Raw genomic sequence first — 72,089 nt, 5'->3', positions numbered from 1 at the left:
GATGATATCCTTTTGTCTCTTGAAACGCATCCCAGTGGATATGTGCAAGGAGCGATTCTCCAGTTATGGCCATTATTCCAGAAAGAGCATGCACGATATAGTCTCGGGAATCTGACTATAAACGACCCTGTTTGCCAGTTTATAAGAAAACTGGATAGGAAGCCTATCCTCGACCCATAGAGGGCGTTCAAGCCGTTTCTGGACGTAAAACCAGAGGAAGATGTGAGCCACAGTCGCAACTACCTGTAAATATCCTTTTACTTTATTGTTATTTTATTTCACTATTGTCTTATTGTTTGCATTATTGTCTTTAATAATTTTATTACTGTTTGCTTTTTCCTTTTTACTGTTTTCTTTTTGACTTGCGAGCCACGTGCTTTACGCGTTATTTGACACTGACATATTACCTCATACACAACCATGACCCACTATCACTAAGACTCTTAAATGTGATTTCTTTTTTGTCAAGCACTCACAAATTGTTTTTGAGAAGTATCACAATGTCAGCTACTCCCAATAGACAATTCAAGAACATTTGTGTGCTTTCTGGATTTACATATGGCAAACATAAAGAGTTCGTTGAGGCAGCCATAGATCTTGGTCGAAGCATAGCAGCGAGAAATTTACATTTGGTGTATGGAGGAGGTAACCGAGGGTTATCAAAAATGGTCTCCGAAGCAGCTTTTATCAGAGGAAGTCAAGTGTTAGGCATCATCCCAAGAGTCTTAAAACCATTGGGCAGTTCGTCTGACTCATCAACTGGAGAAGAGTTAGTCGTCTCAGGTATGCAAGAAAGAATAACTGAAATGCTTAATCATGCTGATGCTTTTATTTTCCTTCCAGGAGATCTTACAACACTAGAGGCACTTATCACGCTAGCATCTTGGGCCCATCTGCACATCCACCAAAAACCCATCGGTTTGTTAAATGTCAATAACTTTTATGATGGCTTTATCGCATTTCTTAACCATGCAATAAAAAACTATTTCATTCCCGCTAATGTGAAAAAACTCTTTATTTGTGCTCACACTGCTAATGAGCTACTTGATCTGTTACAAGCGTATAAACCGGAGCCAGACCCCTGGACCTTTGTGTTGGAGCACCCAAATAATGATGGTAACAGTAGCAGTAGTAAGAAGTACAAATTAGATTTAACTCTCCGCCTGTAAATATTTTCTTCTGTGTTGCACCACCCAGGTGATGTCTTCTAAACTCTACTTCTTTCATTTCAAACATTGAGGACAATGTTTCGTTCTGGTTGGGGGGAGGGAATAGTCGACAATTATGAAATTTTGGTTAAGTTTTTACTAATTTTTTGTTGTAGAAACTAACTGTTGCTAACTTTTTGTGTTGAAGATGGCTGAATATGGAGTGTAGTGACTCTAGAAACGCATCTTCATCGTTTAAAAAAAAATTTAAAAAAAAAACTTAAAAAAAAAAATTAAGACATTTTCTTTTTTCTTTATTATGTGTTTATGTTTATTTTTCTTCTTTTTAATTTATCCTCTATAAAAATGCATTTTCCAACTTTTGAGTCGAAGATGGCTGAATATGGAGTGTAGTTCCTCTAGAAACGCATCTTCTTTAAAAAAAATAAAAAAATCATTTTCTTTTCTATCATTTTTGTAACTTTTCTAAATTAATTTTTCTACATCATTTTCACATTTCTGCATGCATATTTTTCTTTTTTTTTATGTTTAGAATAGGTTGGGGGGTAGAATGTTGTTTAAAAAAAAAAAAAATTTGATTTGTTTTAACATTGGGTGACATGATTAATTTAAATTTTAGTATTTGTATTATCTTTGGTCTTAAGTGATGTTACATTATGTTTGCTACTCTACATGTTGATGTTAGAGACATATATGAGTTGCTTGAAGGAATGAACATGTCATAATAAGTACCAAGTGAGTTTTTGAGCCTATCATTTTTCTTGGAGAGTAACCCTTTTGCCCATTCTTTATACAGCTTAGCAATTTATTATTTTATACACGATCTCTAAATTACTTTTGAGTTAACCCTTAAAAAAAAAATTGTAAAATAAAAAAAAGAGAAAAAAGAAAAAGAAAAAAGAGTGTGTTGCTACATTTGGAGGCCCATCTAACTAGTAGATATGGAAGATTATTTAGAGCCCTAAAAGACGATGGAGAGGCCATCTTTGATCCGTTTGAGCCTTTCAAGCCATCCCTTTTATTTAATATCCATAGTTAACCCTTTTGAGCCTTTTAAAAAAAAAAAAAAAAAAAAACCTTTTCTTTGTCAACTTATCATCTTGACCCACTCCGATTTGGAGTATTACCCGATATCTTATAAGTTCCATCACCTATTTATGTTTGAGAAAATGTAAATAATTATTTTGTTCAGTGAAGTTATGCCTAATAAAAGCAAAAAAAAAAAACAAAAAAAAAACAAAAACAAAAACAAAAGTTGTTGTTTCAAAAGAATAAAAATAGGTGAAATCCACCTTGCAACTTCCAAAAAAAATTCTCTGCATTTTTCTCAAACATACACTTTGTTTTCCTTATTTCCCTTCTTTGTTAACCATGTCCCTAGCCTACGTTACGTCCTAATAAAAGTCCTTCTTGATTTTAGGGAACTATAGTCCGAAGTAGAAGCTAGTTATATGGGCTAAAAAGATGTAGTGATGCATAATTAAAAAAAAAAAAGATAAATAAAGTGGGTTGACTAACATTTTATTTGACTTGAGATCGTATTATTTCTAAGCTGAGGGCATATTTATTTCATCTTGGTGAGAGCATGTGATATCACTTCTTTATTATTTTCTCTCTCAATTACCATTCATTGGAGTGACTATTTTTATTGGGATTAATTTATTTGTGAGAGTGTCACTACTTCCAGTGAGATTTTGGGGTTTGACATGTCATTCTTGAGAGTAGCTAAAACAAAGTCTACTGGGCTAATTCATGTGGATGGTTGATGTGGGTGTGATGTTGCTTTAGACTGGAGATAATGCTTATACTTTTATTTGATTGCTATCATTAATCTGATGGAATAAATACGAGTGTTTCTATTAAAAAAAAAAATATTTTGAATTTGAATTTTGTTTTCGCTTTATTTGCTAGGGACTAGCAATAAGCTGGTTGGGGGGTGTGTTGAGTGTTAGAAAATGCATATTTATAAAGGAGAAAACCGTCATTTTACATTTTAAGTCTTACTAACAACCCTTACTTTTATATATTTAACCTTCTTGTGATTTAATTACATGTGTTTTATTTTAATTAAGTATTTTATGTATTTTAGGGGCATTATAGTCATTTCACAATAAAGGAGAGATCAGACGGCAAAACGGACATCACTTTTGAACTCAAGACGGTCGAAAACCTTAGGAGGAGCATAAAAGGAAAAATGGCACTATTCACATGTACAGTGCTATTCACGTGTATGGTACTGTATACGTTACTGTTCACGACACTGTTCACATAAACGGATGATGACGTGGCATTGACCGATGATGTGGCATTGACTGATGAGGTGTCACGATCCTGTTGGACTAAAATTCTTATGTACTGTTGATGGTGACGTGGCAGCATATCAGTGGACGAAAAATCTCGCGTACGGTGCATGCATCACACAGGATTATTTTCAACCAAACCGCGTTACTGTTCATCCGGGTCAAACCGCGTTACTGTTCAAAGTCGGGTCAAACCGTGTTACTGTTCATCCGCGTGGTCAAACCGTGGACTGTTGACTGATGACGTGGCGCAATCCTGAGCGTCCAAACTGTTTTTAATCCGATGGCCATGATTTACTCCATGTATCTATAAAAAGGGGGCATCCCCCCCTAATTTGATATCTCTGAATCCATTTTTGGGATCCATTTTCTGTAATTCCCTCTCCATCTTGTATTTTCTTCGTATTTTAATAAATTCCCATTTTGCCCCTAGTTCAATTATGAGTGGCTAATTTTCTTTCAAGCTTGGGTTGAAGGTGAAGTCTCAACATGTGTCATGGGCTTAATTTGGTAAATTTATTTTCTCTTCCCCTCTAGTTTTTGTGGATGTTTTGACTTCTCGTCGACAAATAATACTAATCTTGTCTAGTACCGCCTTGGTTTCACCGGCTCTCTAGTACAAGGTTATTATTATTTGGCACGATAAGCCCTTAGCACCATATTGATTAGAGCGTGGTTCATGAGGTGTGGATTCCCCCCTCATGATTTAATTGGCATTAATACGGATTATTTAGCCCATGATGCATGTTGATACGGATCCAGATACCCAAGTACGTCATTTCAATAGATCTTCGCTTCAATTTATTCTCGTCATTTCAATTCCAATTTCAGAATTTATTATCGCCATTTTAATTTAAGTTTTAGCATATTCCAAATCATTTCCACCAAAAAATCCAACCACTCATTTACAAAATTAATTCTATATACAATTAAAATCCACCTCCTCGTGGGATCGACACTCGTCACCATTAGTCTATACTACAATAGATTCGTGCGCTTGCGAGTACATTAAAATTTGCACAACATAACTAACAGCATATCAAAGTCCTTTAACAACTGGATCAACAACTTTCAAGGACTGCCTATTGTTAGGATACTAGAAGAGATAAGAAGAAAAGTGACAAATCTAATTTTTAGGTATACACAGGTTGTTCTTTGTTAAAATAAGTTGTCATCACAAATTAGAAAGAGAGTATCATCTTCGAGGGAGAAGTCTAAGTCTTTGTTAGCTATATTTAGGCATAATGATACCTTTGAAGTTATGGAGGATGTTTCGAAAATAAAAGTTATAGATTTAAAGGCAAGCAATGTGATTGTGTGGAGTGGCAAGTGTTTGGTTTGCCTTGTGCTCATGCATTGTATTGCATCGGTGCTATAAGTTATAATGTCAATGACTTTGTGCATTATATACTGAGGAGTGAAGCTTTTAAGAACATTTACAAGCATCCGTACTTTTCAGTACCTGATGAAAGCAGATGGCCTTCTGAGTTACATGATAACATGCTTCCACCTATAATCATTAGAGCTATTGGCAGGCCTTCAACAAAGAAGAGGAAAAAGGCTGATGAAACCAGGGCATTTAAGAGGAGCTCTAATGTTAGGTGCAGTAACTGTGATGAGTGGGGGCATAATGAGAAGACATGCAAAGTTGGTAAGGGCTAAAAAAAATAACAAAAAGGAAAAATGTAAAGTCAACCTATGTTGCTTTATTTACTTATAATTTCTATAATTTTCTTTTTTTAAATGTCTGATTCATATGGTCACTTAATAATCTAATGATTTGTTACACTGTAGGTTAGGGGGAAGGGATCGGGCACTAAGTATGAGAGGAAAGAGAGCTTAGAGACCTAAAATCAACATGAGGCAACAATTGGCACTGCAAATGGCATGTAGGAAAATGTCCATGATAATAGTTTGAATTTATTGCTTCATTACTCACTTTTTCTTTCTTTATTCATTTCTTAACTGTATACATCTTCTAATACAATTTTGTATCATTGAAGGACAATTAACCTAAGGCTAAAGAGATAGTAAACAATGAATCCTTCAGCAAGAGCTTTGGTGACAAGTATTTTATTAAATAGTAACAATAGAGCCAAAACTAATCCCATACTACAATTTTTTTTTAAGGACGAGATGATACTTTACATTACCTATGTGAGCTTTAGATCATACATATGTGGTATCATCTTATGCTCAAACATATAGAAAAGTTTCAGTCTTTTTATTTATTTTTGTGTACTAAATAATACTTAGAAACTTGTACCATTAACAAGGCTTTTTTGTTGAACCTTAGATAATTTTGAGTTTTGACCTCAGCAAATTGCTTAAAGTTGCTTTTTCATAAATATGGGCTATTGTTAATATTATATTGGCTAATTGTACCACAACCATTGATGTTGTTGACATTGTGTTGCTGCTAACCACATTACTACATTTGGTTGCTTGATATTTTTTACTTCAAATTTATATTGTCAATGCATTGATTACAAGTATATAAACATTGTTGAGCCATGTTTATACACTATTTTGTGCTTTATGTTTGATTTTTTGTCAAATGCTTAGAAAATATTGTATGCATGTTTCTCTCTAATGCTAGTTTGTTTCAGTCAATTATATTTAAATATTGAATGTGACTTAGCTCAAGCATCACTATATATATATATATATTGAAGTATATAGGAGAGGTCAGATTGACTATGTGTTTCATTGCTACTGAAAGTCATAAATGTATATAAATTATAAAGCACCATTGCATTTGACTTAAGAAGCACAAAATGCATTAAGGTTATTAAGCACTGGTATATTTAGTTTAGGAAGCATTAGACTTAGTGACATACTACATAAGGTGCATCAAAACATTGAATAGAAAGAACAAAACATTCAATACAAGCATAATCTTAGCAGATTTTTGTGACTTCTCCACAATGGTCTTCACCTCTTTTACATCATTTTCAATTCCAACTAGTACCTCATAGCATATGTCTATTGTCCCACATCCTTCAAACAAAACTATATTGTCAAAATCATCTTTATTTGGATCTCACTACTTGAAATATCCACAACTGTTTTTTTGGCACAACGGTAGTAGAGCATATGTCAATCGGATTCTAAAAGCTTCAAATTAGCTCTCATGTAGCATTTGCATATCTTCTTTGAAAACCTAATGAGCTTGGCATTGATTGTATTCCTCCAAGCTGGCTTATAAAATGTGTTTGATCCGATCAAATCATTTGAACTTTGTGAATCCATTGATCTGCCAGAGTGTTCCAACTTTGAATAATGCTTGGAAAATGCTAAGATTTTTAATTCACTATTGAACGATATCTCATAAATGGTTGATATAGAGATGAAGTGATATTGGTAGTGTTGGTTTGATACCTTTGAAGTGAGATGAATGCTATTTTTTTTTTAAAGTTCGAGAAGCAAAGGTATACTACTTATTGGGCTTCGTTATGGCAAGTTATATAGCCACTGCTACTGCTAATATAACCGTTAAAGACAATGGTAATAATGGCAGTACCAATTGAAGAATGTACTTTTTAAATTTCACATATTTTTCAAACAAAAATAATTCAAATTGTTTGCTTCATTCATCAAAGTCATTTTGGAAAGTGACAAGAGTGATTTGATATTTTCATTGTATTTACATCACTTGGCGCTAAAACAAACATGCTAGTACTAACTAATAATTCTTTAATTTGAGTATACAAATTATTTTTTAACCAGAGGTATTTTGGTCATTTTATCAAGTAATAAGTGACCAAATAAATGGTGTACTAACATCAAAGGAGGTGTCTGAGAATACGCGAATATATTCTATTAAAGCGAGAATATGTCAAATGTTGTGCAAATTTTAATGTACTCGCAAGCGCACGAATCTATTATAGTATAGATCAATGGTGACGAGTGTCGATCCCACGAGGAGGTGGATTTTAATTGTGTAGAATTAATTTTGTGAATGGGTGATTGGATTTGTGGTGGAAATGATTTGGAATATGCTACAACTTAAATTAAAATGGCGAGAATAAATTGAAGAGAATTCTATTGAAATGACGTATTTGGGTATCTGGATCCGTATCAACATGCATCATGGGCTAAATATTCCTTATTAATACCAATTAAATCATGAGGGGGGAATCCACACCTCATGAACCACACTCTAATCAATATGGTGCTAAGGGCTTATCGTGCCAAATAATAATAACATTGTACTAGAGGGCCGGTGAAACCAAGGCGGTACTAGACAAGATTAATATTATATGTCGACGAGAAGTCAAAACATCCACAAAAACTAGAGGGGAAGAGAAAATAAATTTACCAAATAAAACCCATGACACATGTTGAGACTTCACCTTCAACCCAAGCTTGAAAGAAAATTAGCCACTCATAATTGAACTAGGGGCAAAATAGGAATTTATTAAAATACGAAGAAAATACAGGATAGAGAAGGAATTACAGAAAATGGATCCCAAAAATGGATTCAGAGATATCAAATTAGGGGGGAGAGGCCCTCTTTTTATAGATACATGGAGTAAATCATGGTCATCGGATTAAAAACAGTTTGGACGCTCAGGATTGCGCCACGTCATCAGTCAACAGTCCACGGTTTGACCACGCGGATGAACAGTAACACGGTTTGACCCGACTTTGAACAGTAACGCGGTTTGACTCAGATGAACAGTAACGCGGTTTGGTTGAAAATAATCCTGTGTGATGCATGCACCGTACGCGAGATTTTTCGTCCACTGATATGCTGCCACGTCACCATCAACAGTACATAAAAATTTTAGTCCAACAGGATCGTGACACCTCATCAGTCAATGCCACATCATCGGTCAATGCCACGTCATCATCCGTCTATGTGAATAGTGTCGTGAACAGTAACGTATACAGTACCGTACACGTGAATAGTACCGTACATGTGAATAGTGTCATTTTTCCTTTTATGCTCTTCCTAAGGTTTTTGACCGTCCTGAGTTCAAAAGTGATGTCCGTTTTGCCGTCTGATTTCTCCTTTATTGTGAAATGACTATAATGCCCCTAAAATACATAAAATACTTAATTAAAATAAAACACATGTAATTAAATCACAAGAAGGTTAAATACATAAAAGTAAGGGTTGTTAGTAAGACTTGAAATGTAAAATGACGATTTTCTCCTTTATAAATATGCATTTTCTAACACTCAACATCAAACCTCAAGGGAGGTTTCTAAAAATCACCCTGTACAAAAATTATATTATTACTTAGAAAATTATTTCTGCACTATCTTTGTTTTGTCGTATGTACATCTAACTAGTACAAAATTTTGTTATATTCATTGCACCACCTTTATTTCTAAACTTACATCAATCAACCACTTTGACACTAAAAATAATCATTTTACCCCTAAATGAAAAGACTACTTTATTCTACGAAATTTTTTAAAAAAATATAATAACTAAAATACCCCTAAATTCAATAAAACAAATAAATCTCAAAATTTAAAATGATAATTTTTAAATGAAATTATAATTATAAAAAGTTAACATCTTGTAATTATAATTTTATTTAATTTTTGTAATTAAATTAAGTATAGGGATGTTTACAAAAATTAACATGAAGAGAAAAGCTCCCTATAATTAATATTAAGAAACTTTCCTATACAAATTTAATCAAATTATAATTACAAAAAATTAACATGATAATTTTTAAATGCAATTATAAAAAATTAAGATATTGGATTTAGATTTATTTATTTTATTAAATTAAGAGGTATTCTTGTAATTAGATTTTTTTAATTTTTTAAAATTTTGTAGAAAAAGATGCTCATTTAATTCATTTAGGGGTAAAATAGTTACTTTTTAATGTCAAAGTGGTTTATTGATATAAATTTAAAAACAAAAGCGGTGTAAAGAACAAGTTAAAATTTTGAGATAATTAGATATATATATATATATATATACATGATAAAACAAAAATGGTACAAAGATAATTTTTCTTATTTCTTCATCTTTAGCCTCAAAGTTCTTTTTCCAATGAAGTAATAAGCATATAAGCCACATTTTGCATGATACATTTAGTAAAGTTGACAAAATTTAAAGACAACAAAATCATCGCAACAAACCGACATCATCAAGAAAAGAAGACGAACATTTTACAAACCCATAATCAATTTAAGGATGAAAGATTCATTAACCTCAAACTCAGCTCCATTACTAATAATGGGTGGTTTCTATGTCTTCGTCAATATTCACCAACGGCATACATCTTTTATTATCCGGTAGATATTATTGGGTTTAAGAAAAAAGACAATTCCCAAAAGTGAAAATACTTGAACAAGTTTAGATATTTAATCAATATTGCATGCATTTAGTAACTTGTCCTCGACGACTAACGAGATATAAAATTGAATACAGACGGCATGATACGTTTCTACCAGTACGAGCATACTTTCTCTCAAATTGTAAATATGGTAAACCTCAGGGGAGGACACCAAAAATTACCCGGAGGAGAAAACATTTTTAACGATCAGACGACAAGAATTGCCTTAAAAAATGGATTAAAAATTATAATTAAAATTATTTAAAGATGCAATTATCGTTGAGCTGAGCGTCATAGTTCATTATTTATTATCATCATTATTATTATAGAATATTTACAGGGAATTGACTAATTTAACCTATATTAACTATGGTCCCAGTTGTTTAAGTTGTGTTGTAGCGCTGTTGGCAGTTGGGCTTTAGAAGTAATCGGTCTAACTGCAGTGCAAATAGATCCATATAAGTCCTAGAATTAGAATTGGACCTAAGATCTTTGATTAGCCCGGACAAAATTATAAATTTGTTATATACAATTGTATGAATGTTAGTGCATATAAAAAAACTTGCAAATACATGCACAAGGAATGGGACATCAAGAAATTCATTTTAAAGAAAATAAATATTTTTAGTAAAGAAGCCTCTAACTGCAATTAAAATAATAAATTATTCTTTTAATATTGACTTTTGGAGGCCCAATGTAAGAGTAACTTAACTGTAAATGGTATTTTAGTTATTTTAACAAAAAATGATTTAAGGGACATACTTGAGAGAAAAGTGAAAATCCTATTTTATATAAAAAAAATAAAAAATTAAGATTTTAATGAATCTTTTTGGGGCTAGGCTATGCCCAATCTAACCACTATATAAATTCGTAACTGCCTAACTCTAAAAGGAATAAGACAGATTTGATTGGAAACTAATTAATATAATGTATGGCTTGAAGAAATGAGAGAGGAGAAAGGAGAGGAGGTGTGAGGAAAGAAAATGAAATAGAAGTGGAATCTAAATCCATAAATGACAATCTAAAAAACACAAGACCGTCTTCAATTTTAAACTTAAGGTGTTTTTTTATGAGAGGAAAGAAAAGGAAATAAAAAAAAAGTGGGAAAAATCCACTGTTTGGTTTGAAATATATTACTAAGAAGGAAAGAAATTACTTTTTTATTTGGATAATTTCATCTTTTAGTATTAAAATTTCTAATATTTACTATTAAATATAATTTAAAAAATAAAAATTAATTTAATCTATAAAATATACAATTTATAATTTACCTTAAATATTAGCTTAATTACTCTTAAAATTTTATTGAAAAACCAAAAAAAATGGAAAACAGTAACTTTGGACCTTATATTATAATGATAAGAAAATGATGGAATTCCATTATGGACATTGCAAATCAATTCTTTTAAATTTACCTTATATTAATACTTTTAATTCCCTTAATTTGATGGAATTGAAACACCAATAGAAATTGAATTTCATTTTGAACATTGCACAATCAAACAAGGAAAGAGGAAAGGAATTTAAATTTCTTTTCTCTTCCCCTCCTCTCCCTCCAACAAATCCAAATTGAACAAGAGCTTCTTCTAAGTTCATTATAAAAGAAGGGCTGAAGGCCACACCGGACATAATACACACAACATTTTTTGCTTACGGCTTGGACAAACTATCTCCCCATTTCGCTTATTGTTACTGAAGGTAAATAAAAATTTTGAATAAGCATTGATCTAAAGTTAAGTATATAAGGCTTGGGTAACGCTCAACTCTAAAGATAACTTTTGGGTTGAGTTAAGTGAATAAACTTATATATGATATCATAGCCAAATCATGCACCAGTGGACTCACACTACCCACTCTTACCATGTGACGTGATAGCGAAAATATCCTACTTCGATTGAGTATTGAACTTAAGTTGAGTATATAAGATTTTGGATAAGTTTTAACTCTTAAACTAACTTTTAGGTTGAGTTAGCCCATAAACTTCTATACGCTATTAGAGCCATGCTCATGAAAGAGTAGGTCCACACTTTCTTACCTCGTTGTGTGTGGAATCCTTAATTCAAATTGAAATGTGTAATAATTCAATATTCAAGATTTTATTTTCTCTTTTTACCCACCTTAAAATAGAAAATGGGTCAATTAACTTTTACTAGTAGACTTTTATATGGTATCAAAGTCAATTCATACAGGAGTAGGCCCACACTACTGTAACACCTTGAATTCCTAATTCAAATTGAAATGCGCAATGATTTGGTTTATAAGATTTTGCTTTCTTTTTTTTTTCTTAAAATACAAAATGGGTTACTTAACTTTTGATTGGTTCTTGTCAGGTGGCAAGATAGTGTAAGCTTACTTATGCATGAGCTTGGGTCTAACACTATATAGAAGTTTATGAACCTAACTTAATCTAAAACCTAACTCAAGAATTAAGAATTGTTTAAATCTTATATACTTAATTAAAATTCAATACTCAGATGATGTGAGATATTTTCGCTGATATTTATATGGAGTGAGAAATTTTTGTAGGAAAGCCACTTTGGTGTGATGGAAACTACTAGTAAAATGTATTACAATAATTTTCTATTGCCAAACCGAAAAAGAAAAACTGAAAAAGTGGTGTGTTGTTGAAGAATATATGTAACATAAATTTTAGTAAAGAATATTGAACAAGAGTGTTATGTGAAAAAAGTGCTCAAAGTTATGTTTTAGGGTATAAATAATTTAACCTAGAAACCTATTTTTGTGATTCGACAATGGGGAACCCATTAAAAGAAAATTCTCATTATGATTGATTGACTCCTAAGTATAGTATTATAACTTTGTTTTCACTAAGAAGGTGGAGCATCCCTATTAAGGCTGCTAACCCAGCCAATAAGATCTTCTCTCAACCATAACCATCAAAGTGGAGTTAAAATATATTAATGTTGAAATAATTAATACGTGAAATCCACTCAATCTTGTCTCATCAGTTTGGTGGAGACCCATAAAATTATTTCTTAAATCACTTTGTCACAATGTCACTTGCCATAGATCTCTATAAAAAGGTGCTAACTACGTAGATGTGCATATATTTGTGTAAAAAAGAGAGGTATCACTATATATGAACTTGAACTGCCAAGTAAAAATGAAGCTTTTGGTGCTGATTCTGGTGGCGATGGTGGTGATTTCTTCTTGCATGGCAGTGCCAAGAAGAGATGTTCTTGGTGGAATATACGGGCAAGAGCAACGACACCGTGTTGATAAAGGAAAGTCTATTGAAGCTGTCAAGGGCAGAGTTGGACTTCAAAAAAAAAGCATCGACAACCACCATAATATTCCGAGGCAAAACTACGATGACCGGGGGACTGGCGAAGGCGATGCTGCTGGTGATAGCAGTGATAATGGAAGTGGGTAATAAGTGGAAGTCAGTTTTCGTGATACATGTAAGTAAGCTCTATGTACGGTAATGAATATATATATATATATATATATATATAGAGAGAGAGAGAGAGAGAGAGAGAGAGAGGGAGGGACATATATAGATATATATAGACTATATCATATGTAGGTTTATTCATTTCTATTTTGTTAACCTCTTATTCGAACTTCTTGTGCTGTAAGGATTGATAAATGGAGCTTGTTATATAGTCTTGGTGCAATCTCATGAAATACGTTTGAGATAAAACAAATAAATGGGAGAATAAAAAAAAAAAAGCTTTAGCATGCTTCTGCTGTCTAAATATTGTGTGTACTGGATTAACTGGAATATAGGACCATTAATATTAGGGCGCCAAATGGAATGATTTTGGTTTAGACCACAAATAAAAGGAGCTGCGATTCAAAAGATTACATTCGAATAATCCGTTCATGTCACTCAAGGTTCTAACTCAGTTTGTGCAATTGTTTCATATGTATTTATTTTTTATTCATTTCTAATAATAATTAAAAAAAAAAAACAGCCGTTTGATAATGATTTAACAAAGAATTGGTTCAAAACCATCATGTGTCATCAAAACCCACCACCGCCATCATCATACCACATTCTTATTCTATTTATTAATTTTTATTTTTATTTTTAAGGAACGAATGTTATTATATCAATAACTACCCAATAAGAGATCCAATATTCTAACTAAAGTGTAAGAACCCAAGTTAAGCCGTCAGATTTGAATCCAATGACCTGTTATTTTTCCATTTAAATATGCATATGGTAAGGCTCACCATGTATAGATTTTATGATCCAATGGCTCCAATTGTGAGCAGTCTAAGTGCGAGATCCTTATTACAAAACCACTTTTATTATTATAAAGCTCAAAACAAATAAATATTGGTTAAAGCAAATGATAAATTACGGTATGATGCTTTAAAAGGGGAAGGAATCCCAATTCCTTAAATTAAATGCACGAATCATGATTCCCACCTCATTGGGCAAAATCTTACTAATTCAGGGCATTCCTGTTTTGTGGATGGATGAAAAATAGAAAATAAAATGGCATAGACCCATCGGGTGAAGTAATACACAACTTATTGACTTTAGAATTGAGCCACCGATCTTGCAGGTTTGGTGCTTATAGTTGAGTTTGATTAAATATAATTTGAGCTCCTTGTTGTGTTGAAGAATCAAGGCTATACAAGGAGCATTAGAGTTTAGCCAATCCCAGCTTAGCTTCTTGGTTAAATTTTGGCCGATGCCGACCCCGCAAGTAAGCTCCAGAAGGACAAGGATATTCCACTAATATAAGAATTGAAAGTCTGTCAAGAGCAGCTCAATATATTCCATGAGAAGCCCAACTCAAAAAGCTGCTCCGGCGAAGGATAGAGAAACCGACTATTAAATTAAGCACAATTCTACTCCCACATCAACATGGGAAGACTTGAATCCTTGATGAATACAATAAAATATTCTGCAGGCAGGCTTCTCAAGTCATAAAGCAATAGTTAAAAGAGAAGGCAATATTGTCTTCACTACCCTTAAGCATCATTTTGCCATATCCCTGGCTTTTACAATTGACGAATGAAAATTTTAGATCCACTGCGCAAACATTCACTAGATGCTGTACCAAGATGTATCCAAGGACAGACCTCAGAATATGTGTATGCAGATTACAAAAAGGGCGACTAAGCAAGATAACAGTTTCTTTACAACTAAACTTTGTAATATTACTGACTGATTTATGGCAATTGAGATTCACTGTTCTTTAATTGTAGTTCGCAAATTTCTTCCATGTGAGCTAAAAGGAGCACTTTTAGCTTTGATAGGATGTCTGGATGAGTCGGTGTCACCATTGCATTTCTTTGAGTAAGGCACTCTTGGATATGGATGAATGGTGGCCAGTTCTCGGATTCGGCATAACACAGGCTTTGGTAAGCTACGCATGGCGTGCTTTGGGTCAACCTGTTTTACCCATTTTAACTTTTATTATTATTAACCAAATCTTGCATACCAACTAACTCAACATCTGTACATAAAATAAACCAATTCAACAATAAACACAGCCTCCCACAGAAAACTAGGGCCACCCTGTCATATCATTTGGTTGTCACATGTGGATTGCATATTCCTACTGATATGCTTAGAACAAGCAGAAGATTCATTGTTAGGTAAGTGCAGATGACATGCACAGGAGTTCATACATGTAGCAAACAAATTATTGATATCAGTGATATCACAGCATCTTAATCTATGGTATGTGAAACTCAATCCTAAGTTACCAAAAGGAATGAACCAAGGGTACTGCATGTTGGCTGAAACCCATTAATCTGTGTGACCACAGAAGAAGGCAGAATTATTCAATCACCTTGGTTTCTTCTACTTTATTCTATCACATAGGATGTAGCATGCATGCAACATTGTCATTTATACTCATTTTGGGAAATCAAGCACAAAACAAATGAACTAAAATGATAGAGAAACTTTTTTCAAACCACAAAATATGCTGGACTGGCGTCTCATGTACATATTGAGGTCAAAAGTCAAGTCAAGTCAAGGGCACACTAAAGTAACTTAGAAATCTCACCTCTCCCTTGTTTTTCTGATGTGCATAGCTAGCTCTTAGGAGATTACGCCATTTGTCCTGCAGAGTTCACAGGTAGTAAACACTCAACCTTTAAAAAAAAAATAACTGTTCTATTAGATAAAGAAAAATAAAAAATACCCTCAGATCTATGGGTGTGCGGTGAGAAGATGATGAAAAGAGGAGTCTCTTTATGTCAGTCCATTTTCCAACTCCAAATTGAGAGATACCATCAATAAGCTTCATCACCTCAGAAAGAGTCCACATCCTTTGATTCTTCCTCCGATCATCAATTTTAGATTTCCTCTTTCTCACACGGTCATCATCAGAATCAGAAGAAAAAATGTCATCATCAGATTCAAAACCCTGCACAGGGAAAGAGAAAACAGATGATTCAAATGTTGTAAGTATCATGCAAAAAAATGACTTATCAATTAAGAGTGAAGGGATGATATCCTTGCTGTGTTGGTAATCACATTTCATTTACTTCCTAATTCTCATCACATTTTTCTTGTCATATATTCAGACACCTCCATTTTCCAAAAGACAATAGATAGATTCACCAACTTAGCACAAACCCAAATCATCTTAAGAAACAGTGTGGAGAGTAGGATGACAGAAAAAGAACGCACAGACAATACAATCAAAGGAGAGCAACGAGAAACCTGCGAACATGCAGGAGAAAAGCAGGATACCCATCACAGAAGACTGGAAAATTGTAGGTTTAACACGCGCACTGCGTTGTATTTCTCCTCATTTCTTAATAACATAAACACCACTCAAAATTGGTAGTAGTCAGTCTTACTCATTTCATTTCTCCTTTTTGGGATCATCAACAATCTATCTTCATGTCGACTAAACAGACTTAACATATATCAACTAAATTAAGCTATGGAAAAATGCATGCAGGAAGAAAAGATGATTCATAGAAGTTGGAGAAGAAAAATGAATGAACAAATTAACAAATCCCCAAATTCAAGGCAGTAAAGTTAGATTTATATCATGTGGGTGAATGCATACCAATATAGGCGAACGTTTCTTTAGACGTCCTCCACGTAACCAAGATTCTGATGCCACTTGACTACCTTTGGAAGACCCATTACATGGTGTTACCTTTGGATGTTTATCCTTCAATGTGGCAGTAGAAACATTTTGTCCTCTCATTAGAGATCCTGGTTTCAGATCTGAGGACTCCTCAATGTATCGTTTTGTAGGTTTACGCAGCCTCTTGACCTTGGTTCCTAGAACAGTGCTCTTGACCCTCTTCTTACACTTAGACAGTATGCTACTTAATAAAACATTGTCATCACTATCCAGTTCATCAAATCTATCCATATCATGTGAACTAGGGCATTTTTCCATATCTGGTGCTTGATACTCACACTTGCTTTTAAAGGTGCCATGTAACTCACAATTAACCATCTTTTCAAGCGAATCATTCTTGCATTCGGATTCCAGAGCAGTTATTGATGAATCTGACATGCCAACAGCAACATTACTTCCACTAGCACCTGGAGAATGACTTTCGGAACTTGAGTTACCTAAATGTGATCCTTCAACTGGACCACAGTCAAATTTGGCAACCTTTTCAGTAAATTCAATATCTGCAACGGAAAAAAAGGCTGGAAGATTAGCATTAGGAATGTTCTGATCATAACAATAGCCACATGAGTCAAAATCAACCACGAGTCAAAATCAAGGACTACCTAATAGAAAATCATCACACACGGTGGAGAGATCATTTGCTGCATGAAAGTCATCCACTTCATCAATATCATCCAGCAATCCGTCAAGAACCTAGTAGATCAATATCTGATCAGATAAAGAAAAAAAATAAAGTTTCCATAATGTGCATTACTGCACTGATCCTGGAGGGAGCAGCACAGAATGCAAGTGGTAAAAATCCTTGAGTGATGCAGACAAAACAAAATGGTTACGTCAACAAGGATTAAAAACTTAAATCAAGTGGCAAGCAACAACAAGAGAAGCTAGTTTTCACAGGAGAAAAGTTTACATAGTATAGCTCACTTACAGTGCGTACGGAATATAACTTATAACATAAGATTTAGTATTAATAAAGTTACATACCTCAAGCTTTAAATCATCTTCTCCTTGAGTAGTAAAAGAATCCAGCCCACCTTATCAAGGATCACAAATATAAATCAGTATTTACAGATTATTAGAAAAAGGGGGTTAATAAAAAATAATCACAGACCCCAAAGTATGATTTCATTTTCAACCCAAAAAAAAATTATCATTTTCAACAAAAAATGTCTCACTTTCCCCAGCACCTCCTCAAATATATATCATATCATCTTACTCACAGGCATCTGCTGCACATAAGATTCAAATGTTTTTGAGTACTCAACTCTGATTAGTGGTTACCCACATAAGGATTCAAAGGCTAACCAAATTTGTGAAATTTGTGAACATCTGCAGGTTACTTATAGCCAGCAAAGAAAAAGCATGATCACATTAATTGCAAACTCATTGCACAGTAATTTCAAAAACTCCAAATGCTTAAATAATATTGTCCATATTAACCAATTATAGCCACAGTAGATGCTTGAGTGAAAACACAACCATTCTTCCTCACTCGATGAGTGACTTCAAGTAGCATCAATTACTTATAGTGTGCTGGATCAGCAGTGTTTGGGGTGCACTTGCATGTTTATGGAAGTTAATTCTTCCTTAATCCTGAGTCTGAATGCAAACCTAGTAAACAGAACAGAACCCTGTTTTCCAAAAATAGGGAAAGTTTCTTAAATAGGGTCACTCATACAAATACAGATATGGAAACCGAGGCACTGTGTAATCTCAGATCAAAAAGTCATCTGGGCAAACATAGCAGCAACTAAAGGGATAGTAAGAAACCATCAGAGTATTACCACAATTTGTTCTAAAGCCAAACTCAAATTCATAGGAAAAGCCATCCATGCCTGAGCTTTTCCCTAAGTTCTCTCTGCCGAAGCTTAAAACACCATCAACTGAAGCATGATCACATTTTGGTTCAGCAAGTAAATTGGAAACTTCAGCTGCTTTATCTTTAAAAGCAGGAACAAAGGATTCTTCTACCTTTACCTGAGGGAAAGCAATGACCAAAGAAATAAATAGCTAAATAAATACAATAATAAAATAATTAAGATACTACAAGAATATCTAAGAAAAAATGGGAAATTTACAAAAAATTGTAATACTAATTTAATTTCACAATTGCATAATTAAACAACCACAATAACTTCAAAGAACATTTCATCTTATGAAGAAAACTTAATGACAAATTAAATGAAAACTGAACTCCAAGACGTCTGCTTAGGTAGGCACACTTGGTACACAACATAAGTTATTACAAAAAATATAAAACAAGGATACATTTAGTATGCAAGACAAGCTATTGCAATAGATATAAAACAAAGGTGAATGTAAATGCCCATAATGAAACTCTTAAATCATGAGGAACAAGCATCGATTTCCATTAAATATAAGCACAATGAAAATGAAATAGATGAATCATTTGTTCATAAACAAGAAGAAATAAAACATAAATCAAATTTCTAAAACCAAGGCAGGAAAGAAAAGAGAATATGCAAACTCCTAAACTTATTGCAGTAAGTTTGTTATGCGACAATTAATGAAAATTCACCCAATTCTGCAAAGATCAGTAAACTACACATGTTTTCACTTCTAGATAAAACTAGAAATCTCTCACCATATTCTTGGCATCTAAATTTTATAAATGCAAGTTGCAACTAGCTAAATTCAGAGCAAAGCCTTCTGGTTGACATGTTCAAAAGATGCAGGTTTTTGCTTCATCTACCAACTCAGCCTTAAAGTTTCTCAATCCTGGCAATAATTGATGAAAGACCAAGAAGAAAAGAAAATAACTTTGTTCAATTAACCAAGTAATATATCTTGGCAATAAGTGATGAAACGCCAAGAAGAAAAGAAAATAGCTTTCTTTGATTAACGAAGTAACAGATTAAAATGGCATAAGCTTTAAATAATATTAATGTTGGGATTAAACCTAAAAAAGAGAGGGGATATGGATTAAAAAGAAGTTTACAACTACTTTCCTCACATAAGTGCATGATATGGATGGTTCAGATGGTGACAAATTTTATTCAACTACTGAAGCAAAGATAAAATTAATAAAAGCAAGAAGTTGTCTGCATCCTCATATTTCACACAGATAAATGGACAAAAAAGTCATTGCAAACACATGATATAGTTCAAAGCATCTGAGTGGATGATGGTATCATAGCAAAACACAATTTGCAAGAGAAAATTGATCTCACCCTTTGACTTGTCATGTTTCGAACATTCTCAAGCAACAGTGGTCCTTTATCCATTTCATGCTATGCTCTTAATAACTCAAACTTAGATTTTCAGTAATCTATCAACTTGTTCAAGATTCCTGCCATAGAATGAAAAGGAAAACTGATAAATCATCGTCATTGGTCATCACAGCCATATCCCAATTATCAAACCATGAAAATTTGCAGCAAACAAGTTGAGAAAAATGTGCAAAATTCACCAACTACGTGACAGGAGCAAGGAGAAAACGTGTGTGCATTTACAGCTGGAGAGATCTAGCCAGCTTGATTCACAAGGATACATAAAGTAGGTGCAGAATGGTGTCAAGCAAAATTATAATCAAATTTTTCCCAAGATATCTCGAGAATAGTTTCAATTACAAACCATTTTTAAGTTCAGCAGATTTTTTACCAACACAAACAATTAGCAAAAAACTAAAAGTCCTTTTTTTTTCTCCAGCACCTTTAGCCAAAATAAAACTTCAAATATGATACGGTCATAATCCCAGCCATGATCAGACCTAATAAAAGAAAACCAATCAACAGGAGCAAGTGGAAAATTTTCATGCATCCAGCCAACCTGTTTTAGAGAGCAAATATCCACTAGTTTCCAGGTTCTTTTTCCTCACAATTTCATTTACCATGTTTCCATGCCTCATTTCAAGTCCATGAGATTTTTTACATTTTCCAGTAGACATAATCAGCAAAGTACTAAAATTTGCCACAGTTTAGTTTCAGCATTGTAATCTTAACATCCCGTCAGCAATAATTATACTTAATAAATCAAAACCAACACTATGACTTGTTATGCACGAACAATTATTTTTTTTAAAAAAAATAAAAAACTACATTTATGATACGGTCATAATCCCAGCCATGATCAGACCTAATAAAAGAAAACCAATCAACAGGAGCAAGTGGAAAATTTTCATGCATCCAGCCAACCTGTTTTAGAGAGCAAATATCCACTAGTTTCCAGGTTCTTTTTCCTCACAATTTCATTTACCATGTTTCCATGCCTCATTTCAAGTCCATGAGATTTTTTACATTTTCCAGTAGACATAATCAGCAAAGTACTAAAATTTGCCACAGTTTAGTTTCAGCATTGTAATCTTAACATCCTGTCAGCAATAATTATACTTAATAAATCAAAACCAACACTATGACTTGTTATGCACGAACAATTATTTTTTTTAAAAAAAATAAAAAACTACATTTATGATACGGTCATAATCCCAGCCATGATCAGACCTAATAAAAGAAAACCAATCAACAGGAGCAAGTGGAAAATTTTCATGCATCCAGCCAACCTGTTTTAGAGAGCAAATATCCACTAGTTTCCAGGTTCTTTTTCCTCACAATTTCATTTACCATGTTTCCATGCCTCATTTCAAGTCCATGAGATTTTTTACATTTTCCAGTAGACATAATCAGCAAAGTACTAAAATTTGCCACAGTTTAGTTTCAGCATTGTAATCTTAACATCCCGTCAGCAATAATTATACTTAATAAATCAAAACCAACACTATGACTTGTTATGCACGAACAATTATTTTTTTTTAAAAAAATAAAAAACTACATTTATAGCAGCGAACTGGTTTGCATGATACACAACAGTAAAACAACATTATCAACACTTCAGAGAGACCAAATGAAGTAACAGAACATCACTTACAACAATACAGAACCACCGTTTCTTTTGCGGCGGAGAGAAATATCAGTAAATTAGCAAATAATATATAAAAATGAATTTTTTTAGTATAAAATATTATTTTTTTAGTATAAAATGTCCTCTAAAAAGACAAAAAGAAAGAACCCTCAAGTGGGCCTGATACAGCTGTCTGGCCTTAAAAAACGGCTCAGCCGAGTGAAGCTTATCCGCTCTGAGAAGAAAAGGTAGAAAGAAGGTAACCGTGAACTCATATTTTCTTCCCCTTTCCTTCGTTTTCTACGCAACCAAACAGAATTTTAAAAAGCCAACACATTAAAAATATTTATATTAACAAATAAAATAAAATAATTACCTAGTTTATCAGTTAAAAGACTCCGCAAGTCAACATTCTCCGATCTGTCAAACCAGAAGCATATAAAGTCTAAAATTAAATTAATAAACAAGATCTTAAAAAAAGATTAAAACAGAAAAATTGAAAAAAAAAAAAAAAAGACCTGACCTTCAAGTGATGGAGAGTGTGAGAGGGAGTGAAATTCTGTGGGATGTAAGAAAACGAAAAAGCTTGAAACCGCCAAGGAAAGGCTACACGAATCAAATGGACCGAAACCGTGTTGTTGTTCGTTATTTGTGCTTGGTGTTGCGCTGCCTTTGTCTTTGGGCCCTTTTTTCTTAAAGAGTCGGACGGAATTGAAATGTTTTTTATATTATTTTTGTTCTGATGACGTTTGATGATATAAAGTGTGTTTGGGGTCCGCAGTTGTGAGTGAGCTGCTGGATGCTGCGGCTTGATTCCTGAGAAACGGGTGTATAACATTTAATAAGAGAATTCCGTCCACGTTGGCATTAAATTTGACGGGCGTTACTATAGATGATAAGGCCAGGCAGTTGTTTGGCTGACGCTTTTTATTTTTCAACTCGTGAACTGGTCCTGCGGAGTGGGTTTGCTTAGCACCTGACCGTCCGTATACGCTGACTCGGGATCCAGCTTTTCGTGGGGCCCAAACCACAACCCGACTCCATTATATTTAAATTCATTTTTTTTTTCAATAATTTTTCTTTCGCTTTTCTGATAGAATAATAAGTTGATTTCAACTTATGGCAAATGCTATGTTACAATTAATGTAACATACACACTTAACAACAACCACACAAATTGTGTGGGTCCATCATTTGTGTGGTTGTTGTTGAGTGTGTATGTTACATTAATTGTAACATAGGGACTCCCACACGGGGCGGAGCTTCTTTGTGACCCCATAAAAAGCTCTTAGCAATAGAAGTGTCCATCACAGTAAAATTTTGTTCTGTGTATAATTTTTTTTTTATTTTAAATATGACCCCCTTTGAATGACTCTGCAAGCATCAAACTGTACGAACAAATCATTGTCAATTAATTTTCAGTTGGCCTCCATAATTATTTGACATTGCATTCTTTTGCACAAAGGCTATGCCTCCTGCAGGCTGCAAGTCACCTATCTTCGCTGTGGGGTGAACAAAAATCAACCCAACCTAGCCTAATCGACACACATGAGAAGTGGATTGTGTTGGGCTAGGCTAGGATTTGTATTGGATTAAGGGTGCGTTTGGAATTGAGATTGGGTAACTGTAGCTTAAAAGTTACAGCACTAAAGTGTTTGGTAAACACTAACTGCTGTAGCTTTTAAGCTATGTTGATATGATTTTTCACTTGTATAATATAAAATTTATTATATCTTTAATAATTTTATCAAAATTATTATTTAAAATTTATATTTACTATATATTATTAACTTTTGTTTCATAATTACAACTTTTTTTTCACAACAGCTGTAGCTTAAAAGCTACAGCACCTCAATCCCAAACGCACCCTAAATTGGGTTGATTTTTTTACCCCCTAACAGGCACTGTATGCAATGCCACTACAAAATTATTAGTTCTTTTTGACAGCGTATGGATCAGCATCAAGAAATTTGATTTAGTTCGCTAAGAATTTAGATGAGATTTTTCTCAATCCTGCTCTTCTTTTTCCTTCTTTCATCTTCTAAAGATATAAGAGTACAAAATTACAGCTTACTGTGATCTCCCATCAAGTTTAAGAGTTGAAAAACCTACTGGTCATTGACTCATTGCATGTACAAGGGAAGCGAAAAACCACATATAACAGTTTAGTAATCTCTAATAAAGATAAACTGAAAATCCATAAGCAGTATAAACATATTCTGTTACCTACGATTGTCCTTGGGTTCCATTATCTTCAGCTGAATCCCCATTTGCCAAATGTCGGATCTTCATGTCATAATAAACTTCTTCAACCCTTTTTAGGTCATACTTCAAACCTGCCAGAGGTGGGCAATGATTTCAGGAATTCAGCTTATGTAGATCTATTGTTCAAAGACATGGACGAAAAGAAGGAAGAGCTGAGAAAGCTCACTGTCAAACTTTTTGCGTAGGAAATCATTTCTGAGATTGAGCATACGGAAGGCTGCATGAAGATCTGTCAAGAACCTCAACACCTTTCTTGGGCAATCATAGTTCCCAGCAAGCACTTGGTTCACCACATACCTTGGCTATTAAAAGAAAGCAGATTGCCAGTGAGCTCTGTCCAGCCCAATCATCTAGTATTTCAAACTTATACCAAATGGACCCCCTTGAACCAATATAATCACTAAAATTCAAAGCATACCACAGACTGCCAAAATATCATTTGCTCTAAGTCCGCATCAATACATAGTCCTATTTTTATGGAAGTTCTATTTACAATTGTCAAAACTTCCCAAATTTCAGTAATCCCCTCACATGTCTACATCAAAATTTATGTGAAATAATAGAAGAGTAATACCCTGCCCTTCAAATATGTGGGATAGCACATGCTATTGAAATTCAAAGAAAAGTTCTTAGTTCTTACCATTTCATTGGACAGGAAACAAAGACCTGCAGAATATACAAAGTTCTCCATCAGTAGGTCTATATATATGGAGAAAAAAGAATCTAATGAGATGATCCTCACTTTAATCGAGGGCCAAGTTAAAAGACAAGAAAAGCAGACACATTTTCTTATAAGAAGAAAAACGGACACTTCAATGCAGTGTTTTTCCTCCAGCCTAGAAAATACCAGCTGTTTGATCTAATCCAACAGTTAAAATGAAGCTCATAATAATAAATAATAAAAGTTGGCCCACAGAGGTTGAATTAGCAGAAAAACCGGCACCATCCAATATTGGACTTCATCAGTTTTCCAAAATTATCATATTATTAACCATTCGTCTTTCTCATTGTCTTCTCATCTCACCTTCAAACCAAAACTCTAAAAACTCTCTTTATGAAAAAATGGTGAATATACTAAATTCTACAATTCAAATTGCACAGTGAGAAATTGACCCTCCAAAGTATCAATGGTATGCATATGAATTTCTTTCTAGTGATCCCAATAAGATAGTTGGATATTTTCAAAACTTTTGATGATGTGTACCTCTAAAAAATTGGGTCTGCTGAGATAAAATAAGGGGTTAAATAGCTCTACTCTTCCTCTTTTGATGGATTGGAAATGAGGTTACAACTTACTGGCTTAGACCATAGAGAAGAAGAGTGTGTTTGGTGCTAACCTCAAGAGGAATGCAGGGAAAGAAAAAAAAAATGATACAATAAAACCAAAGAGTATAAGTGTGATTTTGGCTGCACAAGACACTTCATTAAGTAGTAAAAAGGAGGCAAGTAGATGAAGAGAGAATTGCGCAAAAATGGGCCTTTCAAAGTTTTATTAACACTGGTTTTGATTCTAAAAATATAATTATAAAAACACGCTTCAAACTCCTGACTCACACTCAAAAAGCCTTTTTCAAAACAGCATATTATCGAGAAAATTAGGTCAACCGAGACCATGTTCTTCAAAAGAAGTTTTCAGAAATTCAACAGAAACTTCTACTGAGTTTTTAATATTTTTGTCAAAACAAAAACTTGTTCTCAAAAACTTTTTTTCCAATCTCTTTTCCCTTGAATAATAACAAGGACCTGCCTTTTGTTGATACTTCAAATATAAATTATATTTTCATTAACTAGGCGAGACTAATGACTTATTTCACTTTGCAACTGATGTCTAAATTTACTAAGTACGGAAAGGGATATGAAGAAGGATTTTTATTGCTTTTTTTTTTTTATGAATACAAGACGTTTGTAATCAATTACGATTCGATTACGATCTGCAATTATTGACTCTAGGTACAAAGAGATAAGAAATTGAGATTAAATGTACGTATGGGCTTGTGACAATTAACCGACCAAAAAGTAAATAGCAAAAGACTTGACTGACTACAATAAATTATTGGTGAGTAAGCGTCGGTAAGAAAAAAACAAATACTAAATAGATGCCTTCACAGTTTTTTTCTTATCGAGTAAGAAGGACATCTATAAAGTTGAAATAAAGAAAAAGCTGACTATTTGACTTTTGGAGATTCTATCTAAAACAACTAGCTAATTTTCCATGGCATTTTCAATAGTCTCTTTCTTCATCTTCTAATCGGTCCCACCATTTTGCTTCTCATTGGGCCAAATCTTCTTTGTTTTCACCGAGCTTTCGTTTCTTCTTTGAACTCTTTAGCATAGTGCTGAATTAGCTTTGTGTACGTAGTCTTGGTTATGAAAAGTATTTCTAAGTTTAGAGTAGATTTTTTTGAATTGCATCTTTGATTACTAATTTGAAATCCTCAAACTCGTAATGTGTCCAATAAAATTGTCTAGCAATTACTCCGCTCCTCCAATGTTTAAGTTTTTCTTCTAAGCTAAAATATTTAGATGGCCAAGGAAATTCTATTGCAAAAAGTAGAGGTCTAAATCTACGAAATCTTACTATTATCTAATGTTGAGCTGGTGTAAATCCTGATTCATCCCACTCATGCGGTTTACTATCTATAATTCTACAAAGGATTATTAGATATTGCAGAGGAGTTTAAAACAATTGCTACCATCTTTCTACCAAATAAGCCATAATCTAAGAGTAAAGTAAGTGTTTATACTAATTTTCTTCCCTTATTATCTCTTTCTATGGGTTCATATTTAGACAAATCTATACATGTTAAAGCTATGCTAAAGATGAGATGATATTTACAAGCAAATCTTTCTAAAAGGATAGATTTACATATAGGGTATAGATTTACGTAGAGGTCTTCTTTTGGACAAGTTATATATTTTGTATCATATTGGGTATCCCATACAACACTTAATCCTCTGATATTTATTTTTAATATGACTAAGTCATTCAAAAATCTCATAATGTATAATTGTTTATCTAAAGCTATTTTTCCTACTTCCAGTCTAATTTTTAGAATTTTTTAGAACTAAATATGCTGGAAGTGGATATTCTGCTTATGGAAAAAGAGAGAAATTCCATTTTTCAGGCTCATCCCGTTCCTTTCTTAATACTGATATTTGTATTATCCGGCTACTACAATGCTTGATGTCTAATGTATGGCATTTATTTTGTAATGCAATGATCTAGCTATTTAATTCTCTATTAATACTTTCTAATTGTATTATTTTCTGTCTACATGCTTCTTAAATGATATCATATATCATTAAGCTTTCTAACTGTGAGTGCCAGGACTTCACAGTGATCACAAAAATATACAGATCAATTGCTTCATGAAATGCATAAAACCTTTAAATTGTAGCTAAACTGTCCAAATCGAGAGGGTATGCGTGTATTGGGACAGCGCTATGGCTCTAATAGTGGTGCGTCAAGATTTTGATGGCCTAGAGAAAGGGCTCACAAAGAGGTATCCCGTGAATTGCTTTAAGGGTGGCTGTATGTTTTGTTGTTTTGTTGTGGTATTGTTGTGTTTTAGTTTTGTTGTTGGTCCAATCAGGACGTGGTTTTCACTTGTAATAGCTGAGGTTGGTAGATTAGACTAGTGCTATTAAATTCCTCCAATACTTCATGACACCTTAGTGTGTGGAGCTATTTAGTCTCTTATCAGTTTTAGAATTTGTAGTTCTTCGTTATTTCACAGTTAGGAGTTTCCTAACTTAAGCTTGAGTCTTATTTCATAGTCATCTAATATTTCTAGCTTGTTACTTTCAATTGTACTTTCTTCTTCTAACAAAGAACCAAAGAATTGTATGTCTGCTTCTCTTTTGCCATTGTTGACTTCTTTTCATATGGTAAAACATGTGTTTCAAATTTTGGTTGTATAAATGTTGATGATTTTTTTAAGAAATTTACTCCGTTTGGAACTATTAGTATACTAATAGTTCAAAAAAAGAATTTTCAAAAAAAGAAAATACTACCATTATTTTCTACTATAAAGTCTAATCCTAGAATAAATTTACATCCTACTTTTGATTAGAAATGAATGTCTGAGGTAATATCTGCATTTCGCCATTTATTGTAATTGGTAGATTGCTTATTCTGCTATTTTCATTATTTCTCCATCAGATTATCTAAAATTTATTGGACTTCTTAACTTATTTTTGCTTTCTTTTGGAACTAAACTGTCATGTATTATACATTTATTAGCTTCTGTGTCGGTCATTGCTTTAATTGTAAATTGTTTCTTTTTTAAATAATCACTCTAAATTAATGTTTATTAGTTCACTACCTGCTCTATTTATCTATCCTATTTTATCTTCTTGTTTATTATAATCATTACAATTATTACAAAAGAATTTATCTGTGGTTGTTTCTCTATATCCTAATTTGAATTTTTTTTTATTTTGCAGATGGCATAGTTTTTACCAAAAAATGATGTATAAGTTTCCAAACTATTTACTTGAATTTCTGATTTTGAACTTTTGCTTGTTTCTGATTCACTACTATATTCACTAAGATTACATATACTATCATTATCTAATAGTTCATCTATATTGAATATTTCTTCTATATCTACTAATTGCTCGTTTATATTGCAACTATCTATTTCAAATTAATTAACCTTTTTATTTTCTAGCAATGTGGTTTAATATATCCATCTTTTCCAAGTAAAAAACACTTCTATACTTTAAGAAATTTTTTCTATAGAATTTCCTACTATTATGTCCATATGGTTGCTTATACCGTTTATAACGTTTCCTATACTTTTTATGTTTATTATAGCTGGCATAGCTAGGATAATTACATCCTAAGGTAGGTACATCAAACATTTATATGAGTAGTGTTTGTATCCCTAGTACTACTCTTACAATAATGCTCTTACAATAACACTCTTTAATTATCTAGCACTAGAACTACAATATATGGGACTTCTTAAAAATTGAGGTGTCCATCCCTATCTAGGGAAATTTCAACGATACTTCAAGGAGTTTTTCCTCAATTTCACTTATCATCTCCTACAGATCATAGAAATGCTGATTACTTAGTACTGAATGTTTCACAAACCAAGCCAATCAACCCCCTAGACTAACCTCGAGTCATGAAAGCTATCAGCCCCAACCAACCATATGGCCTTATTTTAAATCATTATTAGATCATTCAACCACTCGTAAGACTATCAAAAACATAAAACATGTCTGTTTTTGGTTTTTGGGTTATTAGCTGTACCTAAAAAGGCCATTAACCAATGTCAGTCGTGCTAAACATATATACACAGAGTAGTGAAAAATGCATATATTTAATGTGAAACTAATCTTAGCAGAACATAGCATCATTACAATAAGTTATATTGATTCATAGAAGCAATCTCTTAATATATATGACATTCATCAGAATGCTCACCGATAAGATAGTCCTCAATGTCCAAAGCAAACTCTGCCTGATTCACTGCATTATTAAGAAACAAAGAAAATTAGAACCTAAGAAAGTGAGTCGTGTTTGAAGGTCTAGAGTGATTCAAAGCTTGATGAGACAAAGAACACAAGGAGGATGAGAAAGCAGAGACTAAAACAATGTGTACAGCTGCAATTTCTCTATTACTTCTTTACTAACAGGAAGATTATTAAGATAACATTAACAACAGAAAGGTTATCAAGATAACATCAACTTTAGCAAGCAACATAAACAACAGCTGAAGGAACACAACATATGAAATGCACGGAAGTAGACAAACTTTACAGCCACTACAACATCACCTCTATTTCTGAAGCTTTATATGATTATTTGTTTATTGATAAAGACCTCTAAATCTCAAGCTTTAGAAACGCATCGTCTCTGATTGATATTAGGTTCCAAAAAAGATGATAAACTTGTGTGAAACCTAGAAAAACAAATTGGCCAATTGCGAAAATAAAATTATAAGATGAATGAGAACAATTAAGTCGTTTTGTTGCCAAAATACAGAACAATGGGAAGCAGCTGAAAATATATAAAATCAAGTATTTACTGTTCCTCCTAAAATTCAACTTCAGTCTACCAAAACAGTAAGTATGAATGACAATTCACAGTCAATCAAGAATGCAGTTAGATATCTCCAATCTCAGAGATACTGAAAACTCAGTGACTAGCAAAAAAACATAATATTTTGCCTTGACAAATGTTTGCTCTCTAGATGATGCTCCAATAGCAAAAGACTCTTGAAACTATTTCACACCAAAAAATTTCCAAATAATGGATGAAGGACTTCCAACCTCAAAAGCATTGTGAATAGAGAGTCTAGATCATCTTTTTGGAAGTACTTTACTGTAGGAATTAGGAACAAAAAATTCTTAACGTTGAAACAGAATGCAAAAAGAATGAATTGGCAAAGAGCAAGAAGTTTCATCAGCACGTCAATTATCCTCAGCTGAAAGCTACATAATGAGGAATCCATTCTTAGACATGCACATAAACAATGCTAGTAAGTCGAGGTATCCAAAAACAACAACAGGAATTGAGAACATACTCCCAAGTTTTTCCTCTGCTTCCGTATGCATAAGAAGCTTTCCTGTCTCCAACCAGTGCATAAAAGCAAGCAATGAAACCACAGTCTGAGTTTCACTCCTCCAATCATTATGAAACCTATGCAAAAGCACCCCAAAAAAAAAAATCAACAATCGCCAAACATATATTAACAGATTCAACAAATCACGCAAAACATAAATTCATTATGACATCTTACTCACCTGTAATACTCCCCAGGGCATTCACATAGAACTTCGGCTAGGCGACCGTAAAGCTCCTTTAGCCCATCAACTTGAGCCTTAGGCTTCTCCAAAACCTCTACACCTCAACATAATCGAACTCAAATTAATTCATTTCTAGTATAGCTAGCTATTCTTCATTTCCTAAATCTAATATAGCTATTATGCTTTAAATAAATAAAAATTAAAAAAATGCAATTAAAGATATTGTTCAAAAATAATTTTTTGAGTCATTTAGGTGAAAAAGAAACAGAAGCAGTAATAATAACAGAAGAATGATACAAGGACCAACAGAAGTGATTTTGTTACCAGAAAGTGGGCGAGACTGGTGAACGTGAAGTAAACTAGCGTGCATTAGCCTTGAGATGGACTCGATCTCATTTACGACGGCTCGTATTCGCTCGCGCAAGCTTCCAGCCTCGTCCAGCTTGACACGGAAGTCTTCGAACTGCTTCTCCATAGACGTTGGCGCGTCAGTCTCACCGCCGGTCATTGAGGAGTAACGCACGCGCAGAGGCGAAGAGCGTCGGAGAAATCGAAACGTTTCAGGTTTAGAGGGAGAGACGAGCGACGAAGGTGGCGAAGAAACGGCTGCGACGGAAAAGCGAAGGAGAGAGTGGAAGTGGGGGTTTATGCAGTGGTAGTGGGGCAGTGTTCTCAAAGCGACGGCGTTTCGAAACGCTGATTTCATGCTTTTGTTGAGTGGGGTTTCTGGCTGTTGAATAATGTTTATGACTTCTGTTGCTTTATTTTTCACACGTGTTACTCAAATGAACGATGTCTTGCCACTTGAGCATGAACATTTAATTGAAGGGTGTTGTTAAGTTATATAATAATGTAACTTGCGTTAATCGAAAAGTGTATTTAGTGACTTAAAAAGTAGTTTAGTTGATTTTATTTTTAAGTCATTAGTTACAACTTAATGATTGAGGTAAGTTATATCATAATGTAATTTAACAAGGCCCTTAATTGAATTCATCTTCATAAGTCACTTTGATTTTGTATTTTGTGTTTTTTTTATTACGACTTTGTATTTTGTGTTAAAAAAATAGTAAGGTAAAAATAATTAAAAAAGCATGTACGGATTTTAGTATCTTTCATATGCTTTACTTTAACAGCCAAAAATACTTATTTAATTTCATAAGTTATTTTAAAAAATTTTAGTATTGTTCAGTTGAATTTTGAGTAGAGTTTTTAGGAATTAAATAAATTATTTTGTTTTTACTAGTAACTTTTGGAAATAAAAGTTGTAGAATTTTTTTAAAGAGTTAAATTATCTAAAGTGCCCTTAATTTATTTCACAATTTTATTTTATTTCTTTTATAACATAACTTTAAAAAATTTAATATATTAAGTAATTTTATAATTTAAATTTAATATATTAAAGTAATTTTATAATTTTTAGTAAAAACTCTTATTGACCATTAAACAACTCATATATTTTTTTATAAAAACTCTACTAGCCCTGCTTGAATAACCGTACTAAATGAAGTCGTCTTTGTATCCAGGTTAGATATTGCATTATGTTATTAGTTATGTTTTACTTTTTTACTACAATATATTAATTAAGGGTCAATAAAATTACTAATTTCTTATTATCTTCTATTTTTTTAATAAATAGTTACCTTAAAGTTATTAACAAACCACCCTTCTCTAACGCATGAAAAATATTGGAATTCACCCTCTCATGACTGAAAATCCTTTTTTTTTAAACTGAAAATTAAAGGTCTAAAAGACATAATCAAGTAAGGGTGTGTACAGTATTTTGTATGTACATTACTAGTTTAACTTACTAGTCATCAATTCCCATAGCTAAAGGGGATAATATATTCATCATCATTCACTACAAGAAAAAAGAGATAAGATAACAGGAATTTAGCAACATGCATATTATGTATGTTGCAAAATCTAGTATTTAACAACATTTGAGGATTGCTTGTTGCTAAAAGTTAGTAAAAGTTTACCTTTAACATGTTTGTTAGTGCGTTGTGTAACATCTTATCACAACAATTTATTAATTGTGGTGGATTTCATGGACCAAATGACAACGTGTAAATAGTGCATATTGTTAACAAGTTTCATCTTCAACAATATTTTGAAGGGTACGTTGTTAATAAAAATGTATCACAACATTCTCTTGCTCATTGTCATTTGTATTCAACATCGTGCTTCCTTGTATGTTATGAAATACTTTACCACAACTTGCAAATGCACATTTATCACTTTCTTTATTAATGTCTATAGTAGTAACAAAGCAACTAATTTCAAATAATAAGTGATTCATTATATAACAATTTAATTTATCTAATTAGGTTTATTTATTTTTATATAAATTTAAATAATTTCATATCTATTGTAATAACAAAGCAACTAATCTTAATCCTTTTACATAAATATAACACTTACAATACTCTACATGTCAAAATTTTTGGGATAAAAATCTTTATAAAAAAATGAAAACCTATTGTTTGATTTTTATCTTAGTTTTGCATATTTATGAGCAAAGCCCAATAGAAAAACAAAGATACACAAAATTTTGAAAATTTTAAAAAAAAAAAGAGCGAAGCCCATCCCACCATGTAATTTTCAAAGTAATATAAATAATAAATTAAAGAAAACCTAGTTTCAGATTTTTCCTCTTTTTCCTTGCCGCCTCCTCCCCTTATCTCTCTAGGAGCGAGTCAGCTTATTGCCCTCAACAATGAAGCCAACCAAGGAGATGACGTTACCAATGAGTTTATTGTCTTCAATCTGTGAGTCTAGTTTTATCAATTTCTTATGTCTTCTTCATGTTTTTCTTCCCTTCTTTGTTGGCTATATCAATTGAACTTACAAACGAAAAGAATTGTAATAGTTGAAATAATATATCCATTAAGTTTTCTAAAGTCCTAATTGAAATATGCAATGAATTTTTTCTCTAATTTTTTAATTTATTAAATTCTACATTTGGGTTTTAGGTTTTAGAAATTGATAACTATTTTTCGAATATACGTCTATATTGTCTTGTGAGAATGACGAAAATAATCACAGAAAAAAATAAACAGAAAATAACGTCAAATAAAGGAGTACCACTTCGATTGATCATTATTTGAGAGATTTCTTCATAGGTCTATCTATTTCTCTTTTGTTATTTTTTTCACCATCTCTGATAGGCTAGTTTCTTTTTCTTACATATATTATTTAAGATATATGTAAACTAAATATATTTTTTTATCTTTTTCTAGTTTCTTGTGTAGTTGTGCCAATGGTTATTATTTTGATGAATCTTGATTTTGTTTATGCAAGAATTTTTCTTTTTATTGCTAATGATATGATGGAGCTTGATCAAGGATGGAGTTGTTGCTAATATTGTATCTGTTGAAGAGATCATTTTTGTTATTATTACTTTATGATAGTGACAATATCGAATTTTGTTAAACAAATTGTTGTAGTGAGTGTCAAATTAATTTGTAGCTACTTCTTTTTAATAAAATAAAATTTTTTAATCAATAATTATTGTGTTTGTTAGTAGTATGTTTTATATTTATAAAAAAATAAATAAAATGATATTTTGCAAGTAAAATTTGCAGACAAAATAAAATTAAAAAACAAAAGCCAATTCACAATGATTGTATGCATGTTGGGAAAAGAAAATTGAATACTAAGGCTTTTACAATGTTAATTTTTTGCTGTTTAAAGCATTTTCAACAACAAGCACAACACTTTTAACGATGTCTCTTGCATGTTGCTAAAAGTAGCCTACCATAAGACAACATCTTCATCCGCAGCATGTGAGTACATGTTGTCAAAGACTTTTAGCAATGCTCAATGTTCGTTGTCATATCTAATTTTGCTTGTAGTGATTTCGCTTATCAAACTATGACTTTCTGTTCTATATATCTGAATGTATGTATATGTGTGTGTGTGTGTGTATATATATATATATATATATAATTTAGCAGCAAATTAAAACGACCAAAATCACCTCTTTTTAAAGGTTACATACAATATATCAATATCATAATAAAGTAATTAAGCTACGAACCGGCTAACAAAGCTAGGATCCTAAGAACAGGCAAGCTTAAATAATGAGGCCAATCACCAAGATCATTTCCGCTTTCCATTAACGAACGAACCACAACGAGTTATCAGCCGTACATCCGATGAGTATCTGAGGAACAATGAAACTTAAACAAATGAGGCTGCCTCTAACTGTCATTTTTGGCTAGACAGTTGGTGCAAACAAATAAAAGAATTATAGTTTGGTGCAAACCTTTGTGCATTGGCAATAACAAAAAGCTTATAGAGCCCATGCATGCATCATATGTGTATATAGTAAAACTTCCCTTATATGCTTCCCTTGATTAGTACATTATATTATTTGTCCTAGCTTGATTCTCTATATCTCTTGCTTGTGTTATATGTAAAAAAGTAGTAAATCTATTGGTTCATTCTACTCCTCTAATATCTCAAGAGAATGGAGAATGTATTGGGAAAATATGCTCTTTAAAAGCATATGTGTTTATTTAATTGTAATAAATAATTTTTCGGATTAATAAAATAAATGAGGTATTTTATTCAAGTATCTTAATTGATTAATATTTTGAGTAAAGTCCATTTAATCATATTATATGTATTTATGTGATCATCATGTGAATTCACAGAAGACATAAATACAAGTTATCTTATGATTAAATAAATTAAGTTTGCAGTTGATAAATAAAATTGAGCATTTTATTTAGGTATAGACTATAATAAATTCATTGAATGATTTGTCTTAATCATGTATAAACTTATTGATGCAGTATGACTACATTAAATATGATCACATATGAGATTTAATTAACTTTGTAATAACTGTCAGACTTATTAAATCTCATAGGTATTGATTTTACTTTAATCTTATCTTAAGTTAGTTATAATTTCATGATTGTAATTGTTATTCCATTTGATTTACCAATGGGCATGACATACACTTGTAGTCAAGATTACTCGGTATCTTGGTGGGAGTAATTATGAGTATTGAAGTTATTGATTAACAATATAGAATTTGTACAACACATCTCTTGATGAGTTTTCAGCACTTGATCATAGAATTCTCTAGCCAGAGTGTGTCAACATATTTAGTATATTGAAAATGATCATTAGAGAAAAGCAGTAAGTATCAAGGAATAAATGTAATTAAATTGATTGAACAGTTTAGATATCGATTTAATTAACGATGTGGTACAAATGATTGTGCAGTAAAGAAATCAATGTGGCTTGGGACGAATTATTATTCAAGTATACAATTATGGAGATCAGTTCCAATCTTATAGTGGAGTAGAGTTGGAATTAAATGATTAGACTTGTTCATTTACAAGTTTAATTGTTGTAGCCACTATTGTATGTTCCCAAATGATCCATGTGTTAGCTCATTTAATTGACCGCACCACTGTTGGACCTAAAAACAAGAAAACTGGCATATTAGGTGATAAACCTAATTATAATATTTGTTAAGACCTTATGTGTTATATTCATGTGTAAATGAGGTCTTGTGTTATTTTACAAGATGGGCCCCAAAGTGGTTGCACATGATCTCTACTTTCACGGAGAGATAATATTAAATTCAAAATATTTTATTATGAATTATAATAATACATATCTAGGGTTTTACAAGAGATATTATATAAGTGTATTTTTCTCAAGCCTAAGGATGTATGTGCTTTAAAATACACGTTTTGAGAAAACATTGAGAAAGAAACCAGTTGTTTTGGAAGTAGTGAAACGGACGCCCACACGTTTAGTGCTAATCAAATTTGAGTCATAGTCTGGAGGATTATTTGGTGACGGATCGTGGTCTAACAAGCGTGGTGGTGATGGATCGTGATCTAACAGGAGTGATGGTGATAAATCGTGATCTAACAGGAGTGGTGGTGACAGATCGTGATCTGGGAGCCTAGATTAATTTCGACTGTTCATCTTCTCGGATTGTTAAGGTATGATTTTCTAAATTACGAATTCTTGTGTATTATATGAGATCGATCCTGAAATTTTTTATTAGAAAAACTTATTTTGAACCAACAGAATGTTTGCCGGATATACTATTAAATATGTTAAAACGTTTGGATTCTTATACTTCTCAAGAAAAAATCTTTGAATTCTTTATACCTCCCAAAATAATATCTTCACTCTTTCCAACACAATATATAAAAACCAAAAGTGTATTTTGTGATCATCGAATGTAAAAGTGGATCATGATGAGATTGTTGAAAAAATAGCGTATCAATATGCTATTTTGAGTGGGTCCCACCTAGCGAAAGTGAGAAATCTTGTGAGGTTCGGATTCTACTTCGTGAATACTTCGAAAGTGTATATTTATTTACTCAAAATGATGGTTGGGTGAATGAGAAATTGTCTCTCAAAGTGCACCCTTGAGGTTGAAAATTTGAAAAGAAATGAGATTTATCCCACAAGGGAAAAATAAGTCAAGGGATTTATGTTTATATATAGACACTTACCCATACATGAGCAATAATTATAATGATAGAGGCTCTCTCCACACGCGCATGCGCAGGGGGGTGCGAATCCAAGACCAATTTGGTTTAACTCGTGTGCGCCCGCGTATCCTGCGTACGCGAATGTTAGCCCAAAATCACCCAAGCTTGCATGGCACGTTTTTAATTTCTTTTAAATTTTTGTAACAATTTACAATTATTATTTGTGAATCTTTTGAACTCAAAGGATTTGTAACAGCTTCACAATTATTTTTTGGGCTGTTATGCAATTCAATTTTGAACTCAATAGGTTGAATTGAATTGTTTTTATTCAATTGGCTGTTACAACATTAAATCACATGTATTAAATTCAGAAATTCAATATTATGCTACTGTTACATACTCACATGTGTATAAAAAGGCAGCTTCCTCTTCTATTTTAGACACATAAAGCACTTAAAATTTTCTTTCCTCCTTCTTACGTCTTGTTTTTTTATTGAGTTTACCGCTGTTGTGGTTCGCTGTAATTATCTGTCTGTGCTTGACGGATAATTCATGCCCGTTGTATCCTGGGAAACAATTATCAGCAAACCTAAAGCACTGCAGTAGGTGGTAAATATGTTTTAAGGACACTGTGTTACAGGCCTCAGATTTATTTTCTTTGTTTCATTAATTTCTTTTCCTATTGTTCGATTTCCAATTGCTGTTTTTCCGTTGTTTAATTCCAGTTGCTGTATTGTTGTAGTTTAATTTTGTTACCAAATAATTTCACATAACTTAGCTACTGATCTTAATTGTTAACTCATTATTTTGTCTAACAATCTTAAAACAGATTTACGTGGAGATGGCAACTGAAACCAATGATGTGATTCCGACTGTTCCTATTTCAGCTTCTACTGCTGAGCCATCTGTTGTGAAAGAACCAGCCGCTATGGCTATTCCTGTGAATCATGCGGAAAGGCCAGAAAAGTTCAATGGCCAGAATTTCAAATGTTGGCAGCAAAAGATGTTCTTTTACTTGACCACGTTAAACTTTATGAGGTTCTTGACGGAAGATGCTCCTAAACCCAAAGAGGGTGAAACGGATGTTCAAGTCGCTAGTGCAATTGATGCATGGCATCATTATGATTTTTTATCTAAAAACTATGTAATGAATGAGCTTAGTGATTCCTTGTATAATGTATACATAGGAAAGAAAAACAGTCAAGGAGTTATGGGAATCCTTAGACTGAAAATATAAAACAGAGGATGCAGGTACCAAAAAGTTTATTGTTGGCCACTTCCTCGACTATAAAATGGTGGATTCCAAAACTGTAATAAGTCAAGTACAGGAGATTCATATCATATTATCTGAAATCCTTGCAAAAGGGATGATGCTTAGTGAAACTTTTCAAGTGGCTGCAATTATTGAAAAATTACCTCCTGCTTGGAAAGATTTCAAGAGTTATTTGAAGCATAAACGCAAGGAAATGAATTTTGAAGGGCTGGTTGTTAAACTCCGAATTAAGGAAGATAATCGAAATGCAGAAAAAGAAGGGGTTATTTTTGTGGCTAAGACAAATGTTGTTGAACATGGATCTAAAAATAAGAAAAATAAAAATTGGGCCCGAAATGAGGAATCTCCAAGAAACAAAGTTTCAAGGAAAGTGCTTTAATTGTGACAAGATGGGTCACAAGGCTTCGGATTGTAGATTGCCTAAAAAGAAGCGAGAGGCAAATGTGGTGGAAAACATCATTCAACATGTTTCAGACATAAACCTCTCAGTGGTGGTTTTAGACATAAACTGAGAGAATGGTGGATTGCTACGGGAGCAACCAGACATGTATGCTCAGACAGAGGATTGTTCACTTCTTTTGAAGCTATTAGCAATGGAGATAAGCTATTCGTGGGGAATTTTGTACGTCTGAGATCGAGGGTTAAGGAAATGTGGTTTTAAAGATGACTTCTGGAAAAAAGTTGACTCTGAACGATGTGCTTTATGTGTCAGAAATTCGAAAGAACTTGGTGTCTGGATCGTTGTTGAATAAACATGGTTTCCGAATGGTATTTGAGTCAGATAGGGTAGTTTTGTCAAAGAATGGGATGTATGTGGGAAAGGGTTTTGTTAATGATGGAGTGTTTAAACTCAATGTAATGACTGTGAAACAAAAAATTAATAATGAAGCTAGTTCTTCTGTTTATTTGCTTGAGTCTTCTAATCTTTGACATGGTAGATTAGGATATGTTAATTTTAATTCATTGCGTAAATTAATTAACATGAAGCATATTCTCAATTTCCAAATTGATTTAAAACATAAATGTGAAACCCGTGTTGAGGCAAAACTAACTAAGTCATCTTTCCAAACAATTAAAAGAAACACTGAACCACTTGATTTAATACATAATGATATTTGTGATTTTAAATCCATTCAAGCAAGAGGTGGTAATAAATATTTCATTACCTTTATTGACGATTGCATAAAATATTGTTATGTATACTTGTTGAAAAGTAAAGATGAAGCTTTAGAAAAGTTTATTCTCTATAAAAATGAAGTTGAGAATCAACTTAATAGAAAAATCAAAGAATTAAGGAGTGACCGTGGTGGTGAATATGTTGTTCCGTTTGAATCACTATGTGAACAAAGTGGAATCATACATCAAGTCACGGCTCCATATTCACCTCAATTTAATGAGATTGCAGAACGAAAGAATTAAACTTTAAAGGAAATGATGAATGCAATGTTGATAAGTTATGGGTTACCCCAAAATACGTGGGGAGAAGCTGTTTTGTCAGCTAATTATTTATTAAATAAGATACCCTGAAAGCAAGAAGATAAAACCTCGTATGAGCTGTGGAAAAGTAGAGCACCTTCTTATAAATTCTTACGAGTGTGGGGGTGTATTGCTAAAGTAGTGGTTCCTTCAAATAAAAAAGTAAAAATAAGACCAAAAACTGTTGACTGCATTTTCATTGGTTATGCACAAAACAGTAGTGCTTATTGATTTCTGGTGCATGAGTCTAAAGTTATAGATGTCCACAAAACTAAGATAATAGAATCAAAAAATGCATCGTTTCTCCAACATGTGTTTCCTTGCAATTCTAGAGTGGAATCGAGAGAACTACGAAAATTTCATGAAACAATAATTGAAAACAGTCAAAATGAAGAAAATGATGAAGCTCCAGAAGAAGAAGAAGAACAAGAAGCTGAAGTCAGACGTAGCAAAAGAGTTAGAATAAAAAAGTCTTTTGGTCCAAACTTTCTGACGTTTTTGTTAGAAAGTGAACCTCAAAGCTTCAAGAAGCTGTAACTTCACCTGAAGGCGCTTTATGGAAAGAAGCCATTAACAGTGAAGTTGAATCCATTTTACAAAATCATACCTGGGAGCTAGTAGATCTTCCTCCAAGATGTAAACCTTTGGGGTATAAATAGATTTTCAAAAGGAAAATGAAAGCTAATGGATCAATCGATAAGTACAAGGCTAGCCTTGTAATTAAATGTTATAGGCAACGAGAAGGCCTTAATTACTTTGATACTTATTCTCCTGTTATGAGAATAAATTCAATTCGGATGATAATAGCAATTGCAGCTTTGCGCAATCTTGAGATACATCAAATAGATGTAAAGACGGCTTTTCTAAATGGAGATTTAGATGAAGAAATCTACATGGAGTAGTCTGAAGGTTTTATTGCTCTAGGACAAGAAAAGAAAGTCTATAAATTAGTAAAGTCATTGTATGGCTTGAAACAAGCACCAAAATAGGGCATGAAAAATTTGATCATACGATGATCACAAGTGGATTTAAGATCAACGAGTGTGACAAATGTGTTTATGTCAAAGAAATAGAAAATATCTATGTTATTTTATGTTTATATGTTGATGACATGCTCATTGTTGAGAGTGATGATGACATTATTAAATCTACCAAGAATATGTTGAAGTTTAAATTTGACATGAAAGACATAAGTCTTGCGAATGTCATTTTAGGGATCAAAATCTCAAGGGCTTGTAATGGACTTATTCTAAGTCAAACTCATTATGTAGATAAAATTCTTGGGAAATTTAATAAAGATGATAATACCGTGTCTAAAATTCCATTAGATACAAGTATACATCTATAAAAAAATAGAGAAGATGGTATTTCTCAAGTAGAATACGCTAGAATAATAGACAGTCTGATGTACTTAACAAACTGTACCAAACCAGATCTAGCCTATACAGTAAGTAAACTTAGTAAATATACGAGTAATCCAAGAAGTGATCATTGGAAAGCTATCGTAAGAGTACTCAGGTATCTTCGATACACTCATAATTATGGCCTACATTATACTAGGTATCTAAAAGTATTAGAAGGATTTAATGATGCTAACTGGATATCCGATGTAAAAGATTCAAAATCCACTAGCGGCTATATGTTTACACTAGCAGGTGTAGCTGTATCATGGAGGTCTTCTAAACAGACAGTAATTGCCAGATCTACAATGGAATCTAAATTTATTGCATTAGATAAATGTGGTGAAGAAGCAGAATGGCTATGCAACTTTTTAGAAGGTATTCCAAAGTGGCCAAAGCCAGTGCCTACAATTTGTATTCATTGCGATAGTCAATCAGCTATCGTTAGGGCACAAAGCAATATGTATAATGGTAAATCTAGACACATACGTCGTAGACATAATATCATTAGACAGCTTATTTCTATTGACTATGTGAGGTCAAAGGATAGCATTGCGGATCCGCTAACCAAAGGATTAAATAGAGAGCTAGTAAAAAAATCATCGAGGGGAATGAGATTAAAACTCATAGAACGATTAGTCAATAACGAAGGAAAACCCAACCTAGTTGACTAGAGATCTCAAGATCTAGGTTCAATGGGACAACCTAATTGTTAAAAACTAAAATTGGATCTCTGTGGGGGTCATACTCTTGAGATGATTACCTCATTGACCATTCCTATGATGAAACAGTGATGCCCGTGGGAAATAAGGTTGAGTTAGGCTTTTAATGATTCTTATGCGTAGAAAATCTGAGCAGAGTAATACAGGTTACTCGTAATTAAGATATCACCTATGTGAGAGAGAAGTAGGGCCGTTTCAAAGGGAGTTGTTAGGGGTTCAGCTCTTAGAAACTCTTGCAAAGCCAAGTAGATATTTAAGGCCAAAACGAACATAACCATGAGAACTCAACAGTGTTAGGAGAAATACCTATGTATAGTATACGATCGTTTACACTAACGGCAGAACAGTTTAAAGACATCGCATCTACTGATTAGCCAGTAAAGTAAATATATTATCACAAGGGAAGATTCAAAGGATAAGACTTACCTATCCTGTGCTAGGTCAAAAAAACTTGATCATTAAGGTCAAAAATGGTTTTGATGTCAAAATTTAGTGGTTTTTCTGTTTTGCTGCCAATTTTCATTCATGTAGGGGATTGTTGAAAAAATAGCATATCAATATGTTATTTTGAGGGTACATTTTGAGTGGGTCCCACTTAGCGAAAGTGGGAAATCTTGTGAGGTTCGGATTCTATTCCGTGAATACTTCGAAAGTGTATATTTATTTACTCAAAATGGTGCTTGGATAAATGAGAAATTGTCTCTCAAAGTGCACCCTTAAAGTTGAAAATTTGAAAAAAAATGAGGTTTATCCCACAAGGGAAAAATAATTCAAGGGATTTGTGTTTATATATAGACACTTACCCATGCATGAGCAAGAATTATAAGGATAGAGGCTCTTTCCACACGCGCGTGTGCAGGGGGGTGCAAATCCAAGACCGATTTAGTTGAACTCGTGTGCGCCCGTGCGTTCTGCATACGCGAATGTCAGCCCAAAATCACCTAAGCTTGCATGGCACGTTTTTAATTTCCTTTTAAATTTTTGTAACAGTTTACAATTATTATTTGTGAATCTTTTGAATTCAAAGGATTTGTACCAGCTTCACAATTATTTTTTAGGCTGTTATGCAATTCAATTTTGAATTCAATAGGCTGAATTGAATTGTTTTTATTCAATTGGCTGTTACAACATTAAATCACATATATTGAATTCGGAAATTTAATATTATGCTATTGTTACATACTCACATGTCTATAAAAAGGCAGCTTCCTCTTCTGTTTTGGACACACAGAGAAACCAGCACACATAGCACTTAAATTTTTCTTTCCTCCTTACGTCTTATTTTTTATCAAGTTTACCGCTGTTGTGATTCGCTGTAATTATATGTCTGTGTTTGATGGATAATTCGTGTCCGTTGTATCCTGGAAAACAGTTATCAGCAAACCTAAAGTACTGCAGTAGGTGGTAAATTTATTTTAAGGACACTGTGTTACAGGCCTCGGGTTTATTTTTTTTGTTTCATTAATTTCTTTTCCTACTGTTTGATTTCCAGTTGCTATTTTTCCATTTTTTAATTCCAGTTGCTGTCTTGCTGCAGTTTAATTATGTTACCAATTAATTTCACGTAACTTAGCTACTATTCTTAATTGTTAACTCACTGTTTTGTCTAACAGAGATTGTGTCGTCGAACCTCTTTTTTCTCATTTTCGCACGTAACCTCTTTGTATCAAAAGTCTTGATGAATGACAATATGACATGGATTCAAATATACACAAGCCAAATTGTGACTGAGAATTGCGCTGCCCGCAACAAGCTTTAGATCTTATTAAGAGCCCGTTTGAGAGTGTGGTGAGGTAGCTGGGCTGCCAAAACCCAACTACTAAGGTGTTTGGTAACACTTGTAGCTGGGCTTTGACAGCTTAATAAATTTTTTTTCTCAACTTCTACTACACAGCTATAACTTAGACTCCACATAGCTGTAATTTAAAAGTTACAGCACCTCACTCCCAAACATACCTTAAAGCTGAATAATATACTACTCACAAACAAAACATAACCCTTGAACGACAAACAATAAAGAATTTCAGCGGAAATGCTGAGTGCATGAAAATGCTATATGGGATGTTGAAATTTTTGTATAATCATTAACAATAAGCACCCTTTCTTGTAATTACCAACTACTGTGAAAGATTTTAAATCTACTTGGGCACAAAGCAGACAACTACTGAAGAGCGTGCTTGAAAATTCTAATGTAAGTGAGAAAATTGGAGGTTGATGATGAGCGCTTGAGTAGTGAAAAACAAATGAACTTTTGTTCAAAAGCATTAAGTGATTTTCTTGGGCTTGAAGGAAAATCCTGGTTTTGTGATGAAGAAATGGATCGCTGCATTGAAGGAGAAATTACTAATAAGTGGTTTTATTTGAATGTGCTTGTGCATGGCACAGGCATTCTGGTCCCCAAAATATAAACACGCGCACTCATGGACATAAGCCATATCTGTAATAAAATCTATTTTGGATTGCCATACTAACAAACTTTACAAGTACCAAAAATAATAATATAATTACTGCATAAAATTTGTTGTAACTAATGAATCGGATAAATTGGGCTTTCTATTTGTGTGTTTGTTTAATAGCTCTGGTTATTCCTTCCAAATGCTCACTCTGACTCGCAACTTGTTCGTAGTTCTTACAAAAGACAGCAGCAGAAGACTTTCAACGGTTACGTCTCTTTCGGTCTGACTTTGACTTGTCTTCTTCCGTATCCGTATCCAAATGCCTCATTACCAACTTGTTTTCATTGGACTGACTCATTCTGGTCTTTTAAAAATAATGACATATCTTTAATTCACTGTTTAATTTGATTTAAATATGTTATTAAAATATTTCAAAGCTGACTGACTTGCTGATTCAACTGCCGTGTATGGATTGGACTTCCATTTTCGCATCCTAAAATTGCTCTTGCGCTCTTCAAGGACTTTCACTTCCCTCAAGTCTCAACATTTGTTAAAACTATCAAGTTTCTGCATAAAACCAGCTGACAAAATTGATAAAGGCGAGTTCATTTATTTCTGTATTTATTTATTTTTTTATTATTATTATTTTCGGAAAGGAAAAAAAAGCAAGATTGTGTGACAGAAGAAAAAAATAAAGAACAACATTTTAGTTTAATTGTTTCATTTGCTTGACCTTTGATTGGAAAAAGCAATTTTTTGAACTGGGTTTGTTTGCTGAAAAAAAATATAAAACTATTTTGGAAGATGAAATAAAATACTGTGAATTTGTGTACAATTATTAATGGATTATTGATTATAGTTATGATTTTTGTTGCCTTATTGAAATATTTTATTGAATCTGATCATTCTGATTGAATGTATTTTTATCTTGATTGCACATATTTATTGTTTTTGTCAGTTTCTGCAGTTCTTCAATTTGCCTGTGTAGATACTTGGTTTTGACTGCTTTTGATCGAGTCTCTCTGCTTTTTTTTTCATTTGGATCTGATCTGCAGTAAGGAAATTTTTGTGTGTTGATTTGTTGGGAGCCATGAAGTGCTTCCCATTCACTAACTGGGACAAGAAAGATGAACCACCGACAACTCCAAAGTCATTATTTTCAATTCGGTCCTCTTGTGCTACATTTAATGACAATGAAGTAGGGAGAATTGGTTCTGAATTAACTTCACAGAATGTATCAGCCATCAGTGTGGAATCCGAGGCAAGGCCCTCGTATCCTAGCATGTCTCAGCGACCCAGTAATCTTAAAGAGTTCACAATTGCTGAGCTGAAGTCAGCCACAAAGAATTTTAGCCGCTCTGTTGTGATTGGAGAAGGTGGGTTTGGTTGTGTTTACAAGGGGTTGATCAAGAATTCGGAGGATCCTTCTCAAAAAGTTGAAGTTGCGGTAAAACAACTTGGTAGAAGAGGGGTACAGGCAAGGCTCGTTTTGTCAATTGTTACTATAAAAATTTGCTAACATTTTAGAAGTATGGATTTTCTGCCTTTATTTTGGAAATAATTAGAACTGATTTGACTTTGAAATGCCATTAAGTTATTTCCAGTTTCCATGACAACTTGCATATCTTGTCACTCTATTGACGAATATTTGATGGGACGATTATTGATCTAAATTTGAGAAATGTAAGGACTGGTACAGTTATTTCTATTAAAATAATTAAAAGAACTAAATGGATCAGAAAGTCTCATGTAAATACTACCAATTTGAGCTATGATTAATTCTTTCCAATCTCTCAGTTTAGCTGACCAAACACTTACCAAATCTCAAGTTTATACTAAAATATCCATGTGGTGATAATGCATTACGTTTTGTTGTTACTTTCTCTTTATTATTTACTGTTTCTTGTACCAACTTGTTTTTCTGTAGTTGATTATAATGCGTGCGATTCCAAATTTAATTCTGAGCAACACTTTTTAATCTTTTAACGTATTTATTGTCTAACAAAGATGATGCTATTATTAGTTGAAAATCTCTTTTGGTCTACGAATGTGGGTCTCACCTGTTTGTTTGCAGGGGCACAAGGAATGGGTGACAGAGGTGAATTTCCTCGGAGTTGTCGAGCATCAAAACCTTGTGAAACTGGTGGGATACTGTGCTGATGATGACGAAAGAGGAATTCAGCGACTTCTGGTATATGAATATATGCCCAATGGGAGTGTGGATCAATATTTATCTCCTAAATCTGAAACCATTCTTACATGGGCCATGAGATTGAAAATAGCACAAGATGCTGCTCGTGGTTTGGCATACCTACATGAAGGAATGGATTTTCAGGTATTCTACCTGTTTCAACATGTTCAAGGTTTATTGCACATTACTGTTTTTGCACTTGATGCAGCTGGTCTTTTGATGGAATGTTAAGACATTAATACAACAGAAGCATACCCAAGCTATCTTGTGTGGTATTTACCTTTGAGTTCTGTTGTGTTTATTGCAGATCATCGTCAGAGATTTCAAATCTTCAAATATTCTTCTGGATGAGCAATGGAATGCAAAGCTGTCGGATTTTGGATTGGCCAGATTGGGCCCTTCAGAAGGATTCACCCATGTTTCAACAGCCGTATGTCCTTGCATGATGATTTTTCTTATTTTGACGTCTATCAATTAAAAATTCTTTCCACAATTTAAATATTGTTAAAACTAGAATAGCATAGAATTGAACTCAAAAAGTGCACATTTTCATCATTTTACCTGCAAAATCTTCCAAACCTCGGACGGTTATCAAAAAATAACTTTCTTGCATATCTTGTTGTCTAAGTTAGTAGTTGAATTTGTTAAAAATAAATCTTCCTTCCTTCATTTGCACTTGTTCTGCAGCAACAGCTTTAAAAACTAAAAGTCATCTGAAACACTGTTACTTATTTTTGAAACTGCCTGTGCAATGTAACATTTGAGGAATTCATTAGTTTGTTGCAGTTATGATATCCCAAATTCAAAATATGGTTACATTATTAACCCAACCTTAATCAATGAAAAAAGAAGAAGAAGAAGAAAATAATAGAAAATTGTGGGTACTTGAAAGAGTGTATTTTCTACATTGAGCATTTACATTTTAATGATCACTTTGTGGAGATAAACTGGTAAAGATAGTATGTGACATGGGAATATGTGACAAGCTTGGTCATGATTTGTCCTTTCAAGAGTCCAAAAGCTATTTTGGGGGGGGGGTGTTTATGGGGCGTCTGGATGCCTTATGGATAATAAATTAGTTTATTGTCTTATGATGGTAATGAAATCAGTTTCTTGTATATGGTAGAGTTTACATATGCCTGTTTATTTTTCATCACTCGTTTAAAGACATACTCATCAAAGTTAATGACATAACTTCAAAGGAAGCTAGGGAGCCCAAACATGAAAACAAATATATTCAAACTTATGGGAAGACCAAACTCAACCTTGGATATTATATGACAACAAAGCAGGCATATTAGATATTAAAACGAATTAATTGTTGCTGCATATATAGCCAGTATACTTTGCTGAACTTTTTATCTTGTCAGGTTGTTGGTACCATGGGATATGCGGCTCCTGAATATGTCCAGACTGGGCGTCTTGCAGCCAGGAGTGATGTATGGAGCTATGGTGTATTTCTTTATGAACTCATAACAGGTAGGCGCCCTATAGATCGAAACCGTCCAAAGAGTGAGCAGAAGCTGTTGCAATGGGTAAAGCCATACTTATCAGATGCAAAACAATTCCGACAAATAGTGGATCCCAGGCTAGAAGGAAAATATTCCCTCCGGTTGGTCAGCAAGCTTTCTCATGTAGCCAACCTATGCTTAGTCAAAAACGCAAGGACACGTCCAAAGATGAGTGATGTGTTGGAAATGGTAAACAAGATTGTAGATGCATCAGCGGAAGCTGGCAGTCCTCGACGACCCCTGAGGAGTTCAACATCTAGGGAAACTCCCGACCATACTAAAACAAAACATAAGAGAAGGATCATAGAATCAAAAACCAGAGAAAGTGGTACATTGTTTTGGAAGTGGAGACAAAAGCTTATCAACAATGCAGATGATTTTCTGTGATAATTTGAGTGTATAAAGGTGCTATCACTGTTAAATTTTTTGGTCTTTGCACACTGTTGAGAGACCATTTTGCAGAACTAACAATAAGAAGAATTGATGAGCATAATTTATATACATATTTTACCCTTAATTATATAATTACTAGTTATTTTTATTTGTTATTTTTAATTAATTAAATTATTTTATTGAATAGGGGATTAATTGAAGATTATGGATAAAAAAGGATATAAGGGAGCTCAATTTTGGAAGCGTTAATTAATTGATTTTAGAAGCAATTAGACATACATGCATGTGGAAGTGAAGCCGAGGAAACCGAAGCTAGTAAATTAATTGATCTAGCACATGAAGAAGAATTTAAGCATAACATTGGCTTTAGCTTAGTTAAGTTACACGTGCATGGCTTTGTAATATTTGGAAAGCAATTTAAATGGGACCCGCACTTGGCTTTCATAATTGGAAAATGAATCTTAAAGCAATTCCAAAGGTGGTCACGTGTGAGAGCTAAAGGAAATAAAAGGCAAGCCTTTTGGCTTTAGGATTTAAGAGATGGGGCCCATTTCAAAGATTATAAAAGGGAGTTTTGGCTTTTGGAGAAGGAGGCGGCCAGAGGACAGAAACAAAAGGCTGGAAGAGAGCAATCGGCAGTAGCAATATTTCGGCTTCCATGGCTGATTTTATTTTTTTTGTTGCTCACAATTCAAGTATGTCTAACTAATTTTCTTATACTGAGGTTAAGGATGAAACCCTATTCAATGAAATAATTATCTTTTTATTTAATTAATTCCCTATATATGTTCTTTGATGATTATGGTTTTTATTTCACATGATTAATTGGATGTTAATAAAATCTTTTCATCAATTCTGTCATGCATTATTGATTGTTAGGATTAATATTCGATTAATTCTATGCTTGGATCTATAAAGTTTATACATGATTATCTTTGACTCTATGTCTTTCATTAAATTGTTTACATAGAGTGCTTAGTAAACTTTGACTCTTTGTTATTCAATATGTTTACATGGGATACTTAGATATCGTATTATTAAGTAGAAAAAGAACCTACATTAGATTTAATTACTTGGGCTTAATTGTTATATCCATGAGATGACATAGATTGATTTCGAGTTGTCACTCTAAAATTGGGGATTAATTAATATTTAGATAATTACTAATTGAATAGTGGTGGATTCCGAAACCTTGGTAATTTTTATCTCATTAAATTCTCATTTACTTTAATTGTTTTCTTAGTTTAATTAGTTTAATTTCTCTTAAAACTCAATTTGCTCAACTAGGTTAGAATTAATATTAATTTTAGATTTAAATTAGACTTTTCAATTTATAACAATCCCTGTGGGATCGACCTCGTTACCACTTTTCTATCTCTAGATTCGTGCGCTTGCGAGTATATTAAAATTTTCACAACAAGTTTTTGGCGCCGTTGCCGGGGATTGTGCTAGAAAGTCAGTTTAATCTAGGTTGATTTGATTCTTCCACTAGTTATAATTTAGGTTGTCTTTTATTTTTTAATTAAAAAAAACACAAAAAAAAACAAACTTTTATTTGTCTTTAAATTCATTGTTTGGTTGTTTGATTTCTTTTATTTTTAAATTTTGTTTATTCTTATTATTGTTGATTTGTTTTATTTTATTTTGTTTTTCTTTCTTTCCTTGTCTAGTTAGTTTATGAGTGTTTGGGAACATGATTTAACAAATCGTTTGGTTAAAAGAGAGTTGAAAATTGATAGTAGTCAAACTAGTTCTTTAGAAGTGATGGATGACCCAAATAGACTATTGCCAATACTTCCACCAGTGCAAGCAGAGAAAACCCTTAGAGAATATTTTTCACCACTTGCAGCCAACCAACCATCTTGTATTGTGTTGCCACAAACCACAGCAACACACTTTGAACTCAAGCCCTCTGTCATTCAACTTTTACCATCTTTCCATGGGTTAGAGAGAGAGGATCCATATTTGCACATTAAGGAATTTCTTGACATATGCTCTACATTTCGTTTTCAAAATTTTAATGATGAGTCAATTAGGCTTCGTATGTTCCCTTTCTCATTAAAAGACAAAGCAAAAGCTTGGTTGAATTCACTTCCTGCTGGGTCTATTAGTACATGGGATGAATTGAGTAATAAGTTTCTCACCAAGTTTTTTCCTATGTCTAAAACAAATGCCCTTAGGAGAGAGATAAGTGATTTTTATCAAAGAAAGGGTGAGCAATTTTACGAGTGTTGGGAAAGATTCAATGATTTACTCCTTAAGTGCCCCCACCATGGTTTTGAGAAATGGAGACTTATACAATGCTTTTATAACGGTTTAACTATGTCGAATCGTCATATGGTAGAGTCTATGAATGGTGGGAGATTTTTGAACTTACATGAAGGGGCTGCATGGGATTTCTTTAATTCACTTTCTGAGAATTCTCAACAGTGGGATTTTTCAAATCAAAGAGAAAAATCATCTCAAGTTTCTAGAAAGGGGTTATATGAAGTTAAGGATGACTTTGATGTGAAAGCCACTCTAGCTACGCTTTCTAGGAAAGTAGATGCCTTAGCTCTGAACCAATCAATGAATCATCATCCTAGTGTAGCTAATGAGGTTTGTGCTATTTGTTCTAACGTGTCTCATACAGCACAGAATTGTCCATCATTACCAGCCTATCAAGAGGCTTATTCTGAGCAGGTACATGCCTTACAATCATATGAGAAAACCTCCAATAGTCCATATTCATCCACATATAATCCTAATTGGAGGAATCACCCTAATTTTTCTTGGAAACAAAATCAACCTTTGTCAAACCAAGGAGGGCAACAATTTAACATGCCCAATCAACAATTTGTCCCTCCTAACCAAGTACATCCTCCTGCCCAACAACCTATGTCTCAATTTGTTGCATCCCAACAAAGAAAGCCTTCTTTAGAGGATACACTTCAAAGTTTCATTCAGTCAACCCAACAAGCTTTTCAGTCAAACACTCAAGCTATTCTAAAGCTTGAACATCAATTGGGTCAATTAGCAACTACTGTAGCTGAGAGAGAAAAAGGAAAATTTCCAAGTCAACCAATTCCTAATCCCAAAGGAGTGCACGAAGTTGGATCGAGTTCAAGCCATCAGCATGAAGAAGCAAAATCTATTATGACCTTGAGAAGAGGAAAATTATTTGACAACAAAGTAGAGGTTCAAACAAGGAAGATATCTGAGCCTACTTCTTCAGATTCAGTTCCATCACAAGACTCATCACCAAATGATCCTGAAGAGAGTGGCCCGCCAGCTTACATTCCCAAGGCTCCTTTTCCTCAAAGGTTAACAAAGGTAAAGAAAGGGACTTCAACAGGTGAGATTATGGAAATCTTCAAACAGGTAAGTATAAACATCCCTTTACTCAATGCTATTAAGCAAGTTCCTTCATATGCAAAGTTTTTGAAAGATTTATGCACTAAAAAGAGAAATTTGCATGTCACTAAAAAGGCGTTTTTAACTGAACAAACTAGCAATTTACTTCAATGTAAAATGCCACCAAAATTTAAGGACCATGGTTCTCCTACTATCTCATGTGTTATAGGGAACCAATGTTTTGATAAAGCATTATTGGATTTAGGCGCTAGTGTTAATCTCTTGCCTTACTCTGTTTACATGCAACTTGGACTAGGGGAATTAAAGCCAACTTCTATTATTTTGCAACTTGCTGATAGGTCAATGAAAATACCTCGTGGTATTATAGAGGATGTGTTGATACAGATTGATAAATTTTATTATCCTGTTGATTTTATCGTTATTGATACTCAGCATGTACATGATCCTAAGAAACACACTCCAGTTATTCTAGGTCGTCCTTTCTTAGCTACAGCTGATGCTCTTATTAATTGCAGGAATGGAAACATGCAGCTATCTTTTGGTAATATGACCATGGAATTGAATATTTTTAATGTTACCAAGCAGCCACAAGAAGAAGATGAATTTGTTGACGCGAATATGATAGAGGAATTAGTAGAAGATTCATTCATTTCTAATCATAATGATGATCCATTAGAGACATGTCTAACTCATCCTGATTTATCTTTTAATGATGACAGTACAATTGCAGAAATCAGCGCTTTACTTGATGCATCTCTAATTACGGACACAACTAAATGGAAGACAAAGTCAGAACTACTGCCTCATTCTGAGAAGAAAATTAGCCCATCTGCGGAGGCACTACCAAAATTGGAACTCAAAGCACTGCCTAACACTCTGGAATATGCATTCTTGGGAGAATCTGACACTCTACCTGTTATTATTTCTTCTTCCCTCGATCTTGAGCAAAAAGGTAAGTTGTTAGGTATTCTAAAAGAGCATAAGGAGGCAATAGGATGGACCATCGCTGATATTAAAGGTATTAATCCAGTAGATTGCATGCATCGTATTCATCTTGAAGAAAATGCTAAACCTGTTAGGGAAATGCAACGTAGGCTAAATCCTAACATGAAAGAAGTGGTAAGAGCTGAAGTAATCAAATTATTGGATGCAGGAATTATTTATCCTATTTCAGATAGCTCTTGGGTTAGCCCTGTGCAAGTTGTTCCTAAGAAATCTGGTGTTACAGTAGTTACTAATGCTAATAATGAATTAATTCCCACTAGAGTAACTACTGGTTGGCGTGTTTGCATTGATTATAGAAAATTGAATTCATTCACAAGAAAAGATCATTTTCCTCTTCCATTTATTGATCAAATGCTTGATAGACTTGCAGGTCATGATTTTTATTGTTTTCTAGATGGATACTCAGGTTATAATCAGATCCCTATAGCTCCAGAGGACCAGGAGAAAACTACTTTTACTTGTCCATTTGGAACTTTTGCATATAGGAGAATGCCATTTGGTTTATGCAATGCACCTGCTACTTTTCAAAGATGCATGCTTAGCATTTTTTCTGATATGGTTGAGAGATTTCTTGAAGTATTCATGGATGATTTTTCTGTTTATGGAGATTCTTTTAATGAATGTTTGCAGCATCTAACATTAGTTTTGCAGAGATGTAAAGAAAAGAACTTGGTTCTAAATTGGGAAAAGTGTCACTTCATGGTAAAACAAGGTATTGTTCTTGGTCATATAATTTCCAGCAAAGGTATAGAAGTCGACAAAGCTAAGGTGGATTTAATTTCTAATCTTCCATATCCCAAATTCGTAAAAGAAGTAAGATCTTTCCTTGGACATGCTGGTTTTTATAGAAGATTCATTAAAGATTTTAGTAAAATTTCTAGACCTTTATGCAATTTACTTGTTAAGGATGCACCTTTTATCTTTGATGAATCTTGTCTTGATGCTTTTGCAAAGCTTAAGAAATTGTTGACTTCTTCACCTATCATTCAGCCACCTAATTGGGATTTGCCTTTTGAAATTATGTGTGATGCATCTGATTATGCTGTAGGAGCAGTTTTAGGACAAAGATTAGATCGTGTGCCTTATGTGATTTATTATGCTAGTATGACACTCAATAATGCACAGTTGAACTATTCAACTACAGAAAAAGAAATGCTAGCTGTGGTGTTTGCACTTGATAAATTCAGATCTTATCTTATAGGTTGTAAAGTGATTATTTTTACTGATCATGCTGCTTTAAAATATTTGTTTACTAAGAAAGATGCCAAGGCAAGATTGATTCGTTGGGTGTTGCTTTTACAAGAATTTGACATTGAATTTAGAGATAAAAAAGGTTCTGAAAATGTTGTGGCAGATCATTTATCTCGCCTTGATCTTAAATTTATTCCAGAATCTTTACCTTTGAATGAGTCTTTCCCAGATGAGCAACTTATGAGTGTAAATGTCGTACCATGGTTTGCTGATATAGTTAATTACCTTGCTACAGGTCAAATCCCAGAGCACTGGACTAAGCAAGATAGAACAAAGTTCTTATCTAAAGTGAAAGACTTCTTTTGGGATGATCCCTATTTATTTAAATATTGTGCTGATCAGATTATTAGGCGATGTGTTCCCGATAATGAAATTCAAAGTGTTATCTCATTTTGCCATGAACAAGCTTGTGGAGGCCACTTTAGTGCTAAAAAGACAGCAACAAAAATTTTACAATGTGGTTTTTATTGGCCTACTCTTTTTCATGACGCTTATATTTTCTGTTCTTTGTGTGATAGGTGCCAACGTATGGGTAGCATTTCAAAGAGGAACATGATGCCACTCAATCCTATTCTTGTGGTTGAGATCTTCGATGTCTGGGGTATTGATTTCATGGGACCTTTTCCTCCATCTTGTGGTTATCAGTATATATTGGTTGCAGTAGACTATGTGTCGAAGTGGGTTGAAGCTATTCCATGCAAAACCAATGATCATAGGGTTGTAGTGAAATTCTTGAAGAGTAATATTCTATCTCGTTTTGGTTTCCCTAGAACAATCATTAGTGATGGTGGCACTCATTTTTGCAATAAACCTTTCAAAACTCTTTTGGACAAATATTCCATTACACATAAGGTTGCCACCCCATATCATCCTCAAACCAGTGGCCAAGTAGAGATTTCTAATAGAGAGATCAAGCAGATTCTAGAGAAAACAGTTAGGCCAGATAGAAAGGATTGGTCTTTGAGACTTGATGATGCATTGTGGGCATATAGGACTGCTTTTAAAACACCAATTGGGATGTCACCTTATCGACTTGTGTATGGAAAAGCATGTCATCTGCCAGTAGAGTTGGAGCATCGTGCATATTGGGCGATCAAGAAATTCAATTTTGACATGCAGCAGGCTGGTTCCAAGAGAAGATTACAACTAGCAGAACTTGAAGAGATCAGGAATGATGCATATGAGAATGCCAAGATTTATAAACAGCGAATGAAAGTCTTTCATGACAAACACATTTTGAGAAAAGCCTTTACACCAGGTCAGAAAGTACTTTTATATAATTCCCGATTGCATCTCTTTCCAGGTAAGTTACGTTCTCGATGGTCTGGTCCTTTTATAGTTCGTACTGTTTTCCCTTATGGAGCAATTGAGATTGAAAACCCTAAAAATGGTGATTTATTTAAGGTCAATGGGCAAAGATTGAAACCATTTTTAGAGTTAAGAACACCAGAAGTTGAGGAGATACTTTTAGATGATCCTGTTTATCAGGATTAATTATGTCCATCTTTGCACTCTTGTTTTATTTTAATAGTAGGTTTTCTTCTCTTTGTTTGTTTTTCTTTTCTAGTATTTTTCTTTTCTAATGTTTTCTTTTTAGTTGTTCTTTTTTTTTTAAAGCTTTCCCAGCCCATCCAAGTGTGTTCTCTCCAACTTTCTTTTTATTATTTATGTTTATTATTATTATTATTATTATTATTATTATTATTATTATTATTATTATTATTATTTCTTTCATTTGTTTGCATGCATATCTTTTGTTTGTGCAACATTGAGGACAATGTTCCAAATAAGTTTGGGGGTGGGAATAGTGTGTGTTTTGTTTGTTAAAAAAAACAAAAAACAAAAACAAAAAAACAAAAAAAAATTTGAAAATTTTAAATAAAAATTAAAAAAAAATTTGTTGTTTTTTGTTTTTATGTGAAAAGCCAATGATAAAAATTTGATTGACAATGAATATGGTTTTTAGAAAGGGTTGAATATTGTCTTAGTTTATACTTGATTCTTGTGTTAGTTCCTCTTGATTGAGATTCTTTAAACCATGAGCACTAATATCAATTCTTTCGTAATTTTGACTTGAAATTTGATATTGACGCAGCCTGAGTTGAGAATTTTAGATAGAGTAAATGACTGTTTGTCTTGATTCTTATCTCCACAATACAAAATAGTATACACGGGCACCAAAGTCAGAAATAGCTACCTATAACCCTTAAGAGTGAAGCTATCCTTGAGTAATTTGGGCCTATGTACCACAAGTATGTAGAAGATAATCTACCATGAGAAGAAGGCTACCTTAAGGGGTAGAGTGAAAGCTCCTGGCTATGGTTGAAAAAAAAAAAAGAGAAGAAAAAAAAAATCAAGTGCATGTGCTGAAAAAAAAAATCAAAAGAAAATGCACGTAAAAGCCTGTGAGAGAAAAAAAAAAATTTTTGGAAATCAAGATGATAAGATTAGTTTGACCTACTCTGTTCTTTGTTTGAGGCGAAGGCTGTTGATGTTGAGGATTTTGGGAATGGATTTGATTGAATTAATTTCACACACACACTACAAGAATCGAAAGAGATGTGGGATTGACTATTGAATTAAAGTTAGAACTTTGCTAATATTTGAAATTTTCTTTGAGCTATAGAATTTTTGCAATCTTTGAGGCTATTTTTCATGGTTTATTTAAAGTTTTTCATTTTTTTGATTTAATTAATTTATTTATTTATTTTAAATGATGTTTGTGGGTATCATCACTGAAGCCCTCACGAGACTACAACTCGTCCACTAGGGCCGCCTAGGGGTTTAAAGGCTTGTTGCATACGCTAAATGCAATCGCGATTACCTGCGAAAGTGGTTTAGTTAGGATTTACTTTTTGTGTTGTTATTTTTATTTTTGTTTTAAATTTTAGTTTTGCTCGAGGACTAGCAAAATCTAAGTTTGGGGGTATTTGATGAGCATAATTTATATACATATTTTACCCTTAATTATATAATTACTAGTTATTTTTATTTGTTATTTTTAATTAATTAAATTATTTTATTGAATAGGGGATTAATTGAAGATTATGGATAAAAAAGGATATAAGGGAGCTCAATTTTGGAAGCGTTAATTAATTGATTTTAGAAGCAATTAGACATACATGCATGTGGAAGTGAAGCCGAGGAAACCGAAGCTAGTAAATTAATTGATCTAGCACATGAAGAAGAATTTAAGCATAACATTGGCTTTAGCTTAGTTAAGTTACACGTGCATGGCTTTGTAATATTTGGAAAGCAATTTAAATGGGACCCGCACTTGGCTTTCATAATTGGAAAAGGAATCTTAAAGCAATTCCAAAGGTGGTCACGTGTGAGAGCTAAAGGAAATAAAAGGCAAGCCTTTTGGCTTTAGGATTTAAGAGATGGGGCCCATTTCAAAGATTATAAAAGGGAGTTTTGGCTTTTGGAGAAGGAGGCGGCCAGAGGACAGAAACAAAAGGCTGGAAGAGAGCAATCGGCAGTAGCAATATTTCGGCTTCCATGGCTGATTTTATTTTTTTTGTTGCTCACAATTCAAGTATGTCTAGCTAATTTTCTTATACTGAGGTTAAGGATGAAACCCTATTCAATGAAATAATTATCTTTTTATTTAATTAATTCCCTATATATGTTCTTTGATGATTATGGTTTTTATTTCACATGATTAATTGGATGTTAATAAAATCTTTTCATCAATTCTGTCATGCATTATTGATTGTTAGGATTAATATTCGATTAATTCTATGCTTGGATCTATAAAGTTTATACATGATTATCTTTGACTCTATGTCTTTCATTAAATTGTTTACATAGAGTGCTTAGTAAACTTTGACTCTTTGTTATTCAATATGTTTACATGGGATACTTAGATATCGTATTATTAAGTAGAAAAAGAACCTACATTAGATTTAATTACTTGGGCTTAATTGTTATATCCATGAGATGACATAGATTGATTTCGAGTTGTCACTCTAAAATTGGGGATTAATTAATATTTAGATAATTACTAATTGAATAGTGGTGGATTCCGAAACCTTGGTAATTTTTATCTCATTAAATTCTCATTTACTTTAATTGTTTTCTTAGTTTAATTAGTTTAATTTCTCTTAAAACTCAATTTGCTCAACTAGGTTAGAATTAATATTAATTTTAGATTTAAATTAGACTTTTCAATTTATAACAATCCCTGTGGGATCGACCTCGTTACCACTTTTCTATCTCTAGATTCGTGCGCTTGCGAGTATATTAAAATTTTCACAACAAGAATACAGAAGAAATATGGACTTAGATTAATATATTCCCACTTTGTGCTTAGAAAAGAAACTGTAAACACCAATTCTTGAAAGGAGACGCCCAGTGGCAGTAACCTGGGCTGAAGAATAAAGGACCATGCGAAAGATTTATGGCATAATTAGTATCAAATTTCTGTATTCTTGAATGTATGGTTTGTATCATGGCATCAATAAGAGAAAAAAATTGATCATATAGAAAATCGTTTGCAAAATTTGCATCTTTGTTGCATGTTGATTTCACTGTTGTACCACTTGCTCTGAAATTTTTATGTTTTTTCGTCACTAATTTTTCTTATTTGTCCTGGCCCGTATAAAGCCATGAAATAGGCATCGGGCCTTGTGTCGATTTCTATTCAGAAATAAGTAATTAAGTAATTGGGTCAAACTATTTTGCGTCATGGGTTTGGTTCCCCAGTCGCTTGTCTTTTAATGAATGCACCTTTAGATAGTCAACAGAGGAATTTGAGGGCTGAGATTTAACCATTGAAAAATGGGTAACTGGTTGAAAGAATAGTTCCAGTACAATGAAAAAGAAAAAGATAAGGGCCTGTTCGGTATCACAAATTAAATCATGAAAGAAATCGCAAAACAAAACCCAAGCCTTATCTCTCATCCCGATCGAAGTTCACAGCTCTCTTTCTCTCTCTCTCTCTGTCACAGTTCTTCAACCACATTTCGTCACAACTCTCTCTCTCCATCTCGATCTTTAACCAAAATCGACTGTTGTTGTCCCTCTGCTTCTCTCGACTGGTGGTGGTGGTGCTGCTACTGCTGCTACGGCATCTCTGTTGAGGATCAACTGGTGCTGTTGCTACTGCGGCATCTGTGATCCATCTCAATTGGTGGTGGTGGTGCTGCTGCTGCTACTGTTGCGTCTCTACTCTGTCTCGACTGGTGCTGCTGCTGCTCTCGCTCTCTCTCTCAGGTTGCTCCTATAACGAGATCTGAGCACATATGTTGATGATGCAGAGCAAGAAATTGAAGAAATCCTAATTATATTTAAATGTATAATATTTAGGAATATTTTAATTAATTTGTATTCTAATTTAATTTGGTTTCCTATTTAGAGTCTTATTGTTTAGGTATTGCTTATTTGGGTAATATTCCTAATTTGGGCATAAGTCTTATTAAAATAGATTTTCTAATCATATTAGTATAAGTCTTACTTAGTATAAATAAGCGTCTTTTGTAGCTTTTACAAGTAGAGAATTTTGAGTTCAATAATATTTCAATTTTCAAATCTCTTTGTGAGTATTTGAATAGTTAATTCTCAGTATTCTGAATCAACGAGTCTTAACCCCTAAGTTCGCGGTATTCTTTTGAATTAACGTGAATTTAGTTGTTCTTTTATTCTGGTATTCTCTAGAATCAACGGAATATTTTGAACATTAAACTTCCGCTGCATCAGCTTGGTATCAGAGCCAAAACCTGGTCTCACCAATCTAACTCCATCTACCACCAAACCTTTCATTTTTTCCTTTTTTGTTTTTTTCCGTTTAGTTTAAAAAAAAAAACCCAAACAACACCAAAAAAAGCATAGGAAAAAAAAAAGAAAAAAATTATATCATGAAATCACAATATCGACGTGAAGATTTCATCTTGAGAGATGTTTTAGTTAAGATGTTGAGGATTTTGCATTCAATTTCTCAAGATTTAGAGAAAATTCGAGATAGAAAATCTTTACACATAAAGCATGCATATGGATTTGATGAAGTTGTTCATGATGATGTTTGTTATGAAGATAATGAGGAAAATGGTAACTTGGTTTCCCTCGACAATATTATTCCTTCCGAGGAGAATATTAATTGGCCATTCATGTCTACAATAAATCCTCAACACAAAGACAATATTGATTTGGATCAATCGTCGAAATTTGATGAGTATCTTGATATTGTGGGACAAGGAGAGGTAATTGTTTATCCATCTTTTGATCTTGTGGAGGAGAGAGAGATAGTTATTGATACAATCTCTTATTGTTCTCTTGATTTGCCGAAAGAAGACAAAAAGAGTTGTGATATTTTTCAACAGTTAGTGGATTATAAGAAGAAATCGTTTTTCCTTAACTATGTTGAAGTTCGACACGAACAATACGAGAAGACATTATTGGAGAAGTTGTTGATAGAAGAATTTATTTTACGCCATTGGAGTGATTGGATGGACATTATTACAAAAGTTGGAAAATTTAAAGTTCGTCGTCTATGTCAAAGCTCTGTTTTAAAAATTAATCCTTATGCACATGAAGATGTTCTTGAAGATTACAATATACAAAATTCGAGGACGAATTTTCTCCAACCTGGCGGGAATGATGCAGAGCAAGAAATTGAAGAAATCCTAATTATATTTAAATGTATAATATTTAGGAATATTTTAATTAATTTGTATTCTAATTTAATTTGGTTTCCTATTTAGAGTCTTATTGTTTAGGTATTGCTTATTTGGGTAATATTCCTAATTTAGGCATAAGTCTTATTAAAATAGGTTTTCTAATCATATTAGGATAAGTCTTACTTAGTATAAATAAGCGTCTTTTGTAGCTTTTACAAGTAGAGAATTTTGAGTTCAATAATATTTCAATTTTCAAATCTCTTTGTGAGTATTTGAATAGTTAATTCTCGGTATTCTGAATCAACAAGTCTTAACCCCTAAGTTCGCGGTATTCTTTTGAATCAACGTGAATTTAGTTGTTCTTTTATTCCGGTATTCTCTAGAATCAACGGAATATTTTGAACATTAAACTTCCGCTGCATCAGCTAATGATGCAGAGCAAGAAATTGAAGAAATCCTAATTATATTTAAATGTATAATATTTAGGAATATTTTAATTAATTTGTATTCTAATTTAATTTGGTTTCCTATTTAGAGTTTTATTGTTTAGGTATTGCTTATTTGGGTAATATTCCTTAGTTTAGGCATAAGTCTTATTAAAATAGGTTTTCTAATCATATTAGGATAAGTCTTACTTAGTATAAATAAGCGTCTTTTGTAGCTTTTACAAGTAGAGAATTTTGAGTTCAATAATATTTCAATTTTCAAATCTCTTTGTGAGTATTTGAATAGTTAATTCTTGGTATTCTGAATCAACGAGTCTTAACCCCTAAGTTCGCGGTATTCTTTTGAATCAACGTGAATTTAGTTGTTCTTTTATTCCGGTATTCTCTAGAATCAACAGAATATTTTGAACATTAAACTTCCGCTGCATCAGTTGAGGATTGACATTGGCTCACTGGTATTATTCTTCTATTTGGGTAAATTTTGAGTAATTATTATTTATCTTGTGCATATTATTTCATTATTCTTATATTTCCAAGCTTTACTTGTCCCTACGTCTTAAGGAATAAGAAAAAAAAAGCAGTGTAAGAGAAATAATAAGAGTGGAAATGGTAATGTTGTCAATGAAGAAGAAACCTTTAATTTTTGCTTTGGTTCTGTGTCTTGTTCTGTGTCTTATTATGGATATTGGATTTGGTGTTGGTGTCTTGTTGCAGAGTTATGAGAAAGCAAGTTACAGTCGTGGGTTCAGCAAATCTTTTGGCGAGATTTTTTATACTTCTAATTATGGAACTCTTCAACTCACTAATGGCTTGGCTTCTACACCTCAAATGGGGTAAGGGCTTTCTTTCTTTTTTTTTAATTGTCATGCTCCAATTTTCAAGGATTTAACTTAATACCTACAAAAGGATAAACTTGTATATCATGTGACCTTGGTGGTATGAGAATTTTGGTTTTAGTGGGATTTTGGATTATTCTGGAGTTTGGTGTACCTTTTGAAAGGTAATTTGGTTGATGCATGAATATCTTGTGTCAAATGTCCAAGAGAAAATGTTAATATGTTTGATTTGGTTTTTGCTTTCCTGTTTGTGTCTTGCAGTTGGAATAACTGGAAATTTTTTGCCTGCAATACCAGTGAAGCCATCATTAAAGAAATTGGTATTTGTTTGTTAGCTCATATAATTCGTTTGTTTTATTATATCATACTGAGAAACAATTAACATATTGGCAATGACAATTTGGAAAGTCTTGTTATTGAGAATAAGAGATAAGTGCATTAATTCACTTGGGTTGCAAAGAATTTGGATGAATGAGGGATGATGATTATAAAAAATAGTGCAATGGCAGATAAATAGCTGAAAGTTGAAATAGAATTGGTTGGGGAGAGAAAGAATGACTTTTATCAAACATGCTTGATTAATTTAAGTGGCAGATACTCATTTGAATTAATCTTTTTTTTACAACTAGGGGTTTTGCATATCCTGAGTTTTTTAAGAAAGTGATCGCAATGATGATGATAATATTGATTCTCATTATGTCTTCACGATTACAAGTTTATCTTTTCGAGGTACTTGCATAAGTTTTACAGGTTTACTGTATAAATAATACACTAGGAACATGTAGTTTGTTATTATCTGATGATTTGCATTTTTCATTTTAATTTCTGCTGAATGCATTGAAATTACAACAAAATGGTTGTGATTGGATATGAAATACACTGGGAACTTATGTATACATATATACCATATATTATTTTCAGCTCTGTGTTTTGCACAATTTTGTTTTGATGTTGGCTTCATGTTATGTTTGTAACTGCTGTGTTTTTGCATCTTGTTTGTTGAACAAGCACTTTTTACTTGATGGCTTATGTCTATCAACCATCCTCACTTCATGGGTAGTTATTGCATTCGACAAAGCACCTGAATCCAAATGTAGTTTCAGTGGTTCTATGATCGATTATTGATCAATATATTCTCCTATTTCCTTGCTGACGATGATAATTCTGTTTTAATTTCTAAACTATATCTTCCAGTTCATGCCTTGAATAAGAAGGATGAATTTCGTGAAGTTGCAACGACATGTGAGACTGAAATAGGACCTTCCATCACAGTAGGCAATATTAAGGGCATGGTCCCAAACTCTAGACCTTGAGGTTGCAAGATGTAGGGCATCATAACCGAAAGCATGTGCTCATGGCAATTTTTGTGGCAATACATTCAATCTCAGCCATTTATTTATTGCACAGGAAACACTTCATGTTAGATCATTTTTTATGAATGATTCTTGTCATCACCTTTTCACTAAGATACGTGTTTGTCCGATGTCCTTTTTTTTTTCTCTTGTGCCACTATGTTTTCATTGGGTTGATTCCATTGTATTAATTAATTTTGTAAATAACTGATTGTTGTTGTATTCCTCATTGATTAAAAGTGAATATTGTAAATTAAACTATTATTCTATTTTAATTCTTTTGTATGAATGATTTGATTTAAAATCTAAATTGTAGAGATGAATGGTATAAGAGATAAAATTGTAATTTCATGCAACATGATTACTTGGGTAATGCATGATACCCATCATGTAATTTTTATAATTATTTTTTTTAAATAATAGATATTGTAATATTTTAATTATAGTATAAAAATAAAGATAATATGAAACTGTTTTCAATTAATGTTAATAATTAAATTGTATTATCATTTAATTTTTTATAATTATTTTGTTTAAATTATTTATGATATGTTTGTGTATGTATTAGTTAAACAATTATACTTTAATTATAAGTATGACTTAAATATTTAGTAAAAGTTGTTTTCGAAAATAGTACTACCAAACACATATTTACTGTTTTGAAAATGTTACAATTTTCATATTGATGTCGACTTTCATTCCTATCACATCTCGATATCTGATGGGTACTGTTTATCACTTCCCCAGGGGGCAGTTGTCACTAGATGAGAGTGAGGTCATTCTTGTCATTGGCCGAAAAATATTGTTAATCTTTGTTCTTTACTGGATGTTCTTGTTCATTTAATTTGCATATGTTGGTCCACGTACCCCTTCACATGATGCTTATCTTTTACTTACCTTTGATTATCGGTGGGGGGTCCATGCCTATTCCTCCACCTATCTGGTGCTGGTGGTAGGGGTGTTCGCGGATTGAATTTTGCAGATTGGACATCAATCAATATCTCATCCACGATTTTGCGGATTATAGATTTTTTATCAAATCCAATCACGAATTAGTAAAACTCAATCCAAATCCAATCTAATCCATATGTCTACGGATCATATGTGAATTTGACTCAATCCATATCCAATTCACCATTTGCTGGATTGATTTGCAAATTAAAATTTTTTTATGTTATCCAATCTACGAAAGTTATTAAATTTTAAAAAATATAATATAAAATTAATTTATTAAATTAAAAAAATCTAATGTAAAAATAATTTTACTTTCAATTAAATTCAAAATTGAACAAGATTTAAATAAAAATAAAGCTACGATAATACATTCAAAATTTTAAATTACAACACACCGAAAAAAAAAATTATTTGTTCAGATCAATACATGAGCATTAACTAAAATTATCAATTTAAATGTTGAAACTTGAGAGCTTTGACGTAACATGAAAAAATTAAAAAAATTCAAGAGATTGAAAAGAAAGCAAGCAATTAAACTTATTTACCTCAAGTGCTGAAGTGAAACACTCATGGCTTGTGCATGCGGTGGGGTAGAGATTTGGTGTTATATGCCAAAATGTTTTGTTTGCCTTAGGGTTTTTGTTTTACTTTATACTTTTTAATGTTTACGAAGCTATATTTGCTTATTTAATTATTATTATTTATTTATATTGTTATCGAATAAGATATAATATTGTGTTAATTTAGCTATACTTTAATTAATTAATTTTTTTTATTAGTAAGTAGCATTGCTATATTTATGAGTTTTCTTTTTTTAATTAAATAAATACTTTTTCCCGATTTCACGGATTTTTGCGGATTTACAGAGACAAATCCATATTCAATCCATTGATTGTGGATTTTTAAATTTTCAATTCAATCTCATCCACCAATCCACGGATCAGATTTTTACGGATCGGATGGATTGAGCGGATCAGATTTGATTCTGAACACCCCTAGCTGGTGGTTTTAAAGTGAGAAAAATAGTTAATTCATACTACAAGACCTTCCGTTTGTTACTATATTAGGAGAATTATATATTTTATACTTAACAAATTAGGATTTACAATAGAACGGACTCACCAAAAACTGATGCATATATACAACACAATTTTTTCCGTCTACTGAAACTATTATTTTTTATTTTGCACTTATTACTTTAAACTCTTTACCGAAACAAATAAGGACCACTGAATAACATGTCATATAATTTCATTAATTTTTTAATTATTACAGTTTAATTGGGGCTTATTTTGTAACGGACTAAACAACTCATAGTTTCTATTACTTACAATAATCAATAGGGACTGTCAACGAAACTTGTTAAAATACAATGTCGATGATATTTTTCTCATCCTTTTTTCCTTTTTTAATTTATCCTTCATTTCAATAGAGCCTCCATTTCTTGGTTGATGATTTACTCTTTTTAATTTTTTTTATTACACAATTTATCATCGCCACCATCATCATCATCGTCATAATTATAATATTAAGCATTATTATTATTATTATTATTATTATTATTATTATGGGAATGTCATGGCCTACTATTTAAACTACATGGATAAAATTAAAATTAATTATTACTTCAAACCTCAGGGTTAGAGAATTTTCCCCTTTTTTCCCCACCAATTACTTTCCTACTTTCGCAATGCATTGCCTCGTCTCTTCCAAAAATTTTCCATCACTTTTTTCGAAATTTCACTTCCATCTTAGCTCAACCCAGAGTTGGACGCTTCCACCAAATTGCTTTCAACCAATAGTTGCATCCACCAGTTTGCTGTTTGTTTCAATATACGTCTCCTTAACTCACCTTGGACCCATTATCAAATTCTTCTTTCCCCTCTACGTTACCGGCCCATTACCTTTTTTTTCGGTTACCTCCAATTGTCTTTGTGTCACTTCTGCAACCGTGGGATTATATCCAAAGGCTCATTTACTATAAGACAAAGGACTGGGGTACCAAACCCCTGACGCAAATTAGCTATCCTCAATTAAGTATATTGTAACTGAAAACTCTTTCTTTTTTTGGTGCCCGCGCGTGATAAAAGGTATTCACAAATGCTCTTTTTCAAAAGTGCTAATCTAAATATAGGATCCACCTATGTTATAATAGTTGTATTATACCATACTTTTTGTATCTATTTAATTGGATTGTTGGATGCTTTATTGTTTTATCTAACGGCTGATAATAATTTGTTGCGATAAATATCGGATCCACTTATCCCTCCAAATTATTTTTTGCGATGAATAAAGTTTTTTAAAGCATGTACCTTGTTTGATTAAAACACTAGGTGACAGCATGGAGCCTACGAAAATTGTAAAAAAAAAAACAAGAACAGGTACCATGGCTTTGCTTGCAAGTTTCAACACAAAATCATACAAGTTACGAAACAGGTGTAGTATATGTTCTTAATTCTCAAGTGTGAAAAAGCACCATGTTCTTTGCAATTATTAGATTCTTTCCAAGTGTTATAGCAAACATTGACTTCTGCCATAACTGCTGAAAAAGATAAATTAGAAAGCAGTAAAGGGAAGTGATCATAAGTGATGAGAAAAAGTTCACTAAAAGGCAATGCAAATAAATTTAATATGACACAAATAACAAACTATTAAAAACCTAATTTATTTTCCCAAGTCAGTTTCTTAATCCTTTTAGCTATTTAAGATTTTAACTCAAATAGTCAGTTGATATAAATTTTACTTGAAAATTACTTGTCTAGTCCTTTGAGAATATTGTAGTTTTTAAGTTAAATGTAAAAATTATAACTTATTATATATAAGATTCATGATTTTACGTATTAGATTTGTGCTATTGTATTTGTAAATAAAAAGAAATAACAAATTAAGCAAGTATAGAGTATTTAAATTCAGATATTTGCATGTGATAAAATCTGTATTTTTATATAAAAAATTATTTAGAACTAATTAGACAATTTTTTTATGGTTTGAAATTTATTTTGAAACTACCCAAAGAGAAATCTATCTTACACATTGTTTTTGTCTTTTTCTTTAGAGGCAAGTGGGTAGGTGGGCCCAATTACAGTATAATTTTTAACCCCCATAAACCTTACCTTCTTTAAGAATTAAATTAGGTGGCTAAACAAATAAAAGACTAAAGCCACTTGACTGTACCATAAGAGTGAAATTTACTTTACACTTATTTATTTATTATTATTTTTGTTTTGTGTGTGAGAGATGAGTATTCATTAATTCTGTTGATAAAATCTCTTGACTTTGTATGTAATATCATATATACAGAACTAAAACTCTTCCTCTCATAATAAGAAATTTTTTTTTACCACCAAACCAAAAATTACATTTAAGTAGACTCATTATTATATATCACTAATTTTTTCACGTCACATTAATTTGTACACACTCTATTTATATTCTGTTATGATTGTATTTTGACGTATTTCATTGATTATCAATAACTTTGAATTTTAGAATCTCCACATCTGAGAATTCTTCATAAAATATAATTTCCTCGCCTGCGGCTGCCATATAAAGTGTAGATAAAGCTAGCTATCATTTCCGTGATGATTTGTACTTTTGTAGCTTTCTTCATTTCAAATACGAAGGGTTGCTTTAACTTGTTGGACAAAGAAAAGGATCTTTCTGTTTCTGTTTAATGGAAATTTGGTTAGTGGCACATAGCAGCCGCAAGCAAACGTTAGAAAATAAATGGTGACTAAGATTTCAAATATCAATACGACACGAAAGCTATTTTTCCCCCTGAATTATTATTACATCGGCACACTTATCACATCCATTGATAATTATTAGAATGGTATGCTGTCTTATTTATAAGACGATGCATTCAAAGAGTAGGCAAACTCAATCTAATCAAATGTATCCAATTTAATTCAATTCAACTTAATTTAATTTATATGGGTTGATTGGGTCAATAAACAGTGCTAGCGCCAGTAGTCTTTGGAAGAGAGACTAATGCAGTTACTGCAGAACAGGGGACAAGTGTCTCTTTTCTTATTATTTGTGCTTGATTAAACTCTTTTGTTATCAATTCAGTATTTGCTATTAATATGGATTATCAATAATGCCCTTCATAACACAAGTACCCTTTACATATTTGTTTAATCTATTTTTTGAGACAAATAATTAACCAAAAAAATTGAAGTTTATGAATAAAAATATGGAGTCATTACTACATTAAATTTATTTTAAAAATTATGCAAGTAAAAATGACTTTTTTTAATAATTCACCAAATTACTAGACAAAAATATTGATATTTATAATGAAAAATTTTACTTGAATCTCCTAAATCAAACAGATTGAATATTTAAATCAAAACTTGAGCTCAAAACGAGTTAAATCTACTCTATTAACTTCACAAAAAATCAAATTATTTGTAAATATCATAATAAAAAAGAGGGGTTAAAATAAGAAGTGGAAAATTAATAATAGAGTATTGATTTTTTTTTTCAATCTTATCTCTGAAAAATAAAATTTTGAGGAAGAAACATTTACGTTAGGTGTTATTGTCATGTTAAACAAATATTATAGTCAATTTAAACTCTTAAATAAATTTTAATTTTTCAGAAAAACTGAAAGAAATGATAATATATAATTAAGCATAAAGAATATGGGTTTACTTAATCACGAATTGTATGGGAACCGAAAAAAAAGAGGGTCACGTGTCCCCCTGTCGAGCAGCAACTATGTCAGTCGCTCCTAAAGGCAACTGACGATAGTATTGCCCTTGGTTCAATCTTTTTTTTCAATCTTATTAATGTTTGGGTGTGGCTGAGTTCATATTAGTGAACCCATATAGCCTAACCCAACGCAAGAATAATAAAATTTATACAAAAAAAAATGTCAACTGTCAAGATTAAACTCTAAGATTGCGTTCGGCATATTATATTGTATTATGTTGTATTATATTATTTTAATGCAGATATATTGTATTATACTGTATTGCATTAACATTATATTATAATAATATTGGTACAACGTTTAGTGCTACACTGTACTATATTAATTTTTAATTATACTACCTTTGATGTTGCACTATACTGCATTAATGTTTTTGGTGAGTAATTTAATTTACAAATTCAAAAAATAAATCTTGTCAGTACTTAGAAAAATACCAAATAAACAACCCTTAAATTTTTGAAATTTAACATTATATTTTTAATATAAATGTAAAAAAAATCATAATTATTCATAAAGTTCAAAGCTTATGGCCTTAAATTTTCGGCAGCATAACATTTATTTTTTCAACATTTTCTAAATGTATAATCTATGAAATAAAGATCGAATCAAATCATTCAATCAAATAATTTGTAAATGAAATCACAACATAAATAAAGGTTTACTTGAAACTCTAAACATAATACAATAACAATCTAAACCTTGACTCAGGACATTGTTGCAAACAATGTCTCGTATTGACCATTAGTTGAATCAAATCTTTCAACCAACGTCAATCAACAAAGATTAAAGTCCAAAACTACAAGCTGTGAGCACCATGAGATTAACTTGATTTTATGCATCTTAACATAATTTGAAGTGCTTTTTTTTTTCATCATATATGTGGAAGGTTCCGCAACCAATTTCTCATGCATTGTTACATTTTGCAGCACATAAAATTCAACTTCAAGATTAAACCGGCACCCAATAACCCATGTAATTCAACCACCTTTAGGTGTTATGAGAGGATTTTAGAAACTGCTGCCTTTTCTTGCCTACTCTTTGGCCTTTAATCATCTACCTGCAATAATGAAAACAAGCACCTGGCATGCGCATCACATGTTTAACTCCATCATGCTCACTTAGAGGAGGAAGGGAAGAAAATTGTTAAAACAAAAACAATTAACAATAAAAAAAAAAAACTTAAAAATATAGTCATATTCACATAAAGTTACCATATAAACTCGTTACACTAAAAAATACACTATATCTTGCATAAGTCCTGTGGGTTTGCCTTGATATCGTGCTCGTACTATTGTATTGAATGATCTTGGTCATTTGAGTGTTCTCCATATAATGCATACAGCCCTGGTTGCGAGTTGGGTCAGTTCCTCTGAGAATGATGCACAAAAACTATTATTGCAAAAAGCATATTCGTTAGCAGAAAAAATATAGTATGAGATCATGCTACAAATCAAAAGGACTATCAAAATAAAGGATCCTAATGAAACAAAATTTAAAGGATTCAAAATCTCTTCCAAATTAGTTTAGCTCTACAAAACCTGTTTATTATTGGTATGTACTGTAGTTTCTTATAGATGGTACAATGTTTTAAAGATCGATTAATTGACTTTTTGAAAGAAGAAAGTAGAAATGAGTACACATTATATTTCAAAAAATCGAGCACATGGCACATTCAAGCTACTCCCAACAGAAGCCATTCATGAAGTACTCAACCAATTTACAACGAAAAGTTATCAGAACTTGCAAACTCAAAAAGAATCAAATCCTTTGACCTCCATGAGGTGTTCAAGATACAAAACAACCAATAAATCATAATTTCTCAAAGTTGAGAAAAACATGCCTTTGGACCAAACATGCTAAGAAGCAATTCTTGACATTTTCACAAGACTAGCATGTAAGAGCAATGACATGGGAAGTTTATGGCCTGTTGAGTATTGTTTCTTAATTAGTATTTTTTGAAAACAAAAATGAGAATAAAAATGGTGTTTTACAATTGTTGTATTTCGAATTTAAATATGTGTTTGATATCATTTTCTGTATCCTGTACTTTAAAAATAAAAACAATAATATATGTTCGGTAGACACAATTAAAAAGAATAAAAACAATGAATATGTTCAATAGCACTATTTTTAAAAATAGTTTTTTTTCTAGACATTAATTCATACATTAGAAAATAATTATTTAACTAATACATAACCAAACATACATAAATAATTCAAACAAAATAATTATAAAAAATTAAATGATAATAAAATTTTATTATTAGCATTTTTTTAATTATTAGTATTAACATTAACAAAAAAAAAGGTTTTATATTGTCATTGTTTATACACTGTAATTGAGATATATATTACAACATATATGAATTAAAATATAGGATAAAACTTTTAACAAATGATACAGATATGGTGTAAAAGCACTAACAACATACATCTTTGCTATAATTAAGCTATATATTTTTATAATTTCGTTCCATATTCTATTAACAAGTACAAGTTACTTCATTCAGTTGATCATCTCCACAATCGTGGTCTGTATCGTTCCGTTTTCTTAAGGTAATCTGCAGATGATAGTTTTCTTGGTTCTGGTTAAATCATGCTTGTCAATTTTTTCTTTATCATATTCATTGCCATAGATGAGTTTTGTTGTGATTTGCTACCACAACATAATGGATGGAGCCGAGAGAGCAAAAGTAGCAGCGACAGTGGCAAAGATGGAGCAACAACAACAGCAGAGATAAAGCAACAACAACAACAAATATAAAGCGCAGTAGCAGCAGAGATAGAGCACAGAGCAGTGAAGATGGATCGTCAAGCGCAACGCAACAGCAGCAGCAACGGAGACGTAATGCAACTTCAGTAAATTAGATCGGATGAAGAGATGAAGAGATGAAGAGAAAGAGAGAGAGTTGTGGATTAGATTGGAAGAGATAAGGAGAGAGAGTTGTTGGAGTTAGATTGAGATAA

General features: G+C 32.7%; 3 protein-coding genes, 2 long non-coding RNA genes and 1 other non-coding gene across 14 annotated transcripts; 3 read left to right on the top strand and 3 right to left on the bottom strand.

Annotated features, from left to right (window-relative positions):
- Nucleotides 1-14,691: 14,691 nt before the first annotated feature.
- LOC102617973 (hypothetical protein) lies at nucleotides 14,692-22,469 on the bottom strand. Of its 6 annotated transcripts, none has more exons than XM_052443878.1 (11): nucleotides 22,252-22,469; nucleotides 22,105-22,173; nucleotides 21,897-22,028; nucleotides 20,063-20,181; nucleotides 18,656-18,848; nucleotides 17,856-17,905; nucleotides 17,474-17,564; nucleotides 16,788-17,371; nucleotides 15,909-16,133; nucleotides 15,771-15,827; nucleotides 14,692-15,148 (listed from the first exon to the last, which is right to left on the bottom strand). In XM_052443878.1, exons 4-11 carry the CDS (start codon nucleotides 20,114-20,116, stop codon nucleotides 14,942-14,944), a joined length of 1,461 nt encoding a protein of 486 aa, XP_052299838.1. In that variant the 5' UTR covers nucleotides 20,117-20,181; nucleotides 21,897-22,028; nucleotides 22,105-22,173; nucleotides 22,252-22,469; the 3' UTR covers nucleotides 14,692-14,941. The 6 variants fall into 6 exon arrangements, with proteins under 6 accessions (XP_052299838.1, XP_052299836.1, XP_006481485.1 ...); XM_052443876.1 differs by having other exon boundaries at nucleotides 22,105-22,148; XM_006481422.4 differs by lacking the exon at nucleotides 21,897-22,028.
- A 496-nt stretch (nucleotides 22,470-22,965) lies between these two features.
- LOC102617697 (uncharacterized) lies at nucleotides 22,966-31,548 on the bottom strand. 2 transcript variants are annotated; one of them, XM_006481420.4, is made up of 8 exons: nucleotides 31,080-31,548; nucleotides 30,753-30,849; nucleotides 30,533-30,648; nucleotides 29,431-29,475; nucleotides 24,634-24,659; nucleotides 24,160-24,295; nucleotides 23,955-24,064; nucleotides 22,966-23,053 (listed from the first exon to the last, which is right to left on the bottom strand). In XM_006481420.4, exons 1-7 carry the CDS (start codon nucleotides 31,459-31,461, stop codon nucleotides 23,955-23,957), a joined length of 912 nt encoding a protein of 303 aa, XP_006481483.1. In that variant the 5' UTR covers nucleotides 31,462-31,548; the 3' UTR covers nucleotides 22,966-23,053. The 2 variants fall into 2 exon arrangements, with proteins under 2 accessions (XP_006481483.1, XP_015386900.1); XM_015531414.3 differs by lacking the exon at nucleotides 22,966-23,053 and having other exon boundaries at nucleotides 23,682-24,064.
- Nucleotides 31,549-33,211: 1,663 nt separating this feature from the next.
- On the top strand, nucleotides 33,212-34,262 carry LOC102617399 (uncharacterized). The gene is made up of 2 exons (XR_003065818.2): nucleotides 33,212-33,523; nucleotides 34,056-34,262. It is a non-coding gene; the product is annotated as an uncharacterized LOC102617399 (long non-coding RNA).
- Nucleotides 34,263-44,921: 10,659 nt separating this feature from the next.
- Nucleotides 44,922-48,738, top strand: LOC102617100 (serine/threonine-protein kinase PCRK1-like). Of its 3 annotated transcripts, none has more exons than XM_052443616.1 (5): nucleotides 44,922-45,094; nucleotides 45,551-45,966; nucleotides 46,570-46,830; nucleotides 46,994-47,116; nucleotides 48,057-48,738. In XM_052443616.1, the coding sequence occupies exons 2-5, from the start codon at nucleotides 45,586-45,588 to the stop codon at nucleotides 48,582-48,584; spliced, it is 1,293 nt and encodes a 430-aa protein (XP_052299576.1). In that variant the 5' UTR covers nucleotides 44,922-45,094; nucleotides 45,551-45,585; the 3' UTR covers nucleotides 48,585-48,738. The 3 variants fall into 3 exon arrangements, with proteins under 3 accessions (XP_052299576.1, XP_006481482.1, XP_015386803.1); XM_006481419.4 differs by having other exon boundaries at nucleotides 44,925-45,094; nucleotides 45,551-45,972; XM_015531317.3 differs by lacking the exon at nucleotides 44,922-45,094 and having other exon boundaries at nucleotides 45,132-45,972.
- Nucleotides 48,739-50,762: 2,024 nt separating this feature from the next.
- On the bottom strand, nucleotides 50,763-50,869 carry LOC127903609 (small nucleolar RNA R71). Its single transcript, XR_008056318.1, has one exon. It is a non-coding gene; the product is annotated as a small nucleolar RNA R71 (small nucleolar RNA).
- An 11,063-nt stretch (nucleotides 50,870-61,932) lies between these two features.
- On the top strand, nucleotides 61,933-63,740 carry LOC127902941 (uncharacterized). The gene is made up of 2 exons (XR_008055582.1): nucleotides 61,933-62,096; nucleotides 63,311-63,740. It is a non-coding gene; the product is annotated as an uncharacterized LOC127902941 (long non-coding RNA).
- The last annotated feature ends 8,349 nt before the right edge of the window (nucleotides 63,741-72,089 follow it).

Source organism: Citrus sinensis, chromosome 6 (assembly GCF_022201045.2).
Source record: "Citrus sinensis cultivar Valencia sweet orange chromosome 6, DVS_A1.0, whole genome shotgun sequence".
Taxonomy (NCBI): domain Eukaryota; kingdom Viridiplantae; phylum Streptophyta; class Magnoliopsida; order Sapindales; family Rutaceae; genus Citrus; species Citrus sinensis.
Note: the sequence above shows the minus strand (reverse complement) of the source record. Positions and strands in the feature narration are given on the sequence as shown.

Excerpts from the sequence above, each read along its gene's own strand:
- LOC102617697 (XM_006481420.4), bottom strand. The coding sequence starts at position 31,461 with ATGAAATCAGCGTTTCGAAACGCCGTCGCTTTGAGAACACTGCCCCAC. Across the intron at positions 24,296-24,633 it reads GTTTCCTGTCCAATGAAATG|CCAAGGTATGTGGTGAACCA; the intron begins GTAAGAACTAAG and ends TTCTTTTAATAG. Across the intron at positions 24,065-24,159 it reads CCTACGCAAAAAGTTTGACA|GTTTGAAGTATGACCTAAAA; the intron begins GTGAGCTTTCTC and ends CACCTCTGGCAG.
- LOC102617973 (XM_052443878.1), bottom strand. The coding sequence starts at position 20,116 with ATGGATAAAGGACCACTGTTGCTTGAGAATGTTCGAAACATGACAAGT. Across the intron at positions 17,906-18,655 it reads TGGCTTTAGAACAAATTGTG|GTGGGCTGGATTCTTTTACT; the intron begins GTAATACTCTGA and ends ATCCTTGATAAG. Across the intron at positions 17,565-17,855 it reads AAGATGATTTAAAGCTTGAG|GTTCTTGACGGATTGCTGGA; the intron begins GTATGTAACTTT and ends TTGATCTACTAG.
- LOC102617100 (XM_006481419.4), top strand. The coding sequence starts at position 45,586 with ATGAAGTGCTTCCCATTCACTAACTGGGACAAGAAAGATGAACCACCG. Across the intron at positions 45,973-46,569 it reads TTGGTAGAAGAGGGGTACAG|GGGCACAAGGAATGGGTGAC; the intron begins GCAAGGCTCGTT and ends GTTTGTTTGCAG. Across the intron at positions 46,831-46,993 it reads ATGAAGGAATGGATTTTCAG|ATCATCGTCAGAGATTTCAA; the intron begins GTATTCTACCTG and ends TGTTTATTGCAG.